Source organism: Amphibalanus amphitrite, unplaced genomic scaffold (genome assembly GCF_019059575.1).
Source record: "Amphibalanus amphitrite isolate SeventyFive unplaced genomic scaffold, NRLGWU_Aamphi_draft 001113F_arrow, whole genome shotgun sequence".
Taxonomy (NCBI): domain Eukaryota; kingdom Metazoa; phylum Arthropoda; class Thecostraca; order Balanomorpha; family Balanidae; genus Amphibalanus; species Amphibalanus amphitrite.
In genome coordinates, this window is record NW_024882607.1 from 21307 (window position 1) to 92302 (window position 70996).

Consider the following 70996-nt stretch of genomic DNA (forward strand, 5'->3'; position numbering starts at 1 on the left):
GGTCGGGCTTCGGTTCCGGCTCCGACTCAGTACAACTCCTATACAAAGGTCAGCACGGCTCCCTTCACGCATTCCCTCGAAGGCTTGCAGCTTTGAGCAGGGAGCCAGGGTGAGTGCTGAAAATCCCTGGTCTACCGTGGGAATAAGGTCTAGAAAAAAATTACACGATCCTGTGCTGATAATATCTTCATGAATTTATTGAATTTGCATTATTTGCACACAAGAAACGTTCCATAAATCAATTTGAAGAGTGAAGTACGTCTGCAGAAAGTCAGTTCACAGAATCAATATATTGATAAACCAGCTGATTTCAGAATCAAAATAATGATTAGCCAGCTGTTTGCGGAATCAAAATATTGATTCTCGCCGGGATTAGCCGCCGTGATGAATCAATATCTTGATTATTTTCAAGACGCTTTCCTAAACTAACCTAAGAGGTTAGGGCTATTGTTTCGTGCCTGGCGGGTAGCTTCAACGTTGCTCTTCATTTTGTGAAGAAACTATCTTGAAATTGTAGCCGGTTGCTGAAGAATTGACGTTTCTGTGATGGTCTGCACGTATGCCCATATATGGTCAAAGCTCCGCCCACTAGAATCAATATTTTGATGCCTCCATATTTTGATTCCCGCCGCCTAGTTGACCTTTACCCCTGCCGCAAAACTATCAATGATGATCTAGCGGATCAAACAATGACAAAAAGTGGGCAACAAAGCAGCAACAAAGCCCACCCACTCTCGGATTCGCAAGAATACAATCAGCAGCCAGCGCGATGAGCGCGATGACCTAGCACTTCAAACTCGTGGGAATTCGGTATCTCCCTGCAATTAATGTATGAAAGGTAACAGACATGCGTAGAATTCGCCAGCTGACTATTATGCCGGTGCTCACTTTAGGTTACAAAATTACTGAGAAGACACTAACTAGTTTACTTTACCCTTATTTGTATCATTGAATATTTTCGATAAAAGGCTTTCCTATTGTTCAAAAATCAGAAAACGTGGAGAAAATCTTATATGAGACGCGCACTCGGGGAAACAACGCTTTGATTCATTTGTACCAATGCTATATTTGTATAAAGTTGATAGAACCATTTTGACAAAATTATTTTGATGTACACTAAATGTTCTGAGTTTATAACTATTTTTACTTCAAAGTTTATTTTCAGAATTTTTGATTTTATGCAACACAATATATTGGTAACAACACATAACATATTGGTATTTTTATTTTTTATGAGAAGGAAAACGACAAGAAATTATTTTTCTCAGAGCCGCTCACGGTGCTATGTAATCACGCATATTTACGTCTGGACAACAACCCGGTTTACATAGCATATTTGACGAGGCTCTAGCTCGTTAATTTGGCGATAATTTCGATGCAGTGGTCTTCAAATATTTAGAGGGGATCATTTTGTAAATTGTTCAGCACCATTGGCATATTTTGCAACATCACGGACGGAGATATAAGCTTGCAACAAACCCTATGTAAACGCGTCTAACGAGTTGCGGGGAAAAGTGCTGATTGTGTTGCAGTTTTAGGAGCCGGTGATTAGGCTGGATTTTTGGGTTACTTTTTCGTTCCGATTCATGTATGTCATAGTGTTTGGCTTTTGAATATTTTATTTCTTTCAGATGAATATTACTTGCCTTACAACTTTTGTAAAAACGTTTCATTTTTATAAGCCGACGTTCAGAGTCCTAAAAATACATCAGCACTACAATCATTGTAAACAAACAGATGGAGCACCACTTGGCTCTGTTCCAAGGCCATTTTTTTAGTTTATCTGGTGGTTTTCTTGCCCTTGTACGTCGTTTTGTTGGATGTTTTGAATCCCTTAAGATTGACTTATATCATATTTAAGAAGCATGTTGACTGAAAACAATCTGAAGTATCCAGGAGGCTGACAGAGGTCCTGACTACTGAGCAATATCAATATCAAGTTGAACAAGTTATGAAATTTTGGTTGATAAACGCAAGTTGATCGGGCTCATATATCAGCAAGAAAAAGTAAAATTAAAAGAGGTTATTGTCCAAAAACAAGCTATAATATTGCAGACCTTGGAGCAATACTGAAGAGCATGCTGAGCAGGATCATGCCAGAAAATGTTGACTGATGAGCGCATATTGATGTATTGGTATGAATATTGAATGATAACTTACAACAGCAAGATAAATTAGTGCTAACTATCAAGTTAAAATCTAGAATGAATGGACTTGAGCAGTTTTACTATGCTTAGATGCTATGCAATGTGCATCAGGCACTCAGTGTCTGGCAAATGAAACATGCGATCATTCCATTGCTACTGGAGGAGAAAGCTTGGATCACTAAATCCACTTTATGTTGAATTTGATGTTAATCATCATCACTGTATTTCTTGAAAAAAGGATTGTAGTAAAATTGTCAATGTGACAACTGACAATCCATGCAACGATGTGATCATATGTGTTCATAGTCTCGTGATAGTCATTATTGGTCCAATATACAATGGCAAAGCTCTCAGTCTCAGCGTTTCTTCCTGTGGATGGCCAGCAGTGACTCAGAGCTTAAAAGTATTAGTTTTCTTCACAGGGCTGGGATAAAAAGTCCTGAGGGTAATCTTCCAGTTTCCACCAAGGAACTCTGACATGGTATGAGATGTAGGCACAAGTAGGTAGGTGCTCAGTTCCTCTAGTCAGTAGTTGTGTATGTTTAGTCGGGTTAGCATAGATTATATTGTTAGTTTTTTTAATTTGCCAAATGTCCATAAAAATGTGACCTGAGCAATGAGCATACCTGAACCTGACTAACCTGACAGCTGACCTAACCTCAATCATCACACATATTTGCAGCCTACCCAAGACCTGCATGGCAGTAGCACCCAGTTATAGGTAGGTACTCACCCTAACTCAATCTTACCTGCTAACCTTCAACTTGCCAAAAGTTAGCTCACATTGCCAAACTGCATCCAGGGAAACAGTCAACTGAGGAACTGGCTCATTGGGTGGCTGGTGCGAGTCTGTGCATTTAAAGTGTTTCTTCTCTGAAGCTGCTCTGCACTGCTGTATGTCATGTTAGATGCTCAGAAAATGTGGGAAATGATTACTAAGCTACTTTAGTGCTTTGTTAATGCTCGAGACATGAACAAGTACAGATCCTGCAGGGTACAGCTATGAGTTAGGTGCTAGGTGAGTATGTCATGTGAATGTGCTGTTCCCTGTTTGACCGTAAGTATACAAACAAGCACAGGGTCACAGTTATATTCAATCTCCACATATAAACATGCAACAAAATCGGCCATATAGCCTAACTCCGAACACACCACAGATAACTTAGGCCTTTGCAGGCACAAAAATGTTTTGATTAACAGGACAGGTTTACAATATATCCTCTGTCCTTGGGGGATCTTGCTGCCAAGTTGAGGTATGATGACTGAACTTCAGGATTGATTGTGATCAACCTTTTCTTAGCCACTGCTTATATACGAGAAAGACCAAATGCTTGTTTGTTTTGATTTACAGGACAATCAATATATCCTCTGTCCTTGGGGGATCTTGCTGCCAAGTTGAGGTACGATGACTGAACTTCAGGATTGATCAACCTTTTCTTAGCCACTGCCTATAAACGAGAAAGACCAAATGCTTGTTTGTAAACTGCGTTGAAAATTTAATGATCCACCTTCAATTCTGACATGAAGGTACAAATGAAATAGTTCCCTCTCCTTTTGGAATACACAAAGCAAAATATTTAATAAATTTTAGTGGATGGACAAGAGCAATTAGCATAGCTTTCCCTCAAGTTAACTTCTGGCACTGTTGATGAATTACACTGACGCTTATTCGCTTCATATTTTGTAACAAAAGCGCTAAAACTGCAATATAACAGCACTATATGCTTCTTGACAAAATGCAATAGTATTAAAAATTTAGCCCTGATGGCATTCATTCTTGGTGGAAACGTAATTACAAAATATTTTGTAGTAACTATTAAATTCCGGCCGAAAACAGTGCACGGTTTAAAAAAGAATCATTCCAGTCCATTCTTGCGGTCCTGAAATCGCCACTATTTCCGGCCTCTCCAACGCAACTCGTTGTCCAGACGTAAATATGCTGTAATCACAGGGGAGCACTGCCGCTTCAACCCTATTGGCCGTAGTGTCTAACGGTGGCGGCCATATTGCGCAGACCAGGAAACGGCTGCCGCCTGTGTTGAGGAATAGGGAATTCGGGACCTCGATTTACGTTTGCGGCCGCCGTATCCGTTACGTTCAAGTTACGTAGATACGGAACCCGGCATCTTACGCAGAATTGAGTGGGGAACACGATCGTATCTTCAGAATTCCACAAATTCACTCGCCTGACCTACATTTGCCCCGGCCGAGGGGGTTGATTGAACCCACCTCGCTAATGCACCGCTAATTAAACTAGAATTAAGCGGTAAAGTGGTCGTATGCGGCAAAGTATAATGCAGAGTGACTGGTAGGAACCCGCTATAAGGGTCTCAGGTCAACCGGTGACCTCTGAGGTCAGGTCAAGTGATCTAAGGCACGGGTTCGGTTTTTGGTAAATAACTTCGCCAAAAATGGCCGTAGAGCCGCGATTTTGGCATCATCGTGTTCAGCTAGCTCAGGCGCATCGAGTGATATACTTTTTGTTCGGGTCAGGTCAACTTAGGGTGTTGACCTCAGGTCAAGGTCAGGTCAGCACCCCCAGGTCACGAAGTTGGTCGAAAGAGGTCATGTCGCATATCATTCGATTCGGCAGGTCTTCCTGAGTCCATTGGTGGCTTTCCCGACTCGCTAGCTCAATTTGATCGGGAGTTATTGAAGAAAAATGGTGACCCTTGTGACGTCACAAATGACGTCACGCAAGGGCAACAATGCAAATATGAAGCAAAGAACCTTGCAAAGAGTGCATGAAATCATGATTTTATATGCTTGAGATAGTTTCAGATCATTCTCGGCGCCAAAATAACAATTTTCATATTTCCCCATTGACTTATAAGGGTTTAACGTATTAGTTCCTTATAGCTGATGATTTTTTAGGATTTCATCTTGTTCTCCACTCAATTCTGCGTAAGATGCCGGGTTCCGTGTCCACATAGCTTGAGCGTAACGGATGCAGCGACCGCAAACGTAAATCGAGGTCCCGAATTCCCTATTCCCCAGCACAGGCGGCGGCCGCTTTCTGGTCTGCGCAACATGGCGGCACCGTTGGACACCATTTGGCGGCCGATGCGCATTCCACATTATAGAGTTCAGTGTATGTAATAGACCAGCTGAACAGAGTGCGCCATATATCGTCTCGAGTAAACGCAGGGGTGGAATGGGAACTAGAGATGCAAATTGTGCTCAAAGCTCGTCATTCTCCGAACTTGCACCTCTGAGGTTATTCGAAAAGAATGCCTTGGGGACAGCGATAGCCGATAACAGTCAGCAATTGCAATAAATGTATAGGTAGCACATGATTCATACAGGGGAAACGGTGATGGTATCTTACGTGACACGGTAACGGAACAGAATGCGTAAGAAAACATAAAAGTACCCTTCGGTTTTCAACCTTCCAGGCTACTGATCCGGAGTGATGATCGCTTAGGCCTTCCACATGACGTCAGACTTCAGAGGTGTCATCACTCATCAGCCTGCCGTTTCATAGGTCCCACGCCTTTCACATGCCACATTCACTACAAAAACGCGAATGAACGCTGAAAACATCGATTTATTTCATTTCACGATGCACAAAGCAATCAACAACGAAGGCTTTGAACTAAAATCGCTTGACCAATCACATGCAATAAGACAACTAAGTTCAACTGAACTTATGGAGTCGGTGAATTCAGGAATTGCACTACTGTCTAGGCTGGTGTTGGGAAGGGGCGAGGGCGTTCAGAGTACGACGCGTGCCAGTGAAAGATTGGGAAAAGTTACGCTCAGTATAACACGTATCTATGACACTGTATGGCATCAGTACCTATAGTCTATTTATCACCACCAGTTTTTTTAGTGATAATCTTTGGACATAGATAAATCTCTCTAAAAGTGATCGCAGCAAATCAAAGCAATGACGTCTGTAGAAATGTAACTCAGCAAACGCTCCACTTACACAGCACATTCAAAACAAATGTCGTCGCAACCTCGATTCCCACCGCCTGAAGATCACATCTTGCATCCATATATGCTATACGCTCTAAAGTGATACCTATTTACACCGTAGGTAGAACAAGTTACATTAAAATAACTGACTAAAATCTAGCAGAACCGGTGATCTTGGTCGAAATATCCCGCGCCACGAGACCAGGGCGAGACCAGGTGTTTTCATCTTTATGGACACACGCCCAGAAGAGCATTCTAGCCACATCGCGGTGAGACGGCACTGACTCGGCCTCAGCACCGCTCAAAAGCAGCGGGACCGCTACATTAGCCAGTCTCAGCCCACGCCAGCTGTCCCAGACTGCGCGCTGCCCTGGCCCGGCCCCGGCGGCTCCACTGGTCCCGCCCCGGGCGGTCGCGCGATCCGCCAGTGGAGTGGAGGCGGGGGTGGCGAAGAAGCCCGTTGGACCCGTCTCACTGCAGAACGTACGGCAGGTCGTCGTCGAACCCGAACCTCTGCGAACGGGACACGACGAGTGATCAGGTATAGACAGTTAATGTCAAAGGTCGACTGAAGACCAGGGACAAGAGAAACAATTCAGGGCAGGGTGCACTGCGTAAATCATCCGGATAGCATTTTCGGTTAAACGTAGAGCTAAGTAGAAAAAAATCGCGAGACGATGCAGCAAAAAATAAATAAAAACTAACGATATAAAGCGTTGCCGATAGGCAGCGAGAGTGCTACACATTACACAATGCTAAATAGAAGCGAGATTCAACTTTGGTTTTATAATACTTGCCGAACTTATCGGAAAAGCTGCGGCACAAAATAAGGGACAATGTAAGTATTCAGCGTACCACACGCGCACGCACTTCGTTCGTATCAACAAAATTAGTATAGCGATCTATAAACATTATCGCATCAAGGGTAGCTATGCCATATTTTCAAATAAGAACGTTTTCAAACCGTAGCCTCGTCTTAACCCGACATTGACCGGGGTTGCATGAGCAGAGTAAATGCGCATTACAAACGGACTATAATATGGTGAGCGAATAGGAAAATCCATTCCTGATACATATTTATTGCTCATGTAACCCAGGTAAGTGTTCTTGAACTATCCTGCCTGACCTTGACCCGCTCCCTGCACTGACCTTGGCGGCGGCTTTGAGGGCGAACACGGAAGCCACGCCCACTCCGAAGGTAAACAGGTACTTGAGGGGCGTCAGGCTGGGCAGCTTGGGGTTCTTCAGCAGGTTCTTGGCACGCTCCATCTTCTGCGGCGTGTACGGCGGGTAGCGCACCCTGTCGGGCGGGAAGGGTTAGAGCGTGCTGACAGGAAAGTAAGACGGTATGAGAGAGATGTACAAAAGTTATTCAGCGGGAAATTATGCTTTCAGTCATGAATCATGGCTGGCAGTTGGCACAAACATTTAGACCTAACTGCAGTGAGAAAACTGACATAGGGTGTTGGCTTCTATCACAGCACTAAGGTACCGGGCTTCTAAGTTCTAGGTAATGTAATATAATGCAGCTTAATCACCGATTACGCCAATTAGCTCGTAAACACAACTTACGGATCAGGCATCACCGTACCACCCCAACCCACACCCTTTCACTCGAACGTCTCCAATCCGATATCTCCCTATCAACCCTCCCCCTCTCCGGCGGACGAGCCATAACTCACGAGCAGAGTTTCTCGACGAGGGGGTTGAAGCCGCGCTCCAGCACCGGCTTGTAGTGTGTGAACGTGTCGAACGAGAACTTGCCGTGGTAGGCGCCCATGCCGCTCATCCCGACGCCACCGAACGGCAGCTCCTCAACTGGGGGTGGTCGGGTCACCAGAGATGTCACCGGAGAGGTCACAGAGAGGTCGGCTCGGGTCACGGGAGGTCAGCTCGGGTCACGAGGGGTCAGCGGACAGCAATGGTACGGACTGTTTAGGTGAACGAGGGTGCATAATGCTATTATAGCTGTTTACAGCTCTGGTATTAGGCTTCAGACCGGGTAGTTCAGATTTAGTCACTTGGATTGACCTTGCTTGGACAACAATAATCAACTAAAAATATGAAATGTTTATTGAGAATGCACCATGGTCTATCAAAACTGGATAAGTAAATATCACAAAAATGCTGATAGCCACGATAAGAATTATCATCAGAGCGAGAAGCATTAGGCATTAGTCGACATTTCCAGGTACCTAAGGGTTAACAAGGTAACAAGATTACAAGGGTGCTGTGGAGACAAAATAATTATTATTCAAAGAACTTTGAGCAGTGACGGCGATGGAGAACACCAGATATTACCGAAACAATACAGGGTAAAATTAAATCGTGTGGAACGCCCTATCGACCAATACTTGCAGCAAATGTCACAGGTGTTAGGTTACGGTAGTATACACGTAATTGCAAAATTGGAGCCACAATCTAGGTATAAATCTAAATGGTCTAGTAGGTACATATGATACAAGACCACATCAAATATAACAATTTTCACGCCAAAATGAGCCATCAATTCCCTAAAATGCCGTCACTGAACGCAGCCTTCATTGCCTACACTTTTACAAACGCCTGGCACAATACCGAACCGGGTCACAGCAAATACCTACATTATCAAGCGTGACTAAAATCAATCACAATTTACGCGTCAACCCACACGATGCATCCTCTCATCCTCATCCATAGGATAACTCGCATCCAGGTGAGCAATGAGCATGCTGTCCGGTTTGGCGCACGCAATTCATTAAAAAATTACAGTGCCTACTGCCTAGCATAGTAGTGGTTATCAATCGGCAGCCGGTCCAAAGCTTGTTGAAAAGTTAGATATAGCTCGAGCGTATGAGAAGCCACATACCTACCTTCTTTGTCATGCGCAGGATCCGATGTGTGAATCTGCTGAATCACTCAACCACATTTCATTCTATTCTCAGTTTCGGCCCACAACTTTACACTTCTCAACAAATCCTTCTCTTTCAAGCCTAACACATCCTTCAAGCCCCAAAAACGTCCTTCCTTCCCTTCTCTCCCACGTCACAGCACCATACCTGCCATGTGCACGAGCACGTCATTGATGGTGACCGCTCCTGACGTGGTGTCCCTGACGAAGCGCTCGTTGACGCCCGAGTTGCTGCTGAACGAGTACAGCGCCAGAGGGGACGGCCTACAGCAGATAGGGGGTGTTGGAGGCCGCGGGGGCGCGCAACACAGTGTGATTGGAGGTAAGGGAAGGAGTTGAGGGCTCGATCAGATTGGCACGGGTGGAGAAGGTTTGAAAAAGTTACCCCGGCCGGCGACCGAAAGTCAGAAAGACGATGATGCTCAAATCTTTGTCAACGGTTATCAACAAACCCCTATTCTGTGGCATAGAATAATGGATGTCTGCCGTTTGTACGTTTTTTAGGGAAAACTGCTGCACGCAGGTGCGGAAAATTTCGTAATTGTAATGTCGTACTGCGCTGTGGGTAGCGCTTGGCTGGACGGACGGTCTGTGACAACCTATTGATCTGTGGCTGATCTATTAGAGTGTCCGTCCGAGAGCCGTACGACGGCTGACAGAGCCTGGGGGTCGCGAACTGGTGTGGTAACCGTTACGCCCACCTGGGACGCCCGAGTCGGTACGGCACTTGCGGTGTCGTAACCGGATCGGCGGGAACCAGCAGAACGCTGTTGGACCGGCGGTGAAAGTCGGAACCGAGCACTCGCCCACCAGTGGGGCGTCTGGTCGAGCAGGTCTACCCGCTAAGGCAGCCTGAGCACGAACCAGTGGCAGGGTCCGATCAATGACCGTGGTCCGACCAGGGTGTCAGCGCAATGGCCAGTCAGAGGCGTCTTTAAGGGCGCGGAAGCCCACCTCGGTCGACTGTGGCCGGTGCAACCTAGTCAGGTCGTTTGTGTGAATCTCCGTGTTCTTCCCTCGCCTCAGAGTAGCCGCTCTTCTCCAAATGCCCGAGCCGTTTTCTATGTGTATTTGTCTTGTAGCGAACAGCAGAGTCGAGAAACGAATTGACAATGTCGCCGAAAACCGCGGTCACATGCTGGCCGTCCCTAGTACTACCAATATGCCCGCAGGCGCGGCGAGAGACAAGCTCAACGTATGAGTCACCGTCCGGCTGCCGGGAGAGCCCCTACCGCGACCTTTGTCCACAGTCATGACGTCACGACAATGGGCTCCTAAACGTACGGGCAGCGGCCGCCTCAGGGGTGCCGCCGTGCAAGTATGAATATTCTACCCCTTTCTGGACACCCTTGCCTTGTTAATCGGACGCCACATGAGCCGAATTAAAGTAAAGTTTGCTTCTCTCTCTTGCTTGGGTCAGAATTAAATAGCTGACAGTAAAGTAAAGTAAAACGAAAGATCTGGCTCATTGCCAGCCTTAGTAATTTCCCCTTCCCTGGCGGTTGCCTTAGGCATGCCGGGAAGACAAAATTAAAAAAAAAAAAAAAAAAAAAGACCTTTGCACGACACGTTCTATAGCGTATGGCACAGCGGTTACTAGGAAGGTTGAGGCCAGCGGCAGGCCGGTTTACAAATAACAAACATGACGCGCAATTGACAACAGGTAACAGATTGATTAATAAAGCGGTGACAATATAAATGAGAATGACAACATGAAATGACAAATCGCATAGATGACAAATTGCATAGATGATCCCTACAGTACCCCCTCGCCAGACATGTCGCGGACAAAAGTGACATGGCGATATCTTACCGGAGGTCGTACGACGCGGCCGGAGCGGGTCGTCCGTAGTATCGGCTGAGGCTGCAATGGTGCAGCGTCAGCCCGAGCGACGGCTGCAGGGCGAGTTGGTGCGTCACCGTAGATCAGAAGCTCCGGGCCGCTGGGCTCATTGCTGAGCGGTGGTGCGGCCGGCGGGCCGCTGGACTGAGTACCGTGCGGCTGCACAGTCGGCAGGTCAGACTGTCGATGACCGGATTCGTCTGGCGTCTCCAGGAAGGCGACCTTACACCGGTCGATGCTGATGACCTCCTTTTTCTGTCGACGGTCGATGGTGATGGTTTTGGTGGTCCTTTCGGTAACCGGGAACGGTCCGTCGTATGGAGCGTCCAGCGGGTAGCGGTGACAGTCCCTGCGCACGAAGACGTGTGTCGCCGTCTGGAGTGCCGTCGGGACGTACGTGGCGCGCTGGACCGGACGTGGGAGTGTCGGCCGCACCTGAGACATGGCGCGCTTCAGGTCCTGTACGAAACCGGCCGGTGATGCTGCTGAGGCTTGGCTGCTGGTGAAGAACTCACCAGGAAGCCGCAGTGTGGTGTTGCCGGTATTGCTGCTGTTGCCTCTGCTGCTGCTGCTGCTGCTGTTGTTGCTGCTGCTGCTGCTGCTGCTGCTGCTGCTGCTGCTGTTGTTGCTGCTGGACGGTCGAATGGTGCCTTGCTGGAGCATCTTGTTGAACTCGGCACGTGCGATTTGAAGGCGCTCCAGCGGGAGGCGTCGTGGCCGCTGGTACACCGGTGGACCCTTGGTGACGATGTGGTGCGTCACGTTGTGCTTCACCGGTGTTGGTCCAGGTTTTGGTGAGGTCACATCCGGGTACCGGGCGAGGACAGCTGCGAAGCGAGCAGCAGCCTGCTCCCGGACGAGACGCACTCCGATGGAGCACAGCCTTGACCGCTCGGCGCTGGCGCAGACGGTGCCGTCCCGCAGGAGACGCTGGTTGGCAACGTCCACGACGAGGTGATGTGCGGCCAGGAAGTCGGTGCCCAAGATGGGTGTGGTGACGTCAGTGACGAAGAATCGATGTTTCAGGCGGTGCTGCTGACTCAAGGTGACGTCCAGCAGGCAGGTGCCGTGCACCGCGATCGGTGAGCCGTTTGCCGCGACGAGCTGCTGGCCGACAGGAGCAGGGGTCAGCGTAGACCCGTTGGGCAGGCAGCGGCGAGGCAGCACGCTGACCTGCGCCCCCGTGTCGACTAGAAATTGCCGGTCCGTCTCCGTGTCCCTCACGAAGAGGAGTGGCGCGGCAGGAGGGGCGCCCGTGCTTTGCGCCATCAGCACGGGGCGCCTCAGTTTTCCGAGGCGATCCAGGAGCACGGCAACTTGCATCGGCGCGCTTGGGCGCCGAATCGCTGGTGGTACCAACACAGCGTGTCGTCGTGCGGCGGCGTTGAAGGACGAGCCGGTGACGGGCGGCGTGACTGGCGAGGCGCCTGGCGCGGCCGGGAACGGCTGCGGTCGCGTCGCACGGCGTCCTCGAGTCGTCGGTTGCTGGCCTCCAGGCGCTCCATCTTAGCGACCAGGGAGGCGATGACGGTGTCCAGCGCAGGGGTTGCAGCTGGCGCTGGGGCTGTCACTGCAGCAGCGATGGGCGGTGCCGGCTGTGTGTACGGCTGTGCCGCGATCGCTGATAGCCGTGGGTCCGGTCCGCTAGCTTCCAGGTACCGGTCGGCCGCTTCTGCCAGTGCGTCAAGCGTGCTGTCGGCTGACAGGAGGGCGAGAGCAGCACGGACGGGTTGCGGTAGCCGTTGTTGAAACAGGGTACGGAAGAGCTCTGTATCAACCGGGGCGTCCCCGGCTGCGGCTAGCTCGTTGCGCATTGAGCGCAACAGCGCCGTCGGCTTCTGATCGCCGAGCTGCTGGCGGCCGAGCAGGGCTTGTAGTCGGTCGGCGCGTGACTGTGCCAGGCGGGCTTGGAGCGCCGCACACAGCACGTCAAAAGACCGAGATGACCGGATGACGTCCTTGACCTGGACGGCGATGTTGGCGGGGAGGTTTGCGACGAGGAGCTTAAACCTCAGCTCGTCGGAGTCGACCCCGCTGACGTCGAAAGCGCACTGCACCTGCAGTAGCCACAGGTCGGGCTCTTCCGGAGAGTATGGTGGTAGCCGGAAGCTAGCCATGGGCCGATGAGTTGACTCAGAGGCTGAAGCTGGAACGCTGGCTGGGTCTTGAGCTGCGGCGCCGGACTGTGCGCTGTCCGCGGGCATGACGAGAGGCTAAGGTCGAACAACGGAGATCACGTCGGGGTCACTAATTGTCGTACTGCGCTGTGGGTCGGGAGAGCCCCTACCGCGACCTTTGTCCACAGTCATGACGTCACGACAATGGGCTCCTAAACGTACGGGCAGCGGCCGCCTCAGGGGTGCCGCCGTGACCTTTGCACGACACGTTCTATAGCGTATGGCACAGCGGTTACTAGGAAGGTTGAGGCCAGCGGCAGGCCGGTTTACAAATAACAAACATGACGCGCAATTGACAACAGGTAACAGATTGATTAATAAAGCGGTGACAATATAAATGAGAATGACAACATGAAATGACAAATCGCATAGATGACAAATTGCATAGATGATCCCTACAGTAACAACAATTTTGCAACACGCCTGAAAATTTCGGACGCATGTCACCTAGTGCTAGGTCAGGTCATCAGGTCAAATTTGCTGGATGATCGTGCTAAAAATGCCATCATGCCCTTTGCAAAGCTTATTCCGTGGAAGTTGCAACCTTCCCACACAAACAAAATGTCAAATTTGACCGTTTTGACCCTCTTATTGATTTGAGCTCGCACCTGAAATATTATTCGCGACCGAGCCTTAAACAAGTAATCGAATGTTTTGTTTGCAGTGTTTAAGCTCCGTTATGTTCATGAACTGTGAGAAAAGTTGTCGGAGAACGCTAAAAGAGAAATTTGGCTTTTGATGATCTATGGTGATTTTATTATTGAGTTTGCCTAAAACATGACCAGATTTCTCTGATCACGTTTGTCGCTCTTTCAAACGTCGTTCCGCTTCTCGCCTCGTAGCCCAGTAGCCGAGTTAGAAGGAGCGTGAAAAGCCCACCTCTCGACTCAACGTGTTACGATAAGGCCACCACCCTGGCGCGGGTTAAGTTGGGGGAGCCTTGAGCCCCAGCAGCTCGTCCTTCTATCTCACTTATATTATCCTCGTCCTGTCTTGTGATGTTATTACAGTGCCATCTTACGATAACGGCCCTTAAATATGATTTACTTCTGTTTGATGAAACATGTCGGGCTCCGCGATGAAAAGACTTAAAAACATAGAAGCTCCAAAATGAAAATAAAGTAAATTTTCAAGACCTTTTCGAGGTAGATAAGAATAATGAGAGACGTTTTTATAGATGGCAGTTTTTTGTATGGAGACAGCTTTTAGGATTTACAAAAGTGGAAAAAGTTACCCCGGCCGCGCCGGGGTCGGCTGAAAGTTACCCCGGCCACGGCCGGGGTGGCCGGGGCAGGTTCTCCACCCATGCAGATTGGTGCGAGTTGGTGTATGTGCGAGAAGGGTGTGCCTATTGTGTCACTGAAAAATCGTGGAAAATTGTAAACATATAAACCGGAAGATGTGTGCAAGGATGAAGTATTTTCCTATTATGTGAAATTGAGGGTAGGAGGAACTAGTTCCTAACTGTTCGGTTTTATACGCGAAATATAACTGCTAAAAGGATAGTAAACAGAAGAGCAAAATATGTACAGCGCTGGAGTACGGCAGGATATAAGAAGAGTGATGACGAATTGTAGTAAAGAACGCTTCAAGCCTGCAAATTGTTTGCTTCTTTATCGCAACAAAGCGCTGACAAAGATCTCCAGCTCGACAGCCACGGCTCTTGATCACAAAAACGACTACATCTGCAAAACTTCTTGTGTAAAACAAATGTTGGACCACGGTCTCTCGTTCTGTGTTGCACTGACGTCGCACAAACAGCTTCCAACTCCGCTCCGCTCCACTCCATGCCAGCTCCGCGGTTTGGACATCTCGCAGCTCCCTTATATACAGGGTGTCCGGAAATTGATTGCGCACTCTTCTAGTCCACTTTACAAGGAAACAAAACATGCATGGGTCATGGTTTATTTACCGATATACCCTCCACCCAATCGCACACACTCCCTCATACGGTCGTGCATGCCGCACATCAGGTTATACAGTGTATCTGCACTAATGCTGAGCCACGCTCGCTGGAGGTTCCTGATAAGCGCTTGCTCGCTGATAGCCGGCTCCATCATGTCGAGCTCGCTCTGCACGATAGCCGCAAGTTCTCGATGGGAGACGGGTCAGAGCTGTTGCCCAGTCACACACCCTTGTCCCAAAACCCTGGGAGGTTGTCCCAGCACCACCGTTGAGTGCTGGCGTCGTGATGAGCTGAAGCACCGTCTTGCTGGAAGATCGCCTCGGACATCTTCGGGAGCAGCTCGACCTGTGTTGGCGCCCCCGTCTGCCTCTTCCGCTTATCGTGGACGCTGCAGACTTCTTCAGAACTCCTTCACGTAGTACTGGGCCGTCACAGTCTGACCGCGGGGGAAGATGTGGAGCTCTGACAGGCCCCAATGACTCATCATGGCTCAGACCATGAGTTTCAGCGACTGCTTCACCGTGTCGATGGCAGGCACTTCAGCACTGTTGTGCGCCCAGACGCACTCGTTCTGGCGATTCAGCGGGTGCATGAGCTCGAACACAGACTCATTGCTGAACAAGACGCGCCGCCAGTCCTGAATGGTCCAGTTCTTCTGCTCCCGGGCAAATACCAGACGCTTCCGCTTCTGGGCTTCGGCCAGTTTTGGCTGCCGGCGCAGATTGAGCGGTTTGAGACCCAGGCACTTGGCCATGTATTTGTGAACAGTGGTCTTCTCGACACCGCTTGACCCTTCTCAGTCAGCTTTTTGGCCAGTTTCCGCGTCGATTGGCGTCTTTGCAGCACGGCCTTAGCGAGCACGATTTTGGCCACTCTGCTCAGCACAGTTTTTCTCCCACGGCCCTTGCGATTCTCCAGTGCTGCACCGCTGCGGTCGAGAACCAGTCAGTATATGAAGGGTCCGGCGAGATACATCCACTTGTCGGGCAACATCACCTACCGTCATCCCGGTTTCAACCATTCCAACCGCGCGGTAGCGCGTCGCCAAAGTGTGCTCCCTCGCCATTCCCGATATGGGGCCCGCGCGCGAAGACTGACTCTCGGAAAGCGACCTGTGGCCACTCACTGCCGCTGGGGTCAGGTCACCTGCTGGGTCACGTGATCACCTGACACGCTGGGGTGCCCGGGGGCGGGGTCGCGAACCTCCCTAAGCGGTTTGGCGGGAGCACGTGCAAGATACGTGAATATGGACAGTGTGCAATCAATTTCCGGACACCCTGTATGAACGAGCTTTAGGCGTCTTTACACGAATATTCGGGTACGAGGTAAAGTGCGTCGCCTCTCCTTTCAGTCAGCTCTTCTTTCGCTGTTCACTGCGCTTTCTCAGCACATCTGCGTTCGGTGTTTGTTTACAGCTGCGAGCGAAATCCCTGACGTCAGCGGGAAGGTGCGAACTGCGAACGAATCATCTTTAGTCGCCGGGATCGTACGCCTGGTTGCCGCCGTGTCTTTCGTTTTTGTATCTACATACAGCGCACGAAGGTTTCAGAAGTTCGTTGAAATCCATGACTGACAATCATATGTTAGTTTACCTGATATTAGCGACGGCCTGCTGAAGGCTCAATCCTTACCTTTGGCTATCCGAGCTGTACACTGTTATAAGAGTATCGAAAGGGGAGTTTTATTACCCCCTGGCGGCGCTATATCACAGACTATGGCATAAAGCGTTACCTCCGTAGTGCATCAGCGTCTCGTTGAAAACAATGCCTCCGGATGAGGTTTCGGAAAGCATCCTCTGGTGCGTGTCCGCGTCCGATGTGAAAATGTAGGCCGCCAGCGGCCGTTCTCTGTAGGTGGGCACGCGTCTGGCGTCAGCCGGTGCTCTGTCGCCCCTCCTAGTCCCGGCCTCGGCCACACAGACACACACGGAACAAACAAGGGGCCGGTGGGCCCACACACGAATATATGTACAGACGGGGACCTGTCACCAACACTGACCGCACACAGTAGAGACAGATCACTGAAGAACGCAGCACAGAAGAGATAGGGATATGGGAGACTGGAGACTGGAATTGAGGTCGGTTGAGTTCACAGACTATTGTGCAAATAAATGGTATAGTAAGGTGGAACTGATAAATCAAATCATAAATTTATCCGACAACTCAGAGTGTGAACAATGCTAGAAGAACTGGTCTATGAAAACAGGAAATAGGTTGAGAATTTGGAGCTATTGGACACAATACCAGAAATAACGATTCTTAACTTATCAAACGCAGTCACCCGATGGGATCAAGGGTTGAAAGATGAGGAAGACATACCAAAGCACCACTTCACAGATCCTGAGCGACTCGATCAGACAAACAATTCCTGAACCGACAGGCGACAGCCCACAGCACAGACAGAATAACCCACCCGCTGGACCCACGGCACTAATGATTGAAGGCCAACCATAAGCGACGCGTGCAGTGAGGGTAGCGTGCAGAGCATGCAGCATGCCGCACAGAAGCCATGCGGTTCTAGCGGACATCACTCGTTCTCTTGTCATCCCCATCGACAGGGGCACGTCACCCGTGACGTCACTTGGCCGCCAGACGCGTCAATGACGTCACACCCCGCGTCACGGACGTCACCAGCTGCGTGACGTGACGTACCGTCACGTGACGTGACATACCTCCGATGTGGAACAGAGTATCGTTGACAGTCACACCGCCGGCGGTAGTGTTTTTGAGGAGCAGCGTCTCTGTCGACTTGTCCTTGGTGAAAATGTAGAACGCTAGGGGCTTGTCTCTGCAAGGCCGGCCCCGGGACAGTGATATTTGGGGGCAGTCGGAGATCGAGTCTCGGTCAGGAGACATGCTGAGACTGCCTTCACCGATAGAAAGTGGGGGAGGAGACAGCGATGCTATATTCAGATGCAGTTTATAGAAAGAGTAGCTGAGCCTTCACCATAATATATACAGGCTATGAAGCAGATAAGTGAAAACAGTGACTTAGTGGCAGTAGAACTGCGTTATTCAAGCTTAGTTGATGGCAGATGCCAGTGCTTCCTACAGAGTTGTGATGAGACTAAGTTGAATATGAAAAATGGGACGGAACAAGTCATGCACAATGCACATCGCAGTCAATAGGCATCAATAACATTCGTACAATTAACATTGAACAATCATGACACGCATCTAGATACTACGACGGAACATGAGCAACTGCAAGAAAAAACGTCACAACTGGCATATGTTGATATACAAACAGCCACAGACACGTCATGCCGTCAGTAGATAGGTGGGGAAAACAGCAGGCAGCAATCGGGGACCTAGCGGCCGGCAAATGACACCAACACACACTAGATACATGTCAGTGGCAGAACAAATCCACCCCCAGCCGAACAAAGCACACACTGCGTGGAAATCACTGAGACTTCGTACCAACACAGAACGCCACCTACCAGCCCAACCAACACAAAACAAGGGCCACGTATCATCGAACTCAACCTCCCCAACAGGTTCCTCCCATTTCCTCACACGGCATTTACTTTGAATTTCCCTCAAAAGCTACACAAACCGAACATCCCTTCCCAGACAAAAAAAAAACTACACCCTCCCTCTCGCGAATTTCCCACACTCCTCCGACAGACCCTCCCCCCACCCCAGCAACTTTCACAGCCCCTCCTCAACTTCCCACAGACAACAACCTTGCCCTCCTCAGCTTCTCACAAACCCTCCTCAAACAGCTCGTCAGTAGTCACCCCCCCCCCCCCTGTCCACCTCCCAATGCGCACACTTTTCCCTCCCCCAGCTCCCTCCCCCTAGCCATTCAGGATTTACACAGTTACCCACGACTACCCACAACCTATCTTCAATGAGTTCAACCTACGCACAACTCAACTCACTCCACCCCTCCACCTCCCTAGTCACAAACGTTCCCTCCCAACGTTTCCCTTCCCAATTACTCTCCACACATTTCCCTCCTCCCCTTCCATCTCCGTCCGTCCCCACGTCGTACCGGCTGTTGATGAAGTGGATGGCCTCGGCGGCCGACTGGACGGTAACGATGGGCAGCACAGGGCCGAAGATCTCCTCCTGCATCACAGAGTCGTCTGGCTTGACGTCCGTCAGCACGGTGGGCTCGATGAACAGGTCCTTGGCGTTGGACCGGCCGCCCAGCGCCACCTTACCAGACGACTCGAGCAGCTTCTTCACGCGTCTGTGGCAGGCGGGGAGGGTGGTGGGAGGGGTGAGTGATGTGTTATGTGAAGAAATCGTGGGAGGTGGATGCAAAGGGAAGATGAATGTAAACTGATGACAACAGTATTAGTCATTAATGTCAAGATTGAAAGAAATTCAAAACAATTTTTGGTCATTGATAAGACGAACATGATTATGTTCCAATGTAATAAATTTACACCATGTAGTCATGCTATCAAAGCCGGAGAATGCACTTTGGCCGTTCTAAATCGGACTGTCCAGACACCAGACCGGAATGTCACCACGACGTAGCGTCGCCTGATGGTACGAGACGGACTATCAGCTGATATATCCTCAGTATCAGTGGCTGGCTACTCAAACGTGCTCGTCAGTTCGAGTACCAAAGCTGAGCGCTGTCACTGAGCCACAGTCGAACGACAAACATGGTATTTCATCACCGACCCTCAATACAGAGTCGATTGGTCTAGCTGATTCGGTTCAACAACGGCGGGTTAGGCATTAGGCAATATCATGCCCTCCAATGGCTGAACGATAATGGCCTCTCATACGTGTCTATCCCACTAATGCCACTCTTGAGCTCAGCAAACATTCAGTGCATCTACCGCTGTTCAACTCAAATAAGTTTTAATCATTAAATCACCTGCAAAAGTACGCTCACACCGATAACATCTAACATTCAGGAACCAAACATTCTTAAAAATCCATTTACACCTGAAATTTAAAAGCTGGGGCATTCCACGATAGATCGTACCACTTTTTTCCAATTTGACACCCTCATCTCTCGGAATTTCACGAGAATTGGTCTCAGGGGTAATCAGGGGCTCTGAATCCACCTGTAACAATTTCAGGCTTATCAGATAAGTATTTTTTGAGTTAAGGTGTATAACATTTTTTGGATCTTGCTTTGCAGCGCTAAGTTTGGCGGGCTGTAACTCTAAGACGGATTATTCAAATGCCAAATGTTATATAACATTGAACTGGCAATGAAACAGAGATTAATATGCATTTTTGAAATTTCAAAAAATACGCTATTTTTGATATATGACATATCGAGTTTTCTTACATTTGTATTTTTTGGACTTTGGGACCAATTTTTTTGGAATTTTTATTTCTTTAAAAAGTATTTGGCTCATTGTTAAGAAATATGCAAAACATTAGGAAGGTGTTCTTTCTATAAATGTATTTATTTTACGTCACGATAACTGTTTCCAATAGTGATTTCGGGAGGGGAGCTTACAAATGGCGTGGTAAAGCTGCCTAATGACATCACGGGTTACTGAAATTTCAATTGAAGTCTGAGTCATCTGAAAAAAGTGAAAAGAGGGTTCATCCAACCCTCTTTCTTATAAGCGCGAGGGTGAAAAAGGCTGTTTGGTTCTGACATTGTTTTGGACGCCAATGACCATAGCTGTCCGAGATGAAAGATACAGGACGCATACATGGTGTCCTCCAGAGGTCTCACAACCTGTATATCTGGGAATTTTTTAAGGTTACATGAGGTCAGGTCGGTCACGTGACATCACTGTTATAAATCAATGGGGAAATATAAAAAACTGTTATTTTGGCGCCGAGAATGATCTAAAACTATCTCACGTACATGGTATCGTGATTTCATGCACTCCTTGCAAAGTCCAATGCTTCACTTTTGCATTGTTAACCTTGCGTGACGTCATTTATGACGTCATTAGGGTCGTACTAGTTTTTCGTCAATAACTCCCGATCAAATGGAGCTAGAGAGTCGGGAAAGCCACCAATGGACTCGGGAAGACCTTCCGAATCGAATGATATGCCATATGATACCCTTTGCCCAGCTTCGTGGCCTGAGGGGCTCTGACCTGACCTTGACCCGAGGTCAACTACTTAAGTTGACCTCACCCTAGCAAAAAGTATACCATTCGATGCACCTGAGCTAGGCGAACACAATGATGCCAAAATCGCGGCTCTGCGGCCATTTTTTGCGAAGTTATTTACTAAAAACCGAACCCGTAACTTCAGTCACTTGACCTGACCTCAGACGCTACCGGTTAACCTGAGACCTTAAAATCGGGTACCAATCGCTGCGACTTGTAACGGCACACACGCTCGTTTTTTTCCGCGAGGCTCTAGCTCTATTAGAAGCGAAACGGCGTGCTGGGGTCGTATCAACCCCTCCGAAACCCATTTTGTTTGCGGGAAAATGAGGAACTTATAGAAAGAACACCTTTCTAATTTTTTGCATGTCGATTTGCAATGACATGAAGTTAATTTTGAAAAAATAAAAATGTGAAAAATTTTGGTCCCAAAAGTCATTAGAGGCAAATGAAAAAATATTAAGGTTTTTTCTCAAAAATGAATTTTTTTCTTTGGAATTTTTAAATAGTAATATTAATTTTTGATTCATCGCAAGCTTAGTGTTGTTTATTTTTTTGTTGGTTGCTTAACCCGTTCTTGGGTTATAGGCCATCAAACTTACCGTTACAAACCGAAGTTAAAAAAAATGTAATGGAATATAACTCAAAAAGTTTTGATCTGAGAAGTCTGATATTTTGCCAGGCGTCTTTGGGGCCTATGATTACCCCTAGGACCGATTTTCATTAAAATCTGAGAGATGAGGGTGACGGGCCTGGTACGATCTATCGTGGAATGCCCCAGCTTCATCACATTTGCTTATCCCACTATATCTTTACCGACATCCAAATCACGAATGATTATTTCCTTTTTCTACCCAGCCGGTACCAACTCGAGCTAACTCACACAAGTCTTCCTCGTACCAACTCCCGCCTCTCCCTTTAGGTCGCTATTACCTCACTCTTTCGTCAGCCTCTCTCTCCTCTCTCGCTCTCGCTCTCTCTCTCTCTCTCTCTCTCTCTCTCTCTCTCTCTCTCTCTCTCTCTCTCTCTCTCTCTCTCTCTCTCTCTCTCTCTCTCTCTCTCTCTCTCTCTCTCTCTCCCTCTCTCCACCACTCCCACCATCTCTCCCTTCCCCTCCAGTCTAACACTCACTCGAAGTGTCGCTGGTTGACAATGCGCCCCAGTTCTGCCGCCTCCTCTGGCTTGTCCCCGAACCACTCCTTCAGCACCTGTTTGGCCATGGCCAGGAAGCGCGCCTCGGTCGCCTTGGTGCAGAGCAGGTAATCGGGCGCGATGCACGTCTGGCCCAGGTTGATCACCTTGCCCCAGAGGATCCGACGCACCGCGTAGTCCATGTTGACAGTCTCGTCCAGCCAGACAGGGCTGTAAGGAGAGAGATCAGATATGGCCAAATCAGATGTCGCGAGATCCCAGGAAGACGGTGAAGAAAAGAATATTCAACGTCTGTTAGATACAAACGAGCGCAAGATTAAACGATGTATAGATAAATACGAACGTAAAAAGTAAATGCATGGTTTTAGATCATACCGATTTAACCACCCGTTACCCGTTACATACACTTTGGTGCACCCCTCAAAGCACCAAACAAACAAATTGAGACGAAAACTTCTAAGGCTAATTCTAAACAATTTTCAGCATTGAGGGTTATCTTACACCAAAAGTACTACGGCACACGATGACAAAAAGCTCACAAGCTATCACCTACACCTAACTACTACCTCTCTTCATTCCCCCGGTTCGCGTCACAGCCCGTCCCTACTCCCTACCCCTCTGGCCCACACTGAACTGACCTCTTCCCGCCGAGCTCGAGCGTGACAGGCGTCAGGTGCTTGTTGGAGGCCTCGCGGACGATCTTGCCCACTGCGCTGCTGCCCGTGTAGAAGATGTAGTCAAACTGCTGCTCCAGCAGCTGCGTGCTCTCCGGAATTCCTCCGCAGACCACCGGGAAGCAGCGGCTGTCCACATACCGCGGCAGAGTGTCGGCGATGAAGGCAGACGTGGCCGGGGACAGGTCCGACGGCTTGATGACCACGCAGTTGCCGGCAGCGATGGCGCCGCTGACAGGAACCAGACTCAGCTGGAGGGGGTAGTTCCAGGCGCCCATCACCAGAACCACACCGTGGGGCTCCGGCAGCACATACGGCCGGTCCAGCATCGTGGCCAGGCTCTTCTGGACCTGCGGACCGAGGTGGAAGGGGAGAAGTTAGACAAGGAAATATGAGAGCGTCTTTCTGAGCATACGGGCAGCAGCACAGGGTATCGGAGGATCGTGCGGAGGGCTTAAGAGCCAGGAATTATACATAGACGAGCCGAGGAGTTAGAGAAGGTAGAGCTGGTAACTACCAGCAGGCGATGTGCTTCATTTGTATCAAAAGATTTGCATTATGGACACTGGACACATATAACTGATGAGGATGTACTGCAACTGTACCTACTGAGCATGTAATAAGTTTCGGCTCGGTGTAGTTAAAAGTTAGCACCCTGGGTTATTAAATTTCGGCGATCAGAAAAGAGCGCAGCAGTGGTGCTGATTGCTGAAATCGATAACCTAAAAGCAGAATGGTAATCGTACGGCAAGCGGTAACCTCACATTCAGCAGTGTTCGCTATGTAAATGTAGCACCACTCATTCTTCCCAATCTACAGTTCCCCTATTCAGTACATCTGTACCAGCCCATCCGAGCAGATGTTCGTCCGCCAATACGCTGCGGCCAATATTGTGTGTACTGTGCAGTGTGCAGGGACAATTGCCTGTCGCTGGGTCGACCCCGCCCGGTAGTTTACCGATGGTGCTACGTAACGGTTACGCTGCACATATGAGAATGGCACAGTCGACATGTTTAGAACAGGGTAATAGGGAGAGCGCCTGAGGTCGGTCATACTCAGTTACTGATGAGAAGAGCCGATGACGTGATGATGATTTGTAGTTATGAGCGCCGCATGATGTGCAGGGAAAGATTAAAAACGGACCCTAGAGTAGCGTGTACGAAGCCTTCCGCCCCTCCTCGCGTCCGAGTACTCACTGCCTTAGGTTTTGACCACTCGTCCAGATTATTCAGCATGGTCTTCACGTCGTTGATGAGGTAGTTGACTTCGGTGATCATGGCCTCAAAGGCGTGCTGAAACCAGTACAGTGTCGTCAGACTAGAAAGTTATGCATTTTATGTGAGCACTCGTAACAATGAAGTTTGACATTGGAAGTGTATGGAAAAAGGGTCAAAATAAAAGGGGTAGAAAAGACAAAATAAAAATTAAAAGACAAGGGCTCATCTATGCATAAAATATAAGCCCCTGCCAGGGTTGTGCTCGACTCAAAAAATTTTGCCAACTCGACTCATCATTCAACTTCGGAATGCCCTGACTCAACTCTGACTCAAACAAGGAGCTGATTTTTTCCCTTGACTCGACTCATGACTCAAGCGGCTCAATGAAAATATGAGTTGACTCAAACTTGACTCAAATTTTTTGTTGAGTCAAATGTGTTGACTCAAAATTGACTCAGATAAAAAATTGTTGAGCGGGGGGGGGGGGTAAAAAAATATGGCAGCAGGGCCAGGCCCAAGTTGTTAAGCGGGGAGAGAATGAAAAACTTATACTATATATTGTTTCTAAAAAGTTGAGTCAGCTGACTCATGTTCCTAAATGTTCTTGACTCAACTCAATGTCAAAAGTTATTTTACTGACTCAACTCTGACTCAACTCAACACCTTAATATTTTTGTCCGACTCAACTCTGACTCAACTCAACAGCTCAACATTTTATCCGACTCGACTCAAATCTGACTCATTTGAGTCAGAGTTGAGTCAAGTTTCTGACTCGACTCATGAGTCAAGCACAACCCTGGCCCCTGGACAATCTAAACAGGTTATTGGGTTACTTTTTGGTAAACTTGCATGCCATTTGAAGACAACGAGAACCATGTCGTCAAATACCGCATTGGAATTAACAGTGTCACAGCTGTTCCAACACATTTAACGTCTACATCTCTGGAACGCCTACGCCTTTCTGTACCATGCGACTCTATCTCGGACCTCTATGGATTGCCGTTATCCAACTTTTCCACAGTTCCCTAGCAAACACGTCCTACCTTCACAACGGCTACCACCTCGGCCCCCTCACCTTCCGAAGGTCCTTGTGAAGCACGTCCACCAGCTGCTGGCGGTTCTCCTCGTAGAATTTGAGCAGGCCGCGCAGGTTGCGCTTGCGGAACTCGAGATCTCGGGTGACGCCGTCATTGTACGCCTCCCGGGCCTGCTGGACCAGCTGTTGGCACGACAAATGGGGAAGGTCAGAGGGTGGAACAAGTGGACGTGATATAGCTCATACTGTAATTATGTAACTATTTAGTTACAGTGATGACACTGGATTTAATGACGTCACTAGCCGACCAGCGAGACGGGAAGAAAGCTCGTACGGATGAACGAAGACGATAAGTGAAACTGCGAGCTACAACCGGTTTTGGCGATAATATTTTTGCGTGATATGAGACGTCCGCGTCGACCCCCAGTGACGCATTTCAGGGAAAATGTCCGGTTATTCTCCGTCCTGTCGCATCACGCAGAACCTATCTCAGGTAGGTAATCAGTTTTATCAAGATGCACGCGGGACTTGCCCTCAGCTTTGGGAGCCGGAAAAACGTGGTCGTCAGAAACGCATCCCAGAGATGCCTCTCCCTCCCTATTATTTAAAGTACAAGCAGGGGCGGCGCCACGAATTTTTGACTGTGGGGTACTAGGGTGAAAAGGGCCCATGCATAGTGAAAGGAGCCCATGCGTGAAAAGGGCCCTTGCGCGGTGAAAAGGGCCCATACATTTATCATGGCGTAACCCGCGCTGTGCTGGGTAGGGGGGCAGTTTTTACGCCCCCCCCCGGTCAGTTTTTTTGCAAATATTTAAAAAATGGCGGCGCGCAGCGCCGCCGTTTTTGGTACACCTGTTCATACATCTTCTCCGCACATGTGAAAATCTCAGACCCGGGTCTTCAAGGTCAGGTCACCAGGTCACGTCAAGTGACCATAAGTCAATGGGAGAAAATTGAAATGCGCCTCTTTTGGACGAATGTCGTTCAAAACGCTCTCAAACATCGGTTCATACGTTTACGTATGAACCGATGTTTGAGAGCGTTTTGTCACAGGTGCAGTTTTCCGATTCAGTGTGTTATGTTTACATATACACACTGAATCGGAAAACTGCACCTGTGACCCCTCTGTATGCCCCTGAGGTGATCTCAGGTCATGAACGGTCACCAGTAGTTTTGTGGCCATAACTTTTGATAGAGACGTGCTAGAGCGGTGAAAACACGTCAGATGTGTTCAGCTCGACCACCAGCACGGCGTGGGTTAAAGGCACTTGCAATAGCAATCTAATAGTCGACAGTGAAAGATGATAGAACCTGGATGCTTTTCTTTTTTTCTTTTTATAAATTTAGTCCGAACCTTTTGATGGGAAGGATTCACAAGGACAGAGCCACCGCTAAGCGAAGTTTGTTGCAGTGACCCTGCCCTCTACCCTCCGATCGCGCAATTCCGATTCTATGGCAGAATTTAGAGTCCAAAGTTTAATGTGCGCACATAGCCGCGCACGGCCGGTCCCCTCACTGACTTTGCCTGCGCCTGGCCTGTGCGCGCGCACGGCCGGTCCCCTCACTGACTTTGCCTGGCTACGGCCTGCCACCAACCGCAACCATACCTGTCAGGAGGCCCATAAACGTCAAGCGCCCGTCGCGCTTCGAACCCGGACTGTTATAACCGGGAACGCGTGCTCTCACCACGTGGAATTCAACGCTCTTCCAACTGAGCTTACGGGACCGGCTTGCCTCGCCAAAAGACTAAAAACACTTAATGCAGTATTGCATACCTATTACCTACCAACAAAGATAACCAGCGTTATTTGCCAAATTACCATCTATTTGAAATGCCTTCCTTTCGTCACGACAAAGATGCTTTGATAAATTGCCAGCCTGCCAATTATTGTTCATATTACGGAATATGGACGAGTTTCTACTACTTTTTAACTACGGGGTGCTACTGTATGCAGCTAACACTGTGCACTGCTTACTGTATAGTGTATATCCCTCGCCGGACCTATTGGTTTTCTACATACGCGCCGACCGAGGGGGGGGGGGGCAATAACGACCCCCTCGGCGTTTCGCCCCTGGTGGAGCTAGCGCGTCGCGGAAAAAACGAGCGTGTGTGCCGTTACAAGATTCAGAGATTGATACCCGATTTTAAGGTCCTAGATCAACCGGTGACCTCTGAGATCAGGTCAAGTGCCCCAAGGTAGGGTTCCGTTTTTGATGAATAGCTTCGCAAAAAACGGCCGCAGAGCCGCGATTTTGGCAGCATCGTGTCGCCGTCGCTCCGGCGCGTCGAATCATATACTTTTTGTTTGAGTGAGGTCAGCCTAGGGTGTTGCCTCGGGTCACGGTCAGGTCAGCGACCCCAGGTCACCAACTTATCGAAGGAGGTCATGTCGCATATCATTCGATTCAGCAGGTCTTCCTGAGTCTATTGGTGGCTTTCCCGACTCGCTAGCTCAATTTGATCGGGAGTTATTGAAGACAAATTATGACCTTAATGACTTCATAAATGACGTCAGCAAGGTCAACATTGCAAAAGTAACGCATGAAACCTTACAATAACTGCATGAAATTATGCTTGAGATAGAAGGAGATCGTTCCCGGCGCCAGAATAGCAGTTTTAGTTTTCATTTTTCCCCATTCACTTTAAATAGTGAGGTCACGAAAATAACCTGACCTCATATGATCTTTAGGAAAAATCCGAGATATACGAGTACAAGTTGTGAGACTCATAATGGATACTAGATCCTGCAAGTTTCATTTCCCTGTGACATCTCCTCTGGCAGTGAGGGCGTTGCGAAGTTGCGACATCTAAAGACCGTGCAGACTGCAGAGGTTCACTTATGACGTCATCAGTCAGTGACCTGACCTGACCCGAAAGTACGATTGGTGTCAAAAGATCCGGCTTGAATCAAAGGTCAGGTATGCCAAGTTTCAGCTCTCTATCGCCGGCGTGTTTGGAGCTATCGCGAAAAAAAACTTAGGCCCCGCCGGCTCCTCAGCCGGCGAGGGTTGATTAAGACACAATTTCCGGGTAATTACCATGCACAATTTGAAATCCATTATTTTTGGTAAGAAATTGTGGTTTTAGAACGGGACAAGTGTTAGTGTTACATAATCTTTTTGGGGATAGAGGATGGAGCCGACTGCAGAGTCGGGTCGCTTTTCGTGGCCCGGAGTCTGAACGCTTTACTCTTAGCTACAGAAAGAGCCTCTGAGCACATGAAGGGGCCCCCTGAACACTTGACGGGGTCCTCTGAGCTACAGAAGGGCCGTGTGAATACACAAGGCCCTCTGAGCGCATGAATAGGCCCCTGAGAGCCCTCTCTTTATGAGGGCCCTCTGAGCGCATACAGAACGCTCGACGGGGCCCCTCTGAGCTACAGAATGGCCCTGAGTAAACGACAGAGTCCCCTAAGTGCATGAAGGGGCCCTCTGATCACTTGACGGGCCCCTGATCGCTTGACGGGGGCCCCTGATTGCTTGACGAGGCCCTCTAAGCCAGAAAAGGCCATATGAGTACGCGACAGAGCTCTCTAAGCAAATGAAGAGGCTCCTGGTTGCGCGTGACAGGGCCATCATATCTTAAAGAAGACTCTCTGAGCATGTAAAGGGCCCCTGAATGCCTGGCAGGGCCCTCTGAGCGACAGAAAAGCTCTGAGCACACGAGAGAGCCCTCTAAACGCATGAAGGGGCCCCTACTTCCTTGATGGGCGCACTCTGAGCACATAATTAGGGTCCCTGATTGCTTGACGGGGGCCCTTTAAGCTACATAAAGGCTCTCTGAGCACACGACAGGGCCCTCTGAGCGCATGAAGGGCCCCTGATCGCGTGATGGGGCCCTCTGAGCTACATAAAAGCTATCTGATCATATAAAGGACCCTTGAAAGTTTGGTAGGGCTCTCTAAGTGACAGAAGGGCACTCTAAACGCATAAAGGGCCCCTGAACGTTTGAGGGGGCCGCCCCTATGAGCTACAGAAAACCCTCCACGTACACGACGGGGCCCTCTGTCCGCATGCAGGGGTCCCTGAATGTTTGACGGGGCCCTCTAAGCCATAGAAAGGCCATATGAGTACACGACAGGGCCCTCTAAGCGCATGAGGAGGCCCCTAATCGCACGTAACGGGCCCTCTGAGCTACAAGAAAGCTCTCTGAGCATATAAAGGGTCCCTGAGCGCCTGACGGGGCTCTCTGAGCGACAAAACGGCCCCCCAGCGCTTAGAGGGCCCCTGAACGCCTGACGAGGGTCCTATGAGCTACAGAAAAGCCCTGAGTACAAGAGAGGGCCCTTTTAACGCATGAAGCGGCCCCTAATTCCTTGGTGAGGGCCCTCCGAGCACATGATAAAGGCCCTGCTTGCTTGACGGGGTCCTCTAAGGTACATAAAGGCCCTTTGAGTACACAGCAGGGCCCTCTAAGCACATGAAGAGGCCCCTAATCGCGCGTGACGGTGCCCTCTGAGCTACATGAAAACTCTCTGAGCATTTAAAGGGCCCCCTGAACGTCTGGCAGGCCTCTCTGAGCGACAGAAGGGCCCCAGCGCTTAAAGGGCCTCTGTACGCTTGACGAGGGCCCTATGAGTTACAGAAAAGCCCTGCGTACGCGAGAGGGCCCTCTAAACTCATGAAGGGGTCCCTGATTCCTTGACGGGGCCCTCTGAGCACATTATAAGGGTCCCTAATCGCTTGACAGGGGCCCCTCTAAGCTACATAAAAGCCCTCTGAATACACGACAGGACAGGCCTTAAAAGCGCCCCACCGATCAGTAGGGGCCTGTAACAGCCGCCTGTTAAATTTTTCAGCATTGGCCCTCTGTCGGCAATAGTTATTTGATCACTGCTAGAACCTATTTAACGGTTTTAGAGGGCCATTGCACGACTACCAAAAAGTCTTGAAAAAGTTCAGATTGGGCTCCTGACTGTGGGGTACTGGGTATATGCAGTACCCCACAGTCAAATGACTGTGGGGTACTAGTACCCCACGTACCCCACGGTGGCGCCGCCCATGAGTACAAGTCTCCTCAAATGAAACCATACAGGACATAGGGAGACGGATCTAATATTTCAATCACACCGATGGGTCGAACCAGGGTCGCTTGAGCTATCAATAGCAGCCAGGATGTTGGAAGCAGCTCTGGCTCACTCACTACAGAAAAAAAAATCATATCATTCAATAAGAGAACCTGGCCAGCATAAAAGTGTTCACCAGATAACCACAAGAATGAGGTGCCTTCGTTGCTGTAATGATCCCTCAACAAAGCAAAGTTGCATTGCATACGACATACCTACTCGTATGCTGAATGCTCATAGGCCACAAACAGGCATACATGACAAACTCCCTAGGTCCAGGCATGTTAGCTAGAAGCATACGAACGTAACGTTACGAATTAGGTCAGACATTACATAACAGTTCCTGCTCCACGATAAGACGGTAAGGCGATACAGGCCGCCCATATCTGACCCTCGTACTGCTCTGAGCCGGAAGCCCTTCTGAGCCAATGACAAAGCGAAGCCAGCCTTGGCGTGTGTCTCGCTCGCAACCGGCATACCTTAGTGACACCCGGAATCCCTATATGGCATACAGAGTATTTCCTATCATAACCGAAATGTTGGCAACGATTACGTAACTGTGAATGTGAATAAGAGGAGTCTTCACATGCATTAAAGGGACACTCCCACCTTAACATTAGTTTTGAGTTGAGATAGCCAAATTGGTGGCCATGGCCTGCAAATACCGGTTTGGGCACTCACAACATCGACAAATGCTTTAATTCGGAGATATGGAATTTCAAACTTGCAGTTTTCGGATTCTAAGGGGCTAGTGCATTGGTATGCCCCCTTAGAATTTGTGACGTCAGCGGAGATCTAACGATTTTTAAATCTTTTACTAAAACGTTTGGTAGCACGCGGTGGTATATGCTGCTTTGCGCGCAACAAATGCCGCACTTTCAAATAAAGTCGCTAGGAACAGCGGAGATCCCAAAAAGTAAACAAAAGTAAAAGTCTAATATCTTGAAAACCGGTGAATATTTTTCGATGAAATTTGGTAGATATTCGTTTTCGCTCTTTCTGAACCGAGCGACATCACTTTCGTGCCAATTCATTAACTTTTTTGAAGGTGGGAGGGGAGGGTCCCTTTAAATGCATTCTAGGTTTGTGTTACCGAGTCCTCATGGTTAGCAACGCCATGTGTGGATTGCTTAAGGTCGCAAATACAATACAATACAATACAGCTGAGTATGCGCCATCCTCTGTAGGGCAGTGGTAACTGTGAAAACCCGTTTCTCAGCAGGGAGGGACACACTGCTAGTCCATTAGACCCCGCTCAGACGAGACACCCAACAAAAACCCGTCTACACACCGGTCAGCCACGCAGCCGCTCGTGTTTTTCGTCCCACCCTCCCCTCCGCTCCGCTGACAGGCCACAGGGAGCTGCAGCTATACGGATACGGAACATCACCGTCGACCTCGACACTTCCGTGGTCACTAGGCAGTCCATTGCTAAAGTGACCGGCTGCCGGACTAAGCCGGCTGAATTGCCCGACCTCCGCACGGTGCCTGAGATTAGATGAAGTTCTGATATTTGATAGAGCGGTAGTCGAATTAATCCCATCAGACCATCAGCTCAGGGCATGTCTGTCGGTTTGATGCCCTTGAAGAAAGCTATGCGATGAACTCATTCAAAGAACTTAAACGTCTTCGAGGTTGTGAATGCTTTGCATTACAGGGCACAGCCAGGGGGGCGACACGGCTATTCGCGCAATGTATTCAGTTATGGGCCGCGCGGGGCCTCGGGATGACGCGGCTGGAGGCAACTGCTCAGCGCGCTAGGATACTTCTGGCGGGGCCGGGCGCTGAACGGTGTGCAATGAATGGGTTATGGGCGGGCAGACAGAGATGAGGTATTGAATTTTAATTGACATCAGCAATCGGGTGGGGAAGGAGAACGTTTCTAATCGAGCTTGGGCCGGGAAAGCCGAAAATGTCACGATCGGCTCAAAGCTGCGTCAGGGCCGAGTGCCGTACCATGTGTAGTATATTTAGGCGGGCAGACAAAGATGAGTTATTGGATTTGAATTCACCTTACCATCGGTTTCTGGTGTGGTTTGAAGACGTTTTTAGTTAAGCTCGGGGTGTAGCAACCCACTGGCGGATCCAGGGGAAGGCATTTGGGGCAAATGTCTTCCCCCACAACCGGGGCAGCGCCCGAAATCGCTTTTCGAGAATTAAAGAAAACTTCACAGCTTTTCTTAGGAAATGTTGGTTATTCACAGTACGCAAGCAGTACGGAAGGAATCGAAATCCGAATTTTTAAATTAATTCGGAGAAACCTTTTTGGGGTAAGCCTCCGCAGTGTCCAAGACCGCTTCCTGGATCCGCCAGTTATGAATAAGTCACGGTCGATACCGAGCTTCGGCGGGACCAGGCGCTGCATTACGTTGTACCTAAAAGGAAGAGGTGGACAGACACCTAACCCCACATCCTACTGCTATACCCGTGCTTCTGTGGGTGAAGCACTGAAGCATCACGGAATCCCACAGGACCTGCGAGTCGACGAGGTGGCCGCTTTGGCCGCCGGGTACTGCAGCTCCCTGGAGTTGCCTGGGACCGATGGTAAAACAACAGCTCCGGCGGTGCCCCTATGGGCCGTAGTAATTAGTGAATTCCCGTAATGCAGAGATCATATCCTCAATAATCGCCATTAAGATTTTATATTCCTAAGCAATATGACAGACCAATTATGCTTACCTACGTTCAGGCATTACCTCTGATGGTTATACGCCCATGAGTACCTACAACATGTGTTCGGACGGGGTGATCTTTCTACAATGTGCGCACCATCCATGGGCCTAGGATGCATCGAGGTTTAAAAGAATGCAGTCTGTAGATCAATCAACATAACAATGGTGGTATGCAACCACATTAAAATATCTCCCCCGCTCCCGCCGCGTTCCAACGCCCCTCCGTTATGCATTCGCCCTATGTGTCCGCCGAGCCGGCTTGCCTCCAATGACGTCATCGGCCGGCCGGCGGCGTTCAAGGTCAAACGGCTGGTGTCCTTACCTGGAGTTCTATAGCCTTGGGCACAGCAGTTTTTCTTCTGAAATGCCAAGCAGAGGCCGTAATGTGGCCCAGCAAACACACCACGGCCCCTGGAATGGTTGGTATGGCTGCCAAAAACGCCCCAGACGCCAACAGCTATCCAGTGTTTATGTGAAGATCTCAGGCCAGCGTCATCACACTGAATCGGCAAAACTACCGATATGCGGGTGCGTACCGTTGACCCATCCCGGCGTAAAACAGTAGGAGAAGTGGAAAAACTGGACCACGAGCTAGTCCTGTAGCGGTCAAACCAGTCCATCACATTGGATTCTATGCGATCGCTTGGTAACGTTGCTGCGCTACGCGCTACGTTACACGGCACCGGTTCGAACTGTGTCCCGGCCAGGACCAGTCGTTGGTTTACTCAAACAAACACCGAAACCATAACGCGTCTGCAATGTGGCTCGGGACGAACAGATCACTGGTCCAGATCCGATCAAAGTTTGAACTCATGAACCCAGGATCAGCCCTGATCCCGACAACAGGTTATTGCCAGACAGGTAAGGCGGGAGTCGTTCGCACGGCTGGAGGAGCACGGGCCACGGACGGACCGCTGCGGGCTGGGACTGCCCAGCGCGGGGCGGGGAGGGTCGAGTGGGGCGGCGCAAGCCCGGGTGAGGGGTAAAGGTGAGCTGAGGAGAGCGGCGGAGAGGCTCCCACCGCCGTTCGCACCCATCCCCAGCTCCGACCCGGGCCGCACCAGCCGCCCATACTACGGTCCGGCCCGGCGGCGGTACCTACCCGCCCCCGCCCCCGCCCAACCCAGGGCGGATGGGCGGGGAGGAGGCGTCCGCCGGAGTACGAGTATAGTGGGTAGTGGCATGGAAGGCCATTTGGCCTCAAGTGCCGAGGCTGGGACGGGAGACCGGCGATCTGCTGCAAAGAGCGCGCGACGTCGACCCGAGAGATACCTACACATGGATGTAACTGGCCGGTATCATGCTCAGGTGAGACGAAATACTGGAGCCTAGACAGCTGAATAAGACCACAGTGCACACCAAGGCTTCGGGAACGTTTCACAAGAGACATAAAAGATCGTCATGATAAAGCACAGCTGATGTCAATTCCAGGTGCGGGTTGGACGAATTTTGAAGAGAGAGAATGTACTCCATTCTAGATAACGCATGTCCTGTCTAATTACGTTGCTAGAATCGACTAGCTTTAATCTGTGAATCGATGACCGCCATCAAATTAAAAATGATTGCAGTGGATTCTAAGACTTATTCACTACAGCACATACGGAGAGCGCTCAGGAAGCCCTGTAATAATTGCGCCGATCGAGCATCCCACGACGCCAAGACGTTCGTACTTTGTTAGCACGCCTTCCAAAACTGGTTCACACACACTTCACCCCAACAGTGGTGGCATACGGGACGGTGTCACACACGTCAAATCGCATTAGTAAGGAGGCTCAGTAGCCTCAAACACCGGTCAGCGGGCCTTTGCATTTAAAGAGCCACTGAGCCGGGCTCAGGCCGGGTGTAATCCTTCCCAACTGAGAGCTCAGCACAGGTCAGCGCCCTGGCCACAGCACGCGTGGCAGTTCGGCCGGTTTGGTGGGACATCAACTGTCGAAAAAAGCAGTGGTATGTGCCGCCTTAATTGGGACAACAGACGGTTAGTATTGACTGCTGTTAACCGTCGTAACTGCGCAGCATGGCGGGACAGGTCCGGCCCGGAGCAGATACCATCCAGGAAGTAATTCCCGTTGTCGAACGGATGTGTATCATGGGAGGAACGATAGCGCCAGCGCGTTAGCCGGATGCCGGGGAAAAACCGTCGCGACATGCGGTGCAGAATGTTGTCAAACTAGCAAAGGACGTTCTCGAAGTGTCGCCAAAAGTTGGTTATCAGCAAAGTTGTGATTCGACGAAGAAATTTCAACATCCAGTATCCAGGTGGGCCAGAAAAGTGTCTGAACGTCCAATCCAGCGGTGCAAGTGATCATTGCAGTAGGCGCGTCCTAGGGCCGCAATAAGCGAACAAAACGCTCGCAGAATACTCCGTTATTCAACAGTAGTGCCAATTAATTCAACACTCATCATCATCATCATGTATTCTTATGTTCGTCCACATTCGATGGCTTTTCGGAACAAGTGTCAGGTTTACATAAAATCAGGTACCTATTAAAAGTAAAATATGCAGCATAAAAGTAAGATTGCACCCTACACTAAAAATATTAAAATACACATGAAACACGCCTAAAAGTTATCAACACCATTTAAAAAAGTATCAGTGTCCTATTTAGGTGGAGGTCGTCAGCCACTTTCTCGCCCTTCTCCGACAGACTCTGGCAGAGCGGGACTCTCTCACTTCCGCAGGAGCGCGGTTCCAGAGTGAGACAGCACGACAAAAGAACGACTTCCGTGCGTGTTCACTGCGCACTCGAGGGATCTGCAGCGAGCCGGCTAGAGAGCCCCTCGTGTCCCTGGTGGAGACGTCACTGCGGTGTGCGATTTGGGCCGTGAGGCCGGTTGGCGCTTGGTCGTTATTGAGCAAGTAGTGCATTTGCGATGCGTCGCGCTCGGCCACAAGGTTGTCGAGTGACGGCCACTCCAGTTTCGCTAACAACGGCGTGACATGGTCGCGTCTCCTCGCCCCCTTCACCACCTGCGCACAGTGGTTTACCACTTTCTGTAGCCGATGGCGCTGGGTGGCGTTGCAACCAGCCCATACAGTAGAGCAGTAGGCGAGATGTGGAAAGATGAGCATTTCTACAATCATTTTCTTTACAGATTCCGGCAATTTGCCAGCCATTTTTGATAGGCCTCCGAGTGTGGCATAGCAGCGTCTGACTGTGCCAGACACATGCTTCTCAAAAGTCAGCCCTGCGTCTACATCCATCCCCAGCACTTTCACCGTTGAAGACGGTCTGATTGAAGCATCGCCAAGTTGAACAGAAAATTCAGAGGTTAACAACCTCCTGTTTGACTTGATAAGAATAAGATCCGTTTTAGTGGGGTTAATTTTTAGACTGTTTTCGTTAAACCAACTGTGCGCGGTGGCTACGGTGCGCTCAACACTCGCTTTCAGTTGAGACAGATCGTCGGGTCTACTCCGGTGCAAAAACTGGACATCATCGGCGTACATGACTATTTTGGACTCCTCTGTGTCTATGTAGGACACTAAATCGTTTGTAAAAATTAAAAATAACACTGGGCCGATCAGGGACCCCTGCACCACGCCATGCGTAATGGGCAGCGTGTCACCTGCACCACCTCTCACAGCCTGTCTGCGCCCGCCGAGCCAGTTCACAAACCAGTGGGTATCAATCCCGTACCAGCCGAGCTTCTCCAGGAGCCGGGGATGCCGAACGCTGTCGAACGCCTTGGACGTATCGGCCGTGGTACTCAATACAATATCGATCAGTACACGGGCGTAGGAACGTCATGAAAAGTGGGTGGGCCACCCTGTCAAGGGGCCTCCTTTTCCAGGGGGCCTCCTATTTTCAGGGGCCTCCAACTGGACAACTGGACAGGCCGGTACATGGACATTAGAGCTCAGTGAGAGCTTGTGTGGTGCCTTCAGTGGCCTTGTGGAGCCGTTAGACATCAACATGGTGATCTCAGGAGCCGGTGAGTCCTCAGAGTCACCGGTGTGGGGCCTTCAGAGCTCCGAGATACTGGTGTGGGGCCCTCAGAGGTGCCGGTGTGGGTCCTTCAGATATACAGCCCACCGCTAAAGTAATGTAGAGTTTTACCAATCCCAACGGTTGGCTTTGACTGGCGATTGTTTAATGCGGAGTGATCGAAAAGAAGATGTCAATAGCTAAAGTTGCAGCTGCAAGGGTGACGATACATATAAGCTACATTCAAAGTTTCATTGTAGTCTGGCTAATCGTTCCTAAGCTTCATAAGCAGAACATACCCATTATGGGGATAAGCGTGTCTACTTAAGAGCCCTTGAGGTGCTCTCATGAGCTCTGTGGGGCCCTACCGAGCCGAAATATGGCCACGGCCAGTTGCCGCCGCATGGCTCTTCGGACTATCATTCTCATGGGCCTCATCTGCCTAGTTTGAATAGAAGGGCCTCTCAGACCATCAGTCTCATGGGCCTCCTCTGGCTAGTATAAATAGAAGGGCCTGTTAGACCATCAATCCTAGGGGCCTCCTCTGGTTCGTATAAATAGAAGAGCCTCTCAGACCATTAATCTCAGGGAGCTCCTGGTCCTGTGGACAGTATAAATAAAAGGTCCTCTCAGACCATCAGTCTCGGGGGCCTCCCTAGAAAAGTGTGAATGTGGATAGAGGGCCCTCTCAGATTCATTAGGAGTGGACCTCTCTGACTATCAGTCTCAGGGGCCTCCTCTGCCTAGTGTGAATATAAGGGCTTCCCAGGCCATCAGTCTCAGGAGACTCTTCTGACTGGTCCCGGATTGAGGGACCTCCCAGACCGAAAGTTTTGGGGGTCTCCTGTGGCCAGTATGAATAGAAGGGCCTCTCAGGCCATCAGTCTCATGGGCCTCTTCTGCCTGTTGTGATTATAAGGGCCTCTCAGGTCATCAGTCTCAGGGGTCTCCTCTGACTACAGTGTAGATGGATAGGTCTCCCAGACCATCAGTCTCAGGGGCCTCTTCTGACTATTGAGAATAGAGGGGCCTCCTCTGACTAGTGAGGGTAGGGGGCCTCGGCTAGACCGCCAGTGTCAGGGGCCTGTTCTGACTAGTGTGGATGGAGGGGCCTCCCAGACCACCAGTCTCAGACCTCTGACTAGTGTGGATAGAGGGGCCTCCCAGACCGCCAGTGTCAGGGCCTCCCCAGACCAGTGTGGATATTGGGGCCTCCCCAGATCCACTAGGGCCTCTCAGGCCATCAGTCTCAGGGGCTTCGACTGACAAGTATGAACAGAGGGCCTCCTTGGATCCATCACGGCCCGTTGGAGTCCGTGCGTGGGGATTCGTGGAACTTATTTTTTACCGAGTTTGTTTATTCTGGAAGGTGACGACATCCTCTCAAATCGAGACGAGGGGCCTCGAGTAAAAAGTGGGTGGGCCAAAACACATGGTTGCCCCCCCCCCCCCACCTCGAAAAGTGGGTGGGCACTTGCCCACCTGCCCCCCCCCCCTGTTCCTACGCCTATGGATCAGTAATTTGAATTTTCGAATGCGCTATTTATTACTTTTGAACAGTGGGAAACCAAAGAACGTATCCCAAAGGATAGTGGCACAGCACATCAAATAAATCTACATCCGTCAACAACAAAAAAGAGCACCAAAAGCGATACCGGAAGCTACAAATACAATTCAAAGTCTACGTTTAATTAGCAGCAGGTTTCAATTCAATCAGCATGCGATGGAAGGAGTCATGCAGGAGTCGGAGTCTGCGATACAATCATACGCCGGCCTGTAGGGTGACTGCTCACAAGATAAATTTTGCCTAACGACTCTCCCGAGCCAGCAGTGCAACGCCGAATGGACGCAGACACAGAAAGTGAGAACACCACGAGTGATGAGACCCCATCGGCCATCCTCATCGCTCACCGCAGGTATGTCGTACGTCCTCTCCGCCGCCATATCGTCCTCGGCAGTTCCTCCTGTCCTCACACTCAGTCCTCACTGTCTCACTGTCCTCACCGGAGCGCTACCACGCCACACCGCAACCGACCGCCGAGTGCGGCAGTCCGAGCGGCCCGACCAGCCCGAGCGCCGACCAACCACGTCACAGCCACAGCGACTACACGCCAAGGACGCACCGCGGGCTCCCGCCGACGGCAGGGGAGGGGAGGGGGCAGTGCGAAGTCCGCCAGAGCACGACGAACGACAAGTCATCATAGTTTGGGGAAACGGCGGTGGAGGGCCATGATCCATAGCAACAGACTGAGGATGGACTTGTCCTATTGTGGAGGGGCTCGTTAGATGAAGTCGAAATACCGTTAGAGCAAGAAATGTCTAGGTATAGCATTGAGCACTGAGGAAGAAATGCGGAAACCAATAAAAAATGGCTTGGATTCGTCAATAATTTGTGAAGCATTTGAATGAAAGAGCTCTAAGAGCCTCTAAGAAGTGGACTCTAAGAAGTGTGTGGTGGCTGGGATTGGCTGCGCCGTGCCGGCCAGCTGGGCTAGATAGCCTGAGGCGCGGATGGCGTGACCTGGCGGCCGGCGGCCGGCGGCCGCGCGGCTGGGTGTGTCAGTCTGTGCCTGGTGCCCCACACGGGCGGGTGTCGTGACGACAATACAGTGCCGCTTGGACCTCTCAGTATTTAACAGTGGCGACGAGGTGAAAACTCGTCTTGCTCCATGCAAAAATGTTCTAAGCCGTCCCAGGCCTCACCATCAGGTGCATAGGCGCGGGAGCCGGGGGGGGGGGGGGGGCAGTGGGGGCAGCTTGCCCCCCCCCCCCCCCAACTCTGGGGCCGTGGGGGCGGTGCCCCCACAGCTTTGAGATGGAATACCACACTTTTTTCAAATGTTTTCTTTTTTGTTGAAAAAGCCGAGGGGTGAAAAATAAGTGGCCTAAAACCGGTGAGAAAACTAGATTTGGGGGTACCCTAGGTTGATCTCTATTATGGTGTGCCCCCCAGTCGGAAAGTAGTTCCCGCGCCCCTGATCAGGTGGGTCTATCGGATCGATTATCAGCAATGCCACTCACTGTCAGCTGATAGCCGAATCAGGGGCGCAGCCAGAAACCAAACTAGACAGGGGAGCTGGGGGATGGGCGCGGGCCAGTCAACTGAGAGGTAAGTGATGACTGACGAACGAAACAGGGACTACAATTGGAAATACAAATTACCGGTCAAATATTAGCCCCCTTTGAGACATCATGGCGTTGGCTCTCGGGCCAGACCGGTCGGTCCACAAGATAACCGATGACGTTTCAACGACGACGATTTTCGACATTCGACCAAACGCCTCGTGTGATATTTCACATTTCACACGTTAGGTGTGTTTTGATTTTTGATTTTTGTACCCCTGGCGAACTACAGAGACCACCACGAGCCTGAGAACTGAAGTCTTCATTCTCCAACGTAAATACTTCCAAACTAGCTTCAGCTCAGTAGCAGGGTCAGGTCAGGAATGTTGGCCGACGGCCGTCACCTTAGGCTTGAGCCTACTTTTCATCGGATTTCGCGCGGTAGGAAAAAATAAACGAAATCCAGTTCTCACGTTTTCATTTAGCATACGTGCATTTTGTATAAGCATTATCGCCCATGCATAATGCATAAAAATACAATAACACACTATGCATAGCACAATGAACAACGCATCACTCATCATGGTTGGCTAGTTGCAACTGCAAGCAGTTACGATGCATCGAAACATCGTACTCATGTGTTTTCACTGAGCATTATGAACGAACAAAATCCTGAAGCTCAGGAAGTAGGTAATCCCAATGCTAAGCTGCCAGCTTCACACGACACGGAGCACTGAGTAGTGGGTAGACCCACTATGTTTGAGTGGGTCATCGACCTCTATAAAAGCTACCGGTAACGCCCCCCCCCCCCCCTCCCCCGACACCGGTCCATCACAGCACCCGCTACATAACGTGTCAGTGGGGGGGGGGGGTCCTCAGGGCTCAGTTCCCTGGAGGAGGAGGAGAAGGAGGGGGGGGGGGCTAATCCTTCCGGTTTACCAGGTCGATGGGAGTTCCGGTCCATAACCAGCTACCCGCGGCGCCGCGCTAGAGGGGTCACCACGGAAAACTGGACAATTGGGAGTGGCCGGGGCCATGAGAGGCAAGAGCCCTCAAGCTTGCATCGTGGACGGCGTGGCGACAAAAAAATAAATAAATAAACAAGCATATAATAAATAAATCAGATGGAACGGGCGACGTGTTAAGGCATTTTTTTTATCATCCTGTTGAGAGCATTGTGTCTTGCCTAAATGCCGTAACAGCAGTGCACATCACTGTGCCTTTACCACACGTACCAACCCACGTGCCTTATCAATGTTGGACGAAGACATCACAACCTTGCGCCTTGTCCGATCTCAGGCCCGGCAGAGGAGCCGAGGAGGAGACAAATCAAAGGATCAGAGGTCAGCGCGGTCAGGTTCAGTTCATTGTATTTTTTTTCCATATGTAAACAAGAACAACGAACAAAACAATAGAGGATTGGCGCAAAAGCAAAAAGCTTAAATCAAAGGCGCCTCTCCAATTAAGTTAAACAAAGAACACATGACCAAACCAAAGCATCAGAAAGCGTCGACCCCGCCCGAAACCCGCCGAGCCAAAAAAGCAGACAGTACCCGGCCCCAGGCGACGGACGACTCCAATCGGGCCAGCTTGCGTCATAGTGTCATGTTTTGTGTTTTGTAATGTAGTGTAGTGTTATGTAAGCAGTGTGTTGCATTAATATCAATGGTACTTAAATGCACTAACTAAACAGTTATGTTGTATTGGTAAACCGATTTGTCTCTACAATAAATGTCTGAAGGTGATGGGTGATTTGTGTGCCTTGATGCTTGTTTAAGTCTTTTGCAAAGAGAAGGGTATCAAGTTTTAATTTTGCTGAGAAATTGTCAAAATTTGGAGTGATGATTCGAACTGCATTTATAAGTTTTACTCTTTGTGTATGGTAAAGTGGGCACCAGAGTATGAAGTGAGTTGTGTTCTCATCGTGATAACCGCAAGCACATACTGGGCTGGGTGTGTTGGGGTGTTGTATATTGAACAGGTGTGCCTTGAGAGTCGTCATGCCCACTCTCAATCGTGTGTGTAGTGTGTTACGCGTTTTGTTGCCGAAAGAAAAGAAAGTGGGTGGCTCTGGTGCCCCAAATCGCTGCCAGACTTGACGAGCAAAAGCGGAGCGGGATGAGGTGTTACGCAATGTGTCTGGGAGAGTATTCCAGAGTCTTATTGTCGAAGGAAAAAAGGCTCTATAGAAAGAAGTGAGATTGGTAGGGGGGAAAGTAAGAGATTGAGCATTGCGAAGTCTAAGTCCCGTGGCGTCTTGTCTGGTTTCTGTCAATATGTCTTTAATGTATGAAGGGAGAGGAGGATGATTGAAGTAAAGTCTGTGAAAGAATAGAAGCTTATGAATTAATCGTCTTGTCTCAAGTCGTTCCCATCCTAGTTCGGTAAGTAATGCGGTAGTTGGTGTTCGATAAAGCGTCCCTGTTACAAGTCTGGCACAGCGGTTCTGAAGCGTCTGGAGTCGGATGGCGTCAGTTGATGTCAAATGTCCGTCGTAAATAATATCACAATAGTCGAAATGAGGTGTTATATAGGTAGAGTAAATGTTGTTCAAGACTGGTCTAGGAAGAAGCTTAGCCACGGGATATATCGGTCCTAGGAGAATGTTAATTGTCCGAATGACGTTATTGATGTGTGCGCGAAAGTGAAGGTCCGTCGAGAGTGTCAGTCCGAGATGTTTATGACTTGTCACGGTCGGTATGTCCTGCCCGTCAAATGTGAGTGCTGGAGGACAGCTGTCTCGTCGGTTTGTAAATGTCTGTTGTAGTGTCTTTTTAGCGTTGAAGGTGATGGCCCAGTCAGTCCCATATCGTTTAATCTCGTCCAGGTCGTTCTGCAAGGAGCGTCTATGATCCTGACTGTCGTGGGGATGGGAAGAGTAAAGTGAAGTGTCGTCAGCGTAAAAGAGAGCGTCATTTTTGGTCTTGTTTGATAGATCGTTGAGGTAAATTAAGGCCAGAAGAGGTCCAAGCACCGAGCCCTGGGGGCAACCGGATAGTATTTTTTGGGATGATGATAGACTGTTTCCAACACGAACAACCTGTTCGCGATCTGTAAGGTAAGAGTTAAGCCAGGCTAGCAGAGAACCGGAAATATTGCACTCGATTTTGCATTTTAAAAGGAGTCCATCATGCCAAATTTTATCAAAATATTTCGAGATGTCAAGAAAGATAGCTGTAAAGTTTTGGCTTTTGTTTAGAGCAGAGTATAGCTGGTGAGTTAGATACAAGAGCTGAATTTGTGTGCTATGGCCCGGACGATATCCACTTTGTTTTTCTGAAAGTAAGTTGTTTCCATTCAAATGAGAATATATCTTGGAAAAAACGATTTTTTCGAGAATTTTAGAGAGATTGGGAAGAAGACTAATAGGACGATAGTTTGTTGGATCTGAGCTAGATCCCTTTTGCTTGAAGATTGGAGTGACACAGGCTTTTTTCCAAAGTGAGGGGAACCTTCCTAGTTGAAGTGATTTGTTAAAGAGTTTGGACAGAGGTTCAGCAAGTAAAAGTGCACACATTTTTAATAATTTGTTAGGAATTTTGTCCGGGCCTGTTGCCTTGTTGATGTCTAAGGAATTTAGAATTTTGAGAACTTCGGGCTCGGTGACTTGGACATCCGTTAGCGGAGGAATAGGGGGAACAGGAATAGGGATTTCAGGCATTTGCAAGTTGTGTGTGTCTAGTCGAGTCTGGGATGCAAAGTGGTCATTTAAGATTGTCGCTTTGTCAAAGTCGTCTGAGATTGGTATGCCGTCTTGATTTATAAGCGGTGGCATGCTACGATGAGTCCTTTTTCCGATAATACTGTTTAAAATTTTGTAATATGATCGTGGGTCCTTTTTATGGTCAAGAAGTTTGTCAATTTGGTTTTGTATGTGTCTATTTTTAAGTCTTTGGTTTGTCTCTGTGGTCTTGTTTCGCTGTCGTCTCCATCGTTCCCAGTCATCGTCCGTGTTACGTCTTTTTGCTATGTTGAAAAGCCTATTCCGCTTGCGTATTTCTCGTTTAAGTTCAATGGTAAGCCATGGTTTGTCGTGAGATTTTATTGTAATTTTCCGACTTGGAATGGCTGCTTTGGCTGCAGTTAATAGAGCGTCAGTCTGTCTGGGATTTCTGAGACAAAGCTTGACGACACAGTACACCCTTCTCTTTACACCCTTGACAACTTTCATGACCCATTAACTAAACATAGGAATAGAAATGGGGGAGGGGTGGCTATGTACGTTCGCAGTAATATTCCGGTTAAACGACTCTTTCATCTCGAACATCACGACTATGAATGGATTTGGTGTCTGATAAAATTAGGTAAATTTAGTGTAATAGTGTGCACAGTATACCTTCCTCCGAATATGACCGCACCACAGCATACTAATTTCTTAGAAAACTTGAACGAATCCATAACCCTAGCTCAAGTCCACTCACCAGACAATATTGTTATTTTGGGAGATTTTAATGCTGGGGCATTCCACGTCAAATCGAACAAAAATCGGCTGTTTTGCACCTTACCATCAGCGATTTCATTATAAATTTGTGAGCGAGTTCCTGTGTGGCCCCGGACATTACATTGATGTTTTTTGCACATTCTGACCACAGGTCTTCTAAATATAGGGCATCAAGTTTTTACAAAATGTTGCATCTTTATATTTTTGAACGACCATAACTTTGGTTGTACTTGTTTGATTTGAATGAAATAAACCTTACTGTTTAGGTAATTTCTTAAGCATTTGTTTAGAATTGCACCTACTTAAATATATGACCTTGAAATTTGCTTAACTCTGTTCTTAAGCACAAATATTGAAATAGCAAAAAACACGTCACCTTCGATTTGGCTCATTTTCATATATTTTATTGCCTACCATATTCTTAACAACCTGTGAAAAAATTAGAGTGGGCCATTCATAAGTTTTGAAGAAAATTGCACATATGCAAACGTATGTTAGCACGCGCAGTGGAGGGGGAAGAGCGAATTTCGCCCACCCCTCCTGTTTTTCGCCAATATCTCATAAGATTAATGCGAAATTAATTATGGCTACCTGTCAAGAATTGAATTGGACATCTCATCGTGCAAGCAATAAGAAAATCGGTTCACAACTGTTCTAGTAATAGCGGTGTAAAGTGAACTTCCTGTCGCCGCAGCGACGCGGCGACTCGGCAGCCGGCGCCGACCGCTACGCGCCGCCTGAATTGTAGACTGTGCCGGGACGGAACGGAACGGTTCCGTCTTTACATCGCGCTCCCTACCGCTGATTACGTTCGATTCGCATCAAATTTTGTGAGAAGACTAAGAAATATACAGGCAATCTTATGGTGAAATAATTTTGAAAATCGGTTGGTAAACAATTGAAATATGAACGTGTAAACACAAAATTGTGATTGCTGCGTTTCCCGCATCGGCCGAGCCCGCCTCAGCCGGCGACATGTTACTCTTAGCAGGCCGCTAACTGTCATATTTATTATTGGATTAACTAGAAATTCCCCATACCTACGAAAAAATGTATGTTCTTTCGTATAGTGAAGATCAAAAGACGTGAAGATATCGTTGCGTGATAATGTTTTCGTTGAATTTACTTCATGATGCATTTCCACACGGCTCAAAATTCACCGCAAAATACCGTTTGCCTGAGACACTTTAACTATGGAACGTGAATGCTTGACTACGATGACTATGCATTTCCATTCTCGCAGAGTTTGGGATATCACTAATCAGCAATCATTCATTTCAGAAAGTGTGCACAAGCAAGCATGTCTTGACGCTGTCTTTCAAGGTCACGCGCGGTTGCGTGATGTTGATGCATGAAAACGGCGTTTGCCGCGAAAGTTATGAATGGCCCACTCCAATTTTTTCACAGATGGTTAGGAACATTGTGACGGACATAATATGTAAAAATTATTCAAATCGAAGGTGACGTGTTTTTTGCTATTTAAATTTTTCTGTTTTAATTCAAGGTCAAATGCATTTCAAGGTCACTTCAATCTAATTTTATAATTAAAAATCAAAGCCTTATCAATTGCCTATAAGACCCTGTTAATATCATTTTGATACCAGAAAAGGAACCAGAGTTATAGCCATTTAAAAAATTGATGTGTGGCATTTTTCGCTATATTCGATGACCTATATCTCAGCGATACGTTATCAAATTTCGAAAATATTATACGTAACTCAGTTTTGAACCATGCCCAGTCTGCCTACAAATTTTCAGAAAAATCGAAGGGGATGACGGATTTCGGTGTTTGATTTGACGTGGAATGCCCCTGCTGGAAACACATATCTCAACTCAGACTTATTTAACCATAGCCCCGTAACACCATTTGAAATTACCCTACAGGATGAACTTTATTCACTCAACCTCAAGCAGCTCATTAATCAACCCACACGTTATGCAGACACCAGTGTTACCAATTTACGCGATCTTCTTATAGTATCAAACCCAGAAATGGTCCTTGACAGTGGTACACTTCCTCCTTTTTCAAAAATTGATCATTTACCAATATTTGCCTGTCTTAACATAAGTCGCCCCTCCAGCGTAACATATTCCATTAAACTATGGGACTACAGACATATGGACGCAGACAAACTGACACGACTTTTGATGGACACTGACTGGGACAGACTTTTGGACTGTGACTTGGACGACGCAGCATATAACTGGGAAGGTCCAGCGGCGCCGACCGGTTGACGGCTCAGTGATGACCCGGCTGAGACCGAGACCACGACTGGTCCCGGTCCTGGTCTCGACCCGGGGTCGCTGTCGGCCGGGTGGGAGGAACCAACCCGGCGACCGTGCACCGGTCTCACGGTGACAGGCTGGTCCGGTGAGTCGGTAAATTATTGGAATTAGCAGGCAGCTGGGCTATCGGAGCTGGAGAGCAGCGAGGCTATAGGACTATAAGGCTGATGGCCTAGCGGAACTAGAGGACAGCCGATCTATCGAAACTAGAGGACACTTTGTCGGGTACGAAATCAGGTAGAGCGAGCTGAATCCGAGCCGGACGATGCGCAGGAGAAGAAGTGTCAGTTATTCCAATTCAATTTCGGCGATAAAGATCAACGAAAAAAAATATTCGGGGGGGGGGGGTGTCCAGAATACCCCGGCGATTAATGCTTATCAGTCATAACACGGGAAAAAATCCGTCTCCGCTACCCGTGGAACTACGATCATCCCCATGTCAAGTTCGTGAGCGCATATCGATTGGTTTGCTTTATTTGTCCCATCAATACATAGAGGTGGCATGGAGGAAACTGCCTGCAAGATACCATTGCCGACATTTAGATATTTGATAGCTAGGCCTAAGAGACTTATGTTTAGGATGGAGGGGGGCGGGGGGGGGGGGGGTGATTGATTCTGTTCTAAAGCGACCGAATTGTGACTTGTGAGTTGAGAGGCTGGTTGGTGGTTCGTTGCTACTTCGTATCTTCTAGTCAGCCGATATTCGTGGGGAAATATGAGGCAGAACCAAGGCAGAACGACGCCCAATCCCAAGTCCGTAGGTAATTTGGGAGTAACGAGGACGGCATTGAACAGGCCTTCTCCTGTCTGCATGCACCATTCTTCTCTAATCAGGGACATCAGGAATTTTTAATCACTAATATGTAATGACCTGAATTCTGAAACAGTGGACTTATTAGCATTTGTATTCTTGCATAAATGCTACTGGAAATTAAAGCATTTCCAGTTTCCACTGACAGTTCCTCTCTGTACCTGCAGTCTGCAGTAATGTTAGAGATTATAAAACTGACTGCATGGTGACTGTAAGGTAGCATAGTGTAACAAACAAGACAGTAAAATGCTTGATGTTAAGACTAGTTTTTAAAAAGAGGTTCAGATGAGATCAGTTATCTTGCAGTTGATTGAGCTTGTCTGTTTCACAGTTGTCAGGTCTCAGATGGCCGGGTGTGTTCTTACTTACCAAAGGAATGTCCAGCACTTTTGGAGAGCTGCTTCCATTGGAACTGGATCGGCTTCCTGGAATATAAATAAGATGCAGTGAATGTCTGGGCTCTGAACAAAAATGTATTATTTCAATGCACAACAATGCACATTTAAATGATGGACATGCTTTAGGTGAAGCATGCTTTAAATATCAACTGAGTGAAAGTTCAACATGAAATTACATCAAATGCTCAAGCAAAACTACTTACCAGGACCATCTCCAACATTTTCCTTCAGCAACTTATCTTTTTCAGGCATGATGACCATATGTTTTCACAAAGTTAACTGTTTCTTGGGCTGAGGGTTTGCTCCTGTAGGATAAAACACATGCACAGAGTGAAGTGTTGATAGGAATCACATTGACATGAGATATGTAATTGCAGGGCATTCTTGTTCTAAAACTCTAAAACTGGAAGGCCTTGTAGTCTGCTCATGACAGTCATGACGAGTGTATATTGATAGAGACAAGTAGAAAAAAAGCACAGAACAAATACCTAGTGCATGGACGTGTTTCAATTATCAAATCTTCATCAGCATGACATAACCAAAGAGAAAACAAGATACATTGTTTTCTCTGAGGTTATATCATGCTGATCAACTATCAAGATTTAATAATCGAAACGTGTCCATGCACTATTTGTTTCGTGTTTTTCTACCAGTCATGACAAGCTCTGCTTTATCTCAGCCTTGGCTTGGATTCCAGCTCTGTCAATCCATATTCACACATTCAAACTATGTGTTAGGCTTGGACTCCAGCTCCAGCTGGCAATCCATTTTGTTCAGGTACATTCGTAAAAAAGGAACTGCCTTCAGCCTTAACGGCTCTGGGCCGCAGATTAAAGCATACGAGAAAGATAATGCTGAGTGAAAGATACAATAAGGTTAGCAGGTTATCAGGTGCATTTAATTCATAGGCGGAGGAACGGGGGGGGGGGGGGCACCAGGGCACCGTCCCTCCTTGATTTTGACATTTTAACACTAGTCCTATGGCAAGCCCGTATAAGTTAATATATACAGTTAATATATAACACTAAGTTAATATATAAGTTAATATATATAACTTATATAAGTTAATATACAACACTGCCCTATGGCCCCTATGGGCGTTGCATGGAAAGAATGGGACCAAAAGTCGGCAGTGCCCCCCTTAATTGAAGATGTTTCGCTGCTACTGATAAAAGTATTTACAGTTTGTAGCACTATATTCAGCTGAAATATACAAAAATTGGGAAAAATCGATCGTTCAACGCACACAGCACAAAAAGGCATTAATATTTTGAAACAGACGCGATGTTATTGTCGGAACAAAAATATAGAAGTAATTGTTCAAAAAACACATTATTTTACGTCACAGATCTTGTACAAATTAAGGAGTTATTTGGGATTAAATTACAGGTTTCGAAGCAAAATTTCTTTAAAATTAAACAGCAAAGAAAGTTTCATACGAAAATTTAAGCGCAATGCAAAACTTTTTGTGCAATATTAACGAAATACTTCGGTAAATTTTGGTATTTTACTAGTGACGTCATAGATACTTGTGGTCAGAATTATTTCAAAAAGTGACCAACAAAACTAATAATTTGTCATGTTCTTTTATTGAAAAAGAAGCTGTGTTTACGAACGTGAACGGCTTATGCTGTCAGCTGATTTGTGAATATTCGCAACTCCTGCGTACCTGAACAGCCATGGAACAGAATCCCCGACTGATCGGAGGCGATTTGATGAACGGTGATCGATAACGTGTTGATAAAATCTTTGAAGATCTTTTTTTCTGGATATTGCTTTAGTAGTAAGTATCAGCGCTAATTGCTCTCTGCCTATCTACTTCATATGGATTTTCAGGGCAATTTTCAGTGAACAAAGTTGAGATAAAACGTAAAACACTTATTTGAACGAGATGGTCAGTTGCAAAAAATAGAAATTCACTTTTGACATACAAACAAGCTCTGTTCTGTCATTTTATGATGCTCAGATCCTTCTCCTCCACACCTCAGCCCTCCTATCTGGGCTGGATGGTCGTTGTTATCCCATGCTGGTAGCTTCACCCTGGGACTTCAGGAGGTGGCCTGTAGCCAGGTTGAGGTGCGGCTGTCGGCTAGTTACCATCCTTTAGCAGTCAGCACTCAGCACTCAGCAGGGATGAGCGGTTACTGACTTGTCATGATGGGCTCAGCTACGAAGAGTCACCAGGGTGCCTGCCGATATCAATGTGTCTGCCCACTAGTCAGAGACTACCTACTACTGTTAAAGTCTCCTAGGTACTCTCGACTATTGCTGACAGATCCCAAGACCTGACATCCTTCTGTCTGGTCTGGTTAGGCCAAAAGATATTGTAAATATACTCCTCACTTTGTTACTCAACGTACTGACCATCCTAGAGAATACTCTTAAAAAAGTATTCATACATATAACTTAGACCAAAGAGCCTAACTTGACAAAACAAACAAAGGAAGCAATTAGGTACATTGATTATTCCCAGCTCACTCACTATCAGGGGTGGAGAATTAGGGGTTTTGGGGGTGCTCGAGCACCCCCTGAAATTCAAAAGTCACCGTGCAATAGTGCTCCAGGGGTGCTTAATTTACGTCTGAGACACAAACTGCTTTGCGTAAGCCGCGAGGAGTGTGATGCTGCTTGGAAAACGTACCTACACATGCTTTTCTACGCAAGCTTTCGAAGCTTCCATTCGCCAGATGCTAGAAAAGCACCCCCTGAGATTATGACAATTCTCCGCCCCTGCTCACTATCCTGCAGTCTGCTGCACTTGTTGATGCTTTTATTCATTCCCTAGCCTCTTGGTGTATTGGAAATGAATGATCTGGCCCCTCTCACTCTTTTCAACCTTCTGCGGTCACAGTCACAGCCCTTGCCCCTTGCTCCACTCTGAAAATGCAGAGTAAAATTTTCACACATTCACTGTTCACACCCTGGAGAGTGAAAAAGGCAGGCTGTAGCAGCTCCTGTTTCCCTGTGGGACACATCTGTTCTGTTGAGTATGGACAACTTTTTTTGGTAAGATTTGTACTATCTATAGAACTATTTGGGCTGTTTTGTGCCTTATTACAGAGCTTACAGTGCTTTTATGATTACTTTCTTGAAGATCAATTGTCTGAAAGCTGGAAAAATTCGCCCTTCAATCATCTATATTAGGTAGTACAATGCATCCATGTAGGCAGTAGGCACTTGATGTTTCTTTGCATAATTGTTATTGCATCACTCTTTTGCCACTTCATTTGCATGGTTCATATGCTAATGGTATATTTTAGGCAGTATATTTTTAATAACATCAGCAAAACCACATCTGATTTCACTCATGAATATTATGCAGGGGCTGAATTATCTAAATTTTCATTTCAACCATGGTTTGACATGCCTTGCAAATATTCAGCGCATACTAATGAATAGTGATCATATCTATCATAATTTGGGTACCATAGGTACCTGTCCTGTCACACCAGCTGACTCTAACTCACTGGCACTCCCCTCCCTCAGCTATCATCTCCGCCTGGCTAGGGCCATCGGTCGCCATGTCGGTGCCGGCGCCGCTGCAGCTGACACTGGCCCTCATCAAACCGGACATCAGCGCGGCGCCGACGCTCGTGCGTGCCGTATTCGCCCGCCTCTCCGCGGCAGAGTTCCGCGTGGTGCGCAGCCGCCGACTGACTCTCAGCCGCCCCTCTGCCGAAGCGCTGTACGCCGAGCATGCCGGACGCTTCTTCCACAATCGGCTGGTGACGTTCGTGTCTAGTGGCCCGCTGTGGGCGCTCGTGCTCGCCCGGCCGGATGCCATCGCTGCCTGGAGGGGCCTCATGGGACCCACCAAGGTGTATCGGGCTGTGTACTCGCATCCAGAGAGTCTTCGGGCAGTGTACGGGCTTACGGATACCAGGAACGGTCTGCACGGGTCCGACTCCCCCCAGTCGGCGGCGAGGGAGATTGAGTTCTTCTTCCCCGAGTTTGACGCAGAGGGGTGGCTGGAGCGAGAGCGGGCGGCAGTAGAGCAGCGGGAAGTTGTGGAACAAGCGGCCAGTGACGTCACTGGTCAGGTGATGACGTCAAGGACAGAGTGAGAACATAATTGGTAGTGTTGTGGAGACTGAACGCTGGACAGTGGACAATGAACACTACTGGACAGGTTTGCGAGACACAGCAATTTACTCTGGTGCTAGTTAACTAGTGAAGTGCGGTGCCTGAAATGACAGTCTGCTCGCAGTTGTGATTCGGTTTGTAAATTGTGAGTGGTCTTAGTGTGATTTTAGATGTGCCCCTAGTCCATTACTGGTGTTTGTTGTTTTGTTTGGACGCTGCTGCGCTGTTCTTTACCACGGCTCTCGTTGCAGCTTGTCTTACATTGTGATGTAAATATAACACTCAGCCTTGCACCTCGATTTTTGTAGCTGGAAACGGCCAACTCGAATGAGCTGCAATGACAATTCACAAATCTACTGATAAAAAAACGAGCCCATCATAGTCGTCTGTAATTGGGGAGCACCTAATGAATGATAAAATTGACTTGCGCTGTTTACTTTTTGGATCATCCACCGCTATGTTGATGACGCCATTTGCGATCACACAGAACACTTATCGACTTGCTGAGCCTGAAACACAGCCAGTGGTGAAAGTTCACTTTCGGGATTATTTTCATCAAGCTAATCGCCAAGATATTATAGGTATATGCTCAATGTCAAAGGAAACGATGCTGCTGAATTCGATCTTTTACCCGGATTAGTCGAATAGCGAATTAAAGGTCATCGGTTTCGCTGAGCGTGTTTACGGTCACGACGAGGCGAACACGACGAGGCGACAACGCAATACGCGTTGACATGCTCATTATGGACGTGGTATATCGAACTAACTGCCGTGCACTGTGTAACTGATAGTGCTTTCCTGTGATTGCAGACCGCCTGAACCTCCACCGCTGCGCACGATGAGCGTCCGAAGTGGCACCACGAAGGACAAGGGCACGGGGATCCTCTCCAGTACCAGCAAGTCCGTCCCCATCAGACTGCCTCAAGGTACGAAAAGGACGGGCACGGTGAAACGCTAACAGGCTTTGCATTTCGTTTATGGTCTTTCTTAGTTATAAGTCGTTCACGCTTTGATGGTCTCGTTATGTCGCGTATCGTGCAGCAGCCTGATAACTTCGTTCCTCAAAGCGCAGCCAAACTAGGATAGCCGGCTTCATTGAACTGGAGCACTTCTACCGGAGTATTTGTTAAATGCGTCTCAGTCTTATATGCACAGACTATGTAACTCAACGGACCTCTGCTAGATCTTACGGATCCATGACCCCCCACCCCCACCCCCAAGAGTAGCTTGATCCGAGAGCCTCCTTTCACCCTCAGTGGCTGCGTCTGATGCGCCCTGTTCCGTTCCACAGAGGCTGTATCGGAGGAGAGTCTGCTCGCCAAGGATACCATCACACCAGAGGATGTGCTTCGGCTGCAGAAACCCACTCAGAGTAAGAGAGCGGCTGGTCGCGCTATCTGCGAACGTAGCTCACAGGCAGTTATTAAACCAGTATAACGCCTTTTGGGGCGACTAACGGAGCGAGCGAGAGGGTGAGCCTTGCACGTGCGAAATTTTGACGGGGTACCTCCAGCTGACTTGTGCACGGCACCCTACTAACCGGTCTCTAGCGATGTGCCAAATTTGAGCACAATCGGCCCAGCCGTTCTCGAGATCTGGAAGCGGCACCCTGCACGTGCGCACGTGCAAAATGGGTCCCAACTGACTTGTGCACGGCACCCTACTAACCGGTCCCTAACTGTGTACCAAATTTGAGGGTAATTGGTCGAGCCATTCTCGAGATCTGGAAACGACCCCTGCACGTGCGCACGTGCAGCAGCGCCCCAACTCTGGCACATGGATATGCAGTGCCTAGTGGGTGCCTACCTACATGCCAACTTTCAGCGCAATCGGCCAAGTAGTTACCGAGATATTGCAACAATTACAAAACTGACACCTCTTCGTTTTGCACGTGGCACGTGCATAAGGGGTCACCCACATGCATCAGGAATAGTCCAATACTTGGTAGAAGGAATGAAGCTACCCTACAAAAATTACCGCGTGTAAATCGGTCAAGTGGTTGCTGAGATATAAGCCTCGCAAAAGCGTGACCACGGCCGGCCGGCCGCTCATACTCAGAAATTTCCGTTAATCTAAGGAAAGACTACGCTCGCTTCGCTCGCTCCGTAATGAATGTTAGTACCGGGTTCTTATTTGAATTTCTAGTTAGTTGTTTGTCTTATAGTGCGACTCAGTTGGATGCGGTATAAAAGAACCCTCTGTTCATGTTAGCTAAAGCCTGCCTTGGTATTTATACTTAGTATGACGTAAACGTCAAAACCATATCCTCTAAATAGCTCTACAAGTACAAAGGACACAAATCTCACGGTACCATTTATGCTGACAGCTGTACGTAGGTAGCTGCGGACAGTGACAGCAGTACGTTGTGTTTTCTCAGATTACCTGTGTAGCACGGATGCCAACATTTACAACATCGACTTCACCCGGTTCAAGATCCGAGACCTGGAGACGGGCTCGGTGCTGTTCGAGATCGTGAAACCCACGACTGGTGAGTGGAAGGCATGAGGAGAGAGCTGACGGTCATGTCATCTGCATATTCACCGTTCCTTGTTCCAATCCTCAGGATACTTAAATCCTTCTCCTCAACGCCGCAACCCTCCTCCGGGCTGGACAGGCAACTTTATCTCTTGCGGGCTGCTCCCTTGGAGCGGCGCCGCTGCTACCGAGGGAGCACACCCGTAGCCGGGTGCAGTGAGTACCGTGGGGCTGATCGCCCTGTCTTTCGGGACGGGCTCAGCCCCGGTGACTCACTAGGGTGCCTGCCCAGACCAATGTCTCCCCCTAATTCGTATCATCTTTCCAGCTCTGAAATGGTCTAATTGGACCGAAAGGGCCTAACCCAACAAAACAAAAGCTGCATATTATCCGGTAGCTTTGCGCGAAGTTTTGTGATGCAATGATATTGTTGCTGACTTATGTCCGTTGGTTAAGTTTCAAGATTGGATAGCTGTTTTCATGCCAATTTTTACATCAGAATTGTCAATTGTGCTCCACGAGCCTTGGAAAATGTACCAAGTTTAATTCACATATCTCCATGATAAGGTCGTGAAACCACTCCACTACTCCTTATTTCAGTGTCGTTCATTCTCGTTTATCTGCCAACCTCAGCCCTCAGATCGCTCACACTAGTGCCTCCCTCACATCCTACTATACCCACCCCGCTGTGTTACAGAGGAAGGCTCCGGAGAGGACACAGAGAGTCCCGACCTGCCGCCAGAGGCCAGTCGCATGGTGCGCTACCACTTCACGCCCAAGTTCCTCAAACTGAAAATGGTCGGAGCGACGTGAGTAGAAACTTTGGAGGGGACATGCGGCGGCTGAATGTCATGCCTTTGTGTATATCTAAGCCCGCTGTGAATTCCTTTATCCATGTTTTTTTTTTTTAGTTTGTCGTGAGTGTTCTATTACTGCCTCAGCAACTGAAGTGTGGCGTTGCATAAAACGTCTAAATCCTGCTGTACAACAGTCGAACGAAGGCGTATTGAAACACCAAAAACGTGTTTGTCTACTGATTCACATGTTCCTTTTTAGTTAGTTCGTCGTGAAAACTTCACGTCACTATTACTTTCATGCCGTTTTGCCAATCACGCTGACGTGCTCCCTCTCCTTCCCAGTGTCGAGTTCACCATCGGACCAAAGCCCGTCAACAACTTTCGGATGATCGAGCGTCACTTTTTCCGCAACAAGCTGCTCAAGACGTTTGACTTTGAGTTCGGCTACTGCATTCCCAACTCGAAAAACACGTGTGAACACATCTACGAGTTTCCAAGGATCCACCCGGACATGGGTAAGTCGGTACGGGCCGTTGGCCCTCTTTTGGCTATGCTTCGTGCAGTGAATAATGCTAAATGCTACGTAATTAAGCTTATCCCGACGCTAGCTTGAAGTTTGTCCTTCCCGTGGCCTAGTATATAAGGCGTCCGTCTCCTAACTCGGTGGCACCGTTCCGTGCTTCTATCCTCAGGATACTGAAATCCTTCTCCTCCACGCCGCAACCCCCTCCGGGCTGGACAGGCAACTTTATCTCATGCGGGCTGCTCCCTTGGAGCGGCACCGCTGCTCCTGAGGGAGCGCACCCCGTAGCCGGGTGCAGTGAGTGCCTTTGGGCTGTGTGGCCTGTCATCTGGACGGTCTCAGCCCCGGCGACTCACTAGGGTGCCTGCCCAGACCAATGTCTCCCCCTAATTCCTATCATCCTTCCGGCTCTGCAATGGTCTTGTCAGACCGAAAGGGCCTAACCTAACAAAACAAAATAACTCGGTGGCAGCGAGTTCGCGGCCGGGAAGCTCCACGTCTTTGTTTTGTTTTGTTGGGTTAGGCCCTTTCGGTCGACAAGACCATTGCAGAGCCGGAAGGATGGTAGGAATTAGGGGGAGACATTGGTCTGGGCAGGCACCCTAGTGAGTCGCCGGGGCTGAGCCCGTCCAAAGGACAGGCCACCCAGCCCCAAGGCACTCACTGCACCCGGCTACGGGGTGCGCTCCCTCAGGAGCAGCGGTGCCGCTCCAAGGGAGCAGCCCGCATGAGATAAAGTTGCCTGTCCAGCCCGGAGGGGGTTGCGGCGTGGAGGAGAAGGATTTCAGTATCCTGAGGATAGAAGCACGGAACGGTCAGCTCCACGTCGTTTGACCCGCGTTCCTATATTAAGCCAGCTGGCAACTGGCGAGAGAGGGCCACGCTAGACCCGGGAGGACCGTGCCGCCATCTACCTGCGGCACGTTAAACTTTCGATCCAAATTATCACCGGTGAACCGGGCGCGGGCAAGGCGGGTTGGTGGGTCCGTGGTGTCATTCGCAACAAGCTCTGCTTAGCGGGGCACCCGGGCCAATAGCCACCCATTCATCCATTCGGACAAAATTTCTTTTTAAAAAAAGTACCATTCTCCAAAGTCAATGTTAGCGTTTTACTCGTTATTCCTTTGTTCATTACCATTTTACTCGTGTTCTCCTTGTTTACTATAGTCTGGCAAACCTAAGAAAGAATAGTGCTTCGGTCATTGATGCATGTACATTTATATTGTGAGAGCATATTTTCTCTCACAACTTTTCACACAAATTTCTCCAAGCCATACATTTCAAGTGCTCAAAAAACGTGCAAAGTGATTCAGGCGCTTTAACTCCGTTCTTTCTTAGGGTTGCCAGACTATAGCTTGGACGTCTGACTCTTGTCGATTCGATCACTCTTATGAATCATTCCCTCATCCGTATCACTATCGTGAAATTCTGCATGACACTGTCTCTCGAGCCTCGACTGGTCAGTGGTCATGACTGGCAGTGTTTTGCGTCTAGCGGCCTTTTGGTCCGCTGCAAGAATCTGGCCAATGACTTTATGTCTGGAAGTCATGTTGACTAGACCAATTGCTCTGTCGAATTTCGTCCCATGCTGCTCTACTGGCTGCTAGCTTTCGAATGAAGAAGAGAATATTACGCTTTTGCCAGTTAGCAGCACACGTTTCCACAGCCTGGTCTGTGAGCTGTGACATCCCAGCTGATGTGTGCTATTGCCGGCCTGTGGCTCCATCTGACTGTTACCCGTTCCCGTTCCCCAGCCGCGGAGATGATTCGCTCACCGTTCGAGACGCGCTCGGACAGTTTCTACTTCGTCGATAACCGACTCGTCATGCACAACCAGGCAGAGTACGCGTACGACGCTTAGCGGATGCCCTCAGTGGCCACATCGCGACAACGGTGACATCTGGTGGAGAGCTGAAGGGCGACCTGGCTGACATCTATCGGTGGGTCCCAGAACCACTGGTTTTCGACATATTTTTCTTTCTTTACGGAATATCGCGATTCTTCTTAAACTGAGAGAGTATTTCGTAGGATTTATAGCTGGTAATTCTTTGCATTTGAACATCGTTCAAATTGGATTTTCCGTTTGGTCCCGTACGTGCAATATATTCATAACTTGGCTGTCATTTTCACAGCCAGCTTTCTTCCTTATGGCCAACTCTTTTACCGCTATTATCTCCTCGACTCTTGTATCGGTAGCGCACAAGGTACTAACTTTTCGTCGACCATCGCACAAATGTGAACTTTTGGTGATAACTGAAATCACACACGCACAATTTTTTATGTAGAAGCTAAACTGAACGACAGGCTTTAGCAACGTATCGATGTTAAAGTGTGGACTGACACCGTTACGTCGACCTGACGTGCAAATGTAAACTCCGTGTAAATGTCACTTTAGTGTCCTGTGTGTATAATGCGCTGTTTGATCTCTTTTCTTCTGGGGATTATTATCTTGTAGCACATTTGTATTGTATTTATGTATGCTCTGAAGAGTGGCTCGAGTTTTAACAAGTCTGTTTCATGTTTTGTGACACATATAATTCATCAATGTTGTTGAAAAGGCCGACTGGGAATTCATTTTAAGCGTGGATTGCTGCTTTAAGAAGAACACTTATTCCGAAATAAGTAGGTTATTAACACGTGTTTGACTAAAACGTCGTCGTCAGTTGGTCGTCAGCACAACTCTCTATAAAACTCTAAAGAAAGCATGACAACGCTCATAAAACGGACAACGTAGAAGCCGAAACGCTCTTATGTGCAATTTCTTCATTGCATGCATTTTGTGTAATTGACATACTTTACGGTTAGCCCATGTCATAGATAGTATATACATATTTGTATCTTATGTTTTAAGAAGTTGGTCGGGCTTCTTTTTATTATTGTTGCATTGCTATCAACGAATCCTAATTTGTCATTCTTGTTCATCCCAAGTCCCAACTGTATCTAGTCTTCTTTGTGATAGATAGTTTTTAAGCCTATTGAGTGTAAAAGCATGTTTGATGTTTTGTGTAACTATTCAGGATTCGCCAATTCGCTTACGTGTGCCATTGTATCTTCTTCGAACCAAAGGCATCCTTGAACACTTGAACAATAAAGTTTTGTGCAATGTCATCGCTAATTTGTTTTCATCCTTGAGGTGTGTGAGCGCAGATGAACTTTAGAAATATTTTGTAGTTGAGGCTTTGCCTTCAAGATAAATCGTGATTACTAATCCTTCATTATTTTCTCACTCAACTCATCCGCATAAGTGCCGCCATACGAAATACCCGATTAGTTGAGAAACGCACGTAATTGGGGCGATGCTGCATTTACAAATTACAACAATGAAATTCGAAGTAAACTGACGATAAATTTTCCCATTTTTACTAAAAATAACACATTTGCCAATGATTATTTCCAAGCACAATAATATTTAACCACTGAAGCACTGTCACCTTCGCAGGCATTATCCTCTTCACGGCCCTTCCTGCCACCGGCGACCGTCGTCCCTCACCCTCTTCTGGTCCTCGTTGAGCCCACCCCTGCCGGCCGTTCGGCCTCTCCACCGCACCGCCGCGCCGCAGCGTCACCGGACACTGGAGCCGTTTGTTTTTACCAGCGGCGCACTCATTCATCGGCAGACCCACGGCTCTGCACCGAGCCCTGTCCCTAATACGAGCACGATCGAAATGCGATCCACCGCAGAGTATCGTGCTGCGTGCCCAATGCTCGTCCGGACGCACACGCGCATCACTGGCGCGGAAGGCATGGTAAACACCGGGTAGGGGTAACTGGAGACGTAGGTCCCGGAGGGACATTGAGTGTGGCACTGGCTATACAGTATTTTATAGACGTTACTTGGTGGCGAGCACCTTTTGGTTACCTATTCAACACGTGTATAGTTTGCGTTTATTTTATCAATAGTAAACTCCTGGTGCCTGGCTAATTTCTTCGTCCTCCTCTCCTTCGTTTGTCCTCACCTCTTTGGATTCCTCAGCTATCTTTCCCAGCTTTTCGTCCTTCACAGGCCTTGTAAGTTGCGGAGGATCGTTTGGGCTGTCGCTGTTCTTATCCTGCTCATCGCTTTGTTTGTCGTCCTTTTGATTGATCTCATCTCCCTTCTTGTTATGCTCTCCAGGTCGCACATTCTCTTTCGCACCGTTCTCCCCACCTCCTTCATTAGTTTTCACTTCTTCCTCTACAGCCTTCTCGTTCCTTTCTACATCTTTTATCTTCGCTCCTTCGTTCTCTCCCAAACCTTCTTTCCCAGCTGCCTCGTTCCCCTGACCCTCTTCCTCCTCTCCTCCTCCCTCTCCCTCCTCATACTCCTCCTCCAGAGAGGGATCTACCTCAGCGCGTCTCCTCGAGCAGCCGAGGATTATCACTACGCCCAGCAGTACGACCACGAGCACGGCGAGCACGACCGCTGCCGGACCGGCCACGCCCGGCGGCCGGGCCCGGCTGGCCATCGCCACACTGCCGTCAGGGGCCACGTAGTCAAAATCGGCGAGGTTGGTGCCGCGTGCCTTCATCCACTGGGGTCCAGTAATCGGGCGGTTGTTGAGGTTCGCCCCGGCGCCGGATGGACTTGCTGGGAGGTCTGATGTCAGGGCATCGCCGAAGCTGTCTCTCTCGTCTCCGTGATCGGAGAAGTCGTCCTCCATCTCTGGGAGGACCGGCGGTCCGGCGGAGGTTGGAGGAAGAGGAGTCGGCAGGTCATACTCCATCCCCTGCTCGATGATCGGTGGGGGCTGCGGCACGCACGTGCAGGTGATGGCCTCCTCTATGTCGGGCACGTGTACGGAGACGCCGCGGAGGCACTCGGTCAGCTCTTGCCAGCCTGTGTAGGTGATCTGACAGGTGGCTGACCTCTCCAGCAGTGACCGGCATGCCAGCTGAGAGGGCGAGCCGGTCGGGCTCGACTGACTGACGCCCGTTACACAGAAGATGAGTAATATTTCTAGCCAAATACGAGACATTTCTTGTTAATTTTCCGTACGTCATGCTATGTGTGTTCCATGTTTGTGTTTGGAGGATGCTATTTGATATGCTATCTGTTATTAGTAGCTGCGCATTTTAGCAGAAATATTTCAAAACGAACGGGAACCGCATTGATACGAGTGTTTCTAGTGGCATACAATTGGTGCACAACTCGCGCATTTTATACCGAAAAGTCAAAAGAATGGAAGAAGTATACTAAATCGTTTGACAAGCAGCCAAATATGTCTCCTTTACGTCGATTATGCCATCAATATTGCAAGTTTATCGTGAAACAGCTGAATGTCAATGGTTCTCGTGAATTTTAATGTAACGCACCTCACCAAATGGGACATAACCATTATTTAGTGCACGAAACACCGCTCACTGGGGGTCATTCCAGGTCATCCCAATCATGCAGCTTTGGATTTGAGATCCGCAGATAGGTCCAAAATGTAAGTTTTCGAAATTTAAAGGATAAAAACGCTATTTTGACAAATCCGAGAACGCAATTTTAAAGACATGTGTAATTACTTTATACAGCTTTTGACGTTATTTGTTTTGATTTTTATTGCTCTCAATTTTCGGAGACTTTTCAAACAATTACCATTTTTGACGTGAAGTGTTGACGTTGTGTGAATTTCACGGATGTTGTGTGCCAACTGCCAAGTTAGCAAAAACGTAGTTTGGCCTCATTTGACCTCAGTTGACCCAACCCTAGCAGAAATACGCATACCTCTCCCCTCACCCTCCCCGGGAGCCGGGGCAAAGCCCTCCGCTGACACATGGGAGCGACCCTCGCTCCCAGCCCACCGCCCGACCGCGAAGCCCGCCGGCCGAAACGCGACCTGCAGCGGTAGGCCCCTGTGGCTGCCGAGCCCGGTGTCCAGTGTCAGCCTGGTCAGACGGAGCCGACAGGGGCGGCCCCAGGTCACAGCACAGGGGAGAGAGCCAGAGGGGTGCGGAAGTGACCGCGGGTGGGGCAGGTCAACTTGGGAAAAATTCGTGCAAGCTCGGATCCCGAGCTTTTACGGCCCGAATTCACGGCTGTCGTTTGCTTGTGTGTGTTTGGATGATGGATGATGTTCGAGGAAAAGTGATTGCATCAGATTGAATGAACTGGGAAATGAGCGCAGTAAGAGCACCGAGGATACCTTCCGGGGCTCAAGAGAGCTGATATTTAGACACCAGGCACGATTCCAAGCAGCTTTACCAGTTAAATGAGAGCCGAAAACTATTTATGAACCTCAAAACGAATTTGCTGCCCTGAACAGATGTGCATGATTTCAGGATAAACGTTTATCATCAATTTAAGTGTAAATCTCCTTTACGAGTTTTTCAACTGCTCGCTGATTTATATCTCCTGAAAGTTTTGTTTATGCTCAAAATATATCTTACTTTTCAGTGAAGTCTGGAGAGGTGTTCGCCCATTTCCAACGCTCCCATCCTCTATCGATACTAACTAGACGGCTTTTTCATCTGACACCTCGCCCCCCCCCCCCTGAAGCACTGTAGCAGTCCCCCCCCCCCCTGGCTGCGCCGCTGCGACTCACGAGTCGGCCCGTCGGGGAGCCGGGCCGCCAGCACCGTCCATATAAACGCGTCGGGCCGGCGCCGGGTGCAGGCGGCAGGACCGCGGCGCGGCGCACCACTGTCAACAGAGAGGCGCCAGTGAACGGTCGGGGCGCCCAGTCATCCCTCGGGGCGCCCCATGGGCGGTCACGGGCGCCCCGGTCACCACCCGACGCCCTCGGGCGCCCCGGGACGCCCCGCTCGTCTGAGCTCCGACACCCGGCCGTGAGCGTCCCACACTCAGTCAGGGGGTGATGTACGCTGTCTCATCACAACCTCCTTGAGTGTGTCACGCCGCTGGCAGCCCTGCAACACTGCAACATTGCACAGGACAGCGGAGGACGCCCCGGTCGCCAAGGGCGCCTCCCACGGCGGCGCCCACGCCAGCGATGACACGCTTCGGGTGGAGTCTCGATAGGCAAGTATGGACGGTAGGTATGTTTATGGGCGGAAAAATGTTGTTTGCATGCTACGTCGGTGAACTTATGTTGAAATTCCTCTTTATCTGAGCTAGATGCGGGAGTGATGAATGACATACTGTGATCCCAAACAGCTGTAGCAATGTAGAACGCGTGTTTGGACCGCTCTTACTTGCTTTGTAATCAGAACTTTTATTATCGCACCGATTTGTTGGCATTTTATATCAATTTTTGAGATCATGAGTTTGTGTTTATTGCTTGTTTCACATACCATTTCGGTGGCAAAGATGATGGTCACGAAAACATCTCTTGGACCCTCCCCAACGTACTGGTATCAAATTATTATGCATTATGGCATTAATGTCGCTTAATGCCCATTAATGGTTGATGCCCATCAAATGACACCTTTACTCTCATCTTGTGGTTGAGAAAACTTGCCAGGATGTTGCAAGTTAGTCTCATCGATCACTTTGTAGGTATGAGATAATATATCCATCCGACCCATCCAGTGACTTGCACGACTCAGTGTAACTTTCAACTTGCAAACATAGCCGGACCCGTAGCCGAGCTGTGCAATCGGAAGTCTGGCGATGGTAAGATATGTCGCCTGTTGTAGCCTTAGTGATACCTTTTATTTGTTTTGAGAGTTGGCGCCACCTTTCCTCTAGGGAAACGCTGAGCATGCTCATCGCCGGTCGGCAAGATGTCATTTGCCTTTCCATTCAATCTTCAACTTTTTATGCAGGCAGACGACGGAAGTTACGTTTTTTTCGTTTTCTTTAATGATTTTAAACGTTACTTATTAGTTTGTTGATTTCCGCTCACTGTCGCGGCCCCAGTGCTGTAGTGCTCTCTGGTGATGAAAGAGACTGTCGGTTCCGTCCCTCACTGTCCTGTCCCCTCCGTCTCTGCCTCGCCATTCCCTCGCTCCCCCCGGCCATGTTCAGCTCGCTGCAGGGTGCGGCCTGCACCCCTGGGGCGCTGTCCGTGCAGCTCAGACCTGGATACGGCCGGCCGATTCCAGCAGGCGTCCACCACGTGCAGCGTCCACCCCGCCGCGTCCCGACGTCTCGGCTGGATGATAACGTAAACATTGACCGGTCAGTCGCGACACCGTAACGGCCCTGCACCGCAGCGATAACTGGCGGCCGTTCTGGGAACTAGGAGTTTCATCATAGCCACCAGAGACGCTGCGATCGTCCTGGAAGGCAAATTTCACTAAACCCACAAAGAATCGGGCAATGGGTATTACGTCAGGCAGTGGTCAAACGCATTTGCAATGCACACAGGGTACATAACGGATACTTCCAATGCATACAATAACAGACAGTAGTCAAACTGTAAGGTACAGGCCTACAAGTAGGTAGTAGGTACTAGGTAGGTATATAAAAAATATTTGTGAACAATAGGTAATGGCCAAACACGAGACAAGACACTGAAAGGTAAACGTATCGTATCAGTTTACTACACAGACACAGTCCACAGCCGCACCTACCATTTACGCGAATGAACGATTTAGCGCAATGGTTCATACCTACAGCGCATTTTTGCACTCTCAGCTCGCCATGTTCCGCTTTGTCTTGGATGTATTTAACGAATTCGCCTTTTGAACAGCTCCTTATACGAAAGGGAAGGCTCTTCCACAACTTTCAACCACGGTGAGACATGGAAGTCTTAATATTCAATTTCCAGGATGTTAGGGTCCAGGCGGTTCCAATGCCTCGTTATTGGCTCTGACTGTCGTATGTTAGCGCAGTTAACCCGGCAGTTGCTGGGGTATTTCGCCACCCACCGTTTGCTGGGGGGGGGGGGGCGTTAAACGCCCCCAGCCGATAACTCGAGAACCAATAGGCGCAGCGAAACGCACGAGGCGGCAAACGAAAGAACGCGACGAGACGCTTCAGATGAATACTTTAAAGTTGAATTTTGAGGTCACAGGTCGGGTCAAGGTCAGGTCAAACACCTGAAATCGGGCTTTCAGTAGCATGGACTTCAGGACTTCGCAATGGGCGCCTCTCGTCATAAACTCTGTCAAAACGGTGCACAATCCATCATATAAGGCCTACAAGAGTGTCAGCTCCATGTAGGGGTCAGTCAAGCATAGGTCAGGGTCAAGGTCAGGTCAACCGGGCAAGCACATATCCCCGAAAATCAAAACTGATATTCGCAGCCTGTGACGCATGTTTTATGGGTAATTTGGGGCGTAGAACACGATGGTGGCATTCATTTTATCATATGTGTACCAGTGTACGTGTTTGGCTAAAAAAGTTCAATTTAAGAAATGCATGTATCATGGTCGTGAAGTAGTCACGAGAAATTGCCAAGATTCAGTTCAAGATTTTGGAAAATGCGGAACGATAATCAATAATCGAAGATAGCCATTTGATTGTTCATGGTATTGGCAGTCTAATGGCGTTTACGGCATGTCTGTATGTCTATTCTGTGATTTTATATGATTTTTTGAACATATGCCGTTTTTGGTCGAAAACTCAGAAATCATGACGTCACTAAAAACTCGATATCTCAAAAATTTACCGACCGATTTTTTTTAAACTTCGTCACAATAAGCTTCAACCAATTCCCTACAGGTATCCAAAATTTGGCGCGCCTGCGGCGCGCTGTTTTTATGCTATGGCCCGCCGAAAAAAGTGGGGGCGTTTAACGCCCCCCCCCCAGGAACTCGCGGGTTAATGTGCATTACATTTTGTGACCTCAACATTCCCGTTTTACTCGCTAGATGGCAGAAGCGTCAAACGCCTGAATGCATACTGTACCGCAATGTCGCTTCTGCCGCATATAACCGCCTGGATGCATACTGTACCGCAATGTCGTTTCTGGCGAGCATACACATATGAAAGCCAGCTTGAAAGCATTAACTGAAATATTATCTTATCGCATTACCGTCGCCGGCAAGCATGCACCTGTGAAATTGAATGAGCCAGTTTGAAAGTACGTACAACACATTATCTGAGAGCCTCTTCTGGCGTAGCCGCCTTCCTCCGATTTCATGACTGAAGCAGAGTATGATTTTGGCGATTTCGACTCCGACTCCGACTCCGGGAAGAACCATCGACTCTAATAGAATCCGACACCGACTAAGACTCTGCAGTCTTGCCGATGGGTGCCCGCCGACAGGCCAGGCTCCAAACGCGATCAGTGCGGCTCAGTAATTGCGTATGTTATTAAGTATAAGATCATGATACATTTCCCGGCGAGCGCTGAATTAAAAACATCTTCAAACCCCTTCGACGAGCAGTGCATTGCATCTCGTTCCTTGGATTGTTGTCAAAGATTCAAGACCATCATGCCAGCTGTAAGGCATTGGTTGGATTTCGTTGAAAAAAGTAAAAAACACGGTTGAATGTTCGAACCATTTTTACGATACAGTATTTACTTTGTGAGCATATGCTGGGTAGGTTTTGGTAAGAAAAGAATGCGCTATCCGAATATGCTGGTTTATGACGGTGTAAAGACAAACGCACTGAAAGCGCATAACATATTCAAATAGCATTTATGTGTTATCTTGTTATTATCCCGTGATTGGGTGCAAGGTAGTCGCAAGGTGTTTTTGAATTTTATCATCTAGACATCTACCTGGTGGTGCTAGGTACCGCATATTTGATCTCAATGGTTGTGATTTGCTTAAACCGTATCAGATCGGTGAATATGGTCAGGCTCAGCGAATCATTGGTATCGGAAGAGGTCCGTGAACATCTAAATTATAAACGAAATGGACAAGGAATTGATTTTTACATTTATTTTCACCATAAATCACGATAGAAATGGGGCACATACGGGCCAGTGTCTTAACCCTCGCCCTGGCAGGGGGGGGTCGATGCGACCCCCCCCCCCCTAAGGTTTTTCGAAGATAGCGTAAAAACGGCGGCGCGCAGCGCCGCCAAATTTGGCACAGCCTATGGGGCAACCGTTTTACATATGACCTGAAAATTTCAGGTCCGGGTGACCTTGGGTCAGGTCACCAGGTCAGAAAAACCGGTACAAGGTCATGATCAAATTTCAATTTTCTTTTTGCACCTGTCCAACTCACAGTTTTTCACTGATTTCCTTCAAACTTTCAGGATGTGCTAAGTTCACCGAGTTGTATAACATATAGTTCGGGTTTTTTGAGGTCACTGACCTGAGGTCAGTTAGAGGTCATTACGTCGTAATGTTAAGCCTATGGGAAAATACTAAATTCGGAAAATACTGGAGATATCCGCTTCGTTCTATCATTTTTGTGCTTTGAAACCACAGTACTTAACAGCAGGTCACTTTGTGCTTCTTTGTTTGGTGTACTTATCCATGGGTCAGGTCAAATGAGGTCAACTGAGGTCAAATGACGTTTTTGCCAATAACTTGGCACATAATGACGCTAGAGCTTAAAAAGTGGTATTGTGTTCCTGGTGATCAGCCGAATCGAATGATATACGATATGACGCAATTTGGTTAACTTGAACTTAATTTATTAATTTAAGTTTAATTAAAATTTAAGAAAAACTTTAAGTACACTTAAGCAAGCTAAAAAGTATATCATTCGACGCGCCTTGACGTGCTGAGTTCACTGGGGCTTTTCGTTTTGCTCTATCTTAATTAGATCAAACGTTATAAGCGAAAAACTTTTGACCTGTTTTTAGCGAAATTTTTACATTTATACCCCCCAAAACCCCCCTAAATATTGACCTAGAGCAACCAAATTTGCACAGGGGCGAGAAATACAGGGGGGCCACCTACCTACCAAATTTGGTGTTTCTAGGTGCCATAGGAGCCAATCGCGAGGGGGGGTCGCATCGACCCCCCCCCCTGCCAGGCCGTGTTATGAAAAATGCCCTGCCAGGGCGAGGGTTAACCCTCGCCCATGTAGGGGGGGGTTGGTGCAACCCCCCCTGAGGCTTTTCGGAAATAGTGCAAAAACGGCGGCGCGCAGCGCCGCCAAATTTTGGGTACCTTATGGGGCAAACCTTGCGCATCTTTTGATAAAAAAAAAAATTTGACCGGGTCATGTCAGGTCACGGAGTTATGACGTCACAAAGGGAACAGCCTCCGGCCGGATTTTCACAAACCGAGTGCCAACGCCCGAGGTTTCCTGCCGGTGGTACGGACATCGGTTGATGGATCGTGATGAAACTTCCCATGCATGTTGGGGCAAGTATTGGCTATCATATGGTATAAGAAACTTGACCGGGTCAGGTCAGGTCACGGAGCTATGACGTCACAAGAGGAACAGCGTCCGGTACTATTTTTTAAAAGCGCCCGAACCACTATTTTGCTAATTCTTGTCACCTCAATGGGAATATGCAGCAATATTAGCTTCTATAGGGAGCAAATGGACCTCCCAAATCCAAAAATACAATCAGATTTCAAAAATTTAAATTTTGATTTTTCGAATTTCTGCCGCCGACTGTGACCTTGCCGACTTCCGGCGCTCCCAACGCGCCATTTTTAGAGCTAAGGAAACGAAATACATACCAAACGATAGAGAATTGATCAAGGAACACGATAGTGAAGGTTTCAAGTCGATATCTTCCACCGTTTTGCCGCAATCACCGCGGAAAGTTGAAAAAAGTCTATTTTTCCGAAAATTTGACCTTTGACCGGTCAAAAGTAGGTCAAATGTTGACCTAGGACCAAAAAATATACCACCAATCGCGAGATCTCGGCGAGAGCAATCCGTTGGTCTTTTCCGCTAAGCTCTACGACGCTCCGTTTTCAAACGCCAAGGGGGGGTCGCACCAACCCCCCCCCGTGCATGGGCGAAGGTGGCAGATCGCCGTTTACGGGCGAGGGTTAACCCTCGCGGGCCCGGGGGGGGGGCGTTTTTCGCCCCCCCCCTGGCGAATATTTGCGATAACTCCCGAACGCTTAGGGATAGGAAGGCGAAACTTTCAGTACCTTTTCTCCCATCAATTTGACATCTCCTGAAGTAAAAAATTTGGACCTAGCCCCCTTGATGACGTCACAAGGTCCATTTTCCTAGACCCCTGCACGGCAAAAATCGGCGTCACAGACGCAAACTTCAAATAGCTGCTAAAAATAGAGTTTTAGAGATAAAGACAAATTACGAGCACGGCTGTGTAGCGTTTGACCTAGAGAAAAATAGAAAAATAGTTTTGGTGACCTGAGGTCAGAGGTCAGGTCAACGACCCCGAAATGTGGTTTTAGTTTTTCGCAAATAACTTCGACAAAAATGGCCCTAGAGCTTCGGCAGTGGTACCATCGCATTCGCCTTGTCAAGCCGCGTCGAATGATATATATTTTGTTCGGAAAAGGTCAAGTTTCATGTTGACCTCATGTGACCTCGAATGACCTCTGGTTGACCTTGACACATGAAAGGTCGTTTATGATGGATTTGTACCCGCTGATCACGAATCTGGCATCTATTTTCCTCTAAGCCTTCATTTAGAGCTTCCGGATGGCAAAATTATCTTTTTTATTATTACTAACTTGAATCAGTGAAATAGCTTCTAGCAGGGATACTCTTCTGTGACCTTGACCTTTGAGCAGCCTTGTATCGTAAGATGAACCACAAATAGAGAACTGATAAGCCTCAAAACATTTCAAAACATCTTGGAAGTTAGCACGCAAGATGTGCGAAAAAGTGCCAAGTTTGAGGTCAATTTTGAGCGTGACCTTGACCTTGACCTTTGATTTGGAGCACATTTTCAGAATCCTCAGATTCTCTTCTTTCGTTTGACACCCAATTTTGTCGGTTTGATGCAGCCTGCCGTCCTCTAGAAGGCTTACTTTAAGATCACTACACATGTGCCGGTTTTGGCCTTTGACCTTGACCTCTGACCTTGAAAATTGACCTGAGGTCAAAATTTTAGGTGCATTAGAATCGTCTCGTAAGGACCTTTCGTTTGGTATCGCTTTTGTTTCCGTAGCTCCCTTATTTACGGAGTTAGACAGGGGGGGCGAAAAACGCCCGGGCTGCGGTGGTTGGGATTACCCCCCGGGCCCGGCCGGGTTAAGGTCCTCAGAGACTGGTATGAGACCTAAGAAGTATGGATGTTTTATGTTTTTGTTTTTCTAGACCTCGTGATAATCGACCAGGGGCCAGGTCTTTGCCCGTTATATCAGATGTCCATGGGGCCCACCAGTTATTTGGGGGGGGGGGACGGGAGGCAAATGGTATGATGGATTTTTTGGTGACATGACCTGATGTCTTCCCCTGATTCGACGACTGACGAGCATTGCTTCCTATGCGGCTCGCTCTCATGCACTCTACTTACGTAGGTACTTGATAGCATTTATCCTTTTTTATAGTTGCCTACTCGTATCTGTTTTTTTGTCTGTCGACATGTTATGAGGAAGACTGAAGTAACAGAGTGGCGTTTAAGTGAATTGTGAATGGATATATGTAAACGTGCAATGAAGCATTCGTACAAATTGTCTAGGCTCAAAGGCTTTGCTGAATGTGAATCAGTTAATATTTAAGTGAATCAGCTATGCCGAATTCTGAATGTTTTATGAAGTGGCAAAATTTGCAGCGGGATTATTATAGTAATTCATTTTGCCCTGTCCTGCACACGCTGAACGTTTGGCCGGAATGCCTCGTACCACCTACATATAAGGTGTAAGCAGAGGGAACGAATGTGTTCTTTTCTGCTTTTTCAATGGACCATCCAATGATGCAAAAAGGTACACTATAGTCTGCAACGGTTTATAATTTCAAATGAAAACGGGCTTACATTAATTGCAATAGTTACTGATTCAGCTATTGTTTGTTTTGTTTTGTTGGGAGCAGGTTGGTCTGAGTAGGTCATTACAGAGCTATGGAATCATAAGATAGGATGTAAACTGTACACAGACGTTGGACTGTGCGGACTACCGACAGTGAGCCGCAGCAGCAGAGACCGTCCTGGTGGGACGATAATGTGCCGATAGGACAGCACATCAGCTGCAGCTCAGTCACCTCGGAGAGAGAGTGCAGACTGGAGGAGATGCCCTCATCACCCTTTTGTTGGTTGAGGTTGTCTTTTGGGAGTAACCGCCAGCCCGGAAAGGGAAGCGTATGGGAGATGCGGATGGGCTTATTCTGCGGTTGGCCAGGACGGATAATAAGCTTTTAATTTTGTATGACAAAAATACCTGAGCTCCTATCGAGAAAAGGTATGACAAAAATCACCTGTGCTCCTATATCGAGGGCTGAAATGTGACGAGCGGCGGGAGGGATGGTAAACTCGGGTGTTCGTTTATGGATATCACGTGTACATTTTAGTCCCGGCACGTGGATTCTTATGACACATATTTCTGATTTCGGCCCAAGTCCAACCTTTTCACCGAAGCCCCAGTGGGGGATCCCAGTTTAAAAAAACATTATTTGAGTCTTATTAGCCGTTTTCACGACGGGCTATCCGGCGAGTGCACCTAATTTGACCAAAGTTGCACCTAATCTCTTTTACAGCAAATGTCTTTATTTTATGAATTTATTTCAGTGTTTTAACCCGCGCCCGGCTGGGGGTCCTGGATTTCCACGCCCTGCTGGGGGGTGTT

General features: G+C 48.5%; 3 protein-coding genes across 10 annotated transcripts; 2 read left to right on the forward strand and 1 right to left on the reverse strand.

Annotated features, from left to right (window-relative positions):
• Positions 1 to 5674: 5674 nt before the first annotated feature.
• Positions 5675 to 48981, reverse strand: LOC122370242 (aldehyde dehydrogenase family 3 member B1-like). Of its 7 annotated transcripts, XR_006254543.1 has the most exons (13): positions 48928 to 48964; positions 47885 to 47986; positions 47653 to 47708; positions 25055 to 25198; positions 23959 to 24054; positions 22727 to 23112; positions 22068 to 22298; positions 18884 to 19084; positions 17556 to 17671; positions 16616 to 16731; positions 7751 to 7886; positions 7218 to 7368; positions 5675 to 6581 (listed from the first exon to the last, which is right to left on the reverse strand). XR_006254543.1 is itself a non-coding variant. In XM_043345668.1 (12 exons), exons 2-12 carry the CDS (start codon positions 47940 to 47942, stop codon positions 6540 to 6542), a joined length of 1617 nt encoding a protein of 538 aa, XP_043201603.1. In that variant the 5' UTR covers positions 47943 to 47986; positions 48963 to 48981; the 3' UTR covers positions 5675 to 6539. The 7 variants fall into 7 exon arrangements, 5 of the variants coding, with proteins under 5 accessions (XP_043201603.1, XP_043201606.1, XP_043201605.1 ...); XM_043345668.1 differs by lacking the exon at positions 16616 to 16731 and having other exon boundaries at positions 48963 to 48981; XM_043345671.1 differs by lacking the exon at positions 17556 to 17671 and having other exon boundaries at positions 48928 to 48958.
• A 392-nt stretch (positions 48982 to 49373) lies between these two features.
• On the forward strand, positions 49374 to 58161 carry LOC122370243 (protein unc-119 homolog B-like). Its single transcript, XM_043345674.1, has 7 exons — positions 49374 to 49464; positions 52575 to 52690; positions 53056 to 53136; positions 54142 to 54252; positions 54937 to 55048; positions 55379 to 55551; positions 57314 to 58161. Exons 2-7 carry the CDS (start codon positions 52603 to 52605, stop codon positions 57418 to 57420), a joined length of 672 nt encoding a protein of 223 aa, XP_043201609.1. The 5' UTR covers positions 49374 to 49464; positions 52575 to 52602; the 3' UTR covers positions 57421 to 58161.
• Positions 49379 to 52057, forward strand: LOC122370244 (nucleoside diphosphate kinase 6-like). 2 transcript variants are annotated; one of them, XM_043345675.1, is made up of 2 exons: positions 49379 to 49471; positions 51168 to 52057. In XM_043345675.1, exon 2 carries the CDS (start codon positions 51203 to 51205, stop codon positions 51743 to 51745), a length of 543 nt encoding a protein of 180 aa, XP_043201610.1. In that variant the 5' UTR covers positions 49379 to 49471; positions 51168 to 51202; the 3' UTR covers positions 51746 to 52057. The 2 variants fall into 2 exon arrangements, with proteins under 2 accessions (XP_043201610.1, XP_043201611.1); XM_043345676.1 differs by lacking the exon at positions 49379 to 49471 and adding an exon at positions 50477 to 50687.
• Positions 58162 to 70996: the final 12835 nt, after the last annotated feature.

Excerpts from the sequence above, each read along its gene's own strand:
- LOC122370242 (XM_043345668.1), bottom strand. The coding sequence starts at position 47,942 with ATGGTCATCATGCCTGAAAAAGATAAGTTGCTGAAGGAAAATGTTGGA. Across the intron at positions 24,055-25,054 it reads TTCACAAGGACCTTCGGAAG|CACGCCTTTGAGGCCATGAT; the intron begins GTGAGGGGGCCG and ends TACTGGTTTCAG. Across the intron at positions 7,887-17,555 it reads TACTCTGTTCCACATCGGAG|TTGAGGAGCTGCCGTTCGGT; the intron begins GTATGTCACGTC and ends GACCACCCCCAG.
- LOC122370244 (XM_043345675.1), top strand. The coding sequence starts at position 51,203 with ATGTCGGTGCCGGCGCCGCTGCAGCTGACACTGGCCCTCATCAAACCG.
- LOC122370243 (XM_043345674.1), top strand. The coding sequence starts at position 52,603 with ATGAGCGTCCGAAGTGGCACCACGAAGGACAAGGGCACGGGGATCCTC. Across the intron at positions 52,691-53,055 it reads CCCCATCAGACTGCCTCAAG|AGGCTGTATCGGAGGAGAGT; the intron begins GTACGAAAAGGA and ends TCCGTTCCACAG. Across the intron at positions 54,253-54,936 it reads GATCGTGAAACCCACGACTG|AGGAAGGCTCCGGAGAGGAC; the intron begins GTGAGTGGAAGG and ends GCTGTGTTACAG.